At 42.5% G+C, this 72089-nt stretch overlaps 3 protein-coding genes across 3 annotated transcripts; 1 reads left to right on the top strand and 2 right to left on the bottom strand.

Moving 5' to 3' along the window:
- Positions 1 to 22086: 22086 nt before the first annotated feature.
- On the bottom strand, positions 22087 to 63546 carry SPTSSA (serine palmitoyltransferase small subunit A). The gene is made up of 2 exons (XM_050798133.1): positions 63348 to 63546; positions 22087 to 27668 (listed from the first exon to the last, which is right to left on the bottom strand). The coding sequence occupies exons 1-2, from the start codon at positions 63457 to 63459 to the stop codon at positions 27565 to 27567; spliced, it is 216 nt and encodes a 71-aa protein (XP_050654090.1). The 5' UTR covers positions 63460 to 63546; the 3' UTR covers positions 22087 to 27564.
- On the bottom strand, positions 41802 to 45243 carry LOC126959168 (etoposide-induced protein 2.4 homolog). Its single transcript, XM_050798116.1, is given in 2 exon segments — positions 41802 to 44169; positions 44172 to 45243. Coding segments are annotated over 2 exon segments (1023 nt in total). The 5' UTR covers positions 45106 to 45243; the 3' UTR covers positions 41802 to 44080.
- A 4789-nt stretch (positions 63547 to 68335) lies between the features above and the next one.
- LOC126959173 (heterogeneous nuclear ribonucleoproteins C1/C2-like) lies at positions 68336 to 69689 on the top strand. Its single transcript, XM_050798121.1, has one exon. It carries the CDS (start codon positions 68523 to 68525, stop codon positions 69327 to 69329), a length of 807 nt encoding a protein of 268 aa, XP_050654078.1. The 5' UTR covers positions 68336 to 68522; the 3' UTR covers positions 69330 to 69689.
- Positions 69690 to 72089: the final 2400 nt, after the last annotated feature.

Raw genomic sequence — 72089 nt, 5'->3', positions numbered from 1 at the left:
TTGTGGGAGCTATTATGTTAGCGCAAAAGTTATCGCAGTTTTCACCATTACTTTTAATGGCAAAAAAGTAATGAGTACTTCTGCACCAAGCTAATAAAAATTAAAACAATTGAACTCATGAGAGATAGAATAGAACAATGGTTACCAGAGGCTGGGAAGGGTAGTCAGGGGTAAGTGGGTATGGTTATTGGGTACAAAAATATAGTTAGATAGAATGAGTACGATTATAGTATTTGAGAGCACAATAGGGTGACTACAGTCAACAATAATTTATTGTACCTTTTTTTTGTTTTTGAGACGGAGTCTCGCTGTGTTGCCCAGGCTAGAGTGCAGTGGCATGATCTCGGCTCACTGCAACCTCTGCCTCCTGGGTTCAAACCATTCTGTCTCAGCCTCCTGAGTAGCTGGGACTACAGGCGCATGCCATCATATCTGGCTAATTTTTGTATTTTTAGTAGAGACAGGGTTTCACCACCAAAAAAGGTACCATGCCCAGCCTACTGTACATTTTTAAATAATTAAGAGAGTATAATTGGATTGTTTGTAACACAAAGAAAAGGATAAATGCTTGAGGTGATGGATACCCCATTTACCCTGATGTGATGATTACATGTTGTTTACTTATAGCAAATATTTTATGTACCCCATAAATATATACACCTAGCATGTACCCACAAAAATTAACAATTAATTTTATTTAAAAAATAATAATATTTGGTTATTAGAGGCTAGGGGTGATGCCAAGGAAAGTATTTAGATTTAGTGATTAAGATAGTGGGCTTTGGCCGGGCACAGTGGCTCATGCCTATAATCCCAGCACTTTGGGAGACCAAGGCGGGTGGACCACCTGAGGTTGGGAGTTCGAGACCAGCCTGACCAACATGGAGAAACCCCATCTCTACTAAAAATATAAAATTAGCTGGGTGTTGTGGTGCATGCCTGTTAGTCCCAGCTACTGGGGAGGCTGAGGCAGGAGAATTGTTTGAAACCAGAAGGTGGAGGTTGCAATGAGCCGAGATCATACCACTGCACTCCAGCCTGAGCAAAAGAGCAAAACTCTGTCTCAAAAAAAAAAAAAGATAATGGGCTTTAAGGTAAGACTTGCAGTGTTTGCTGAGTAACACTGAGCAAATTATTCAACCTCTTGAAGCCTTAGTGTCCTCCTCTATAAAATAGAAATAATTACTGCATCTACTTTGTACAGATAACATAATTTTGTGAAAGAGCTTATAGAATAAGTCTTAATGAATAACTGTAGGGCTTATCAAATTGCTAAGTACATAAGCAATAATTGTTGACTAACTATGATAGTTAATACTCTTCACATCTAGGTCCTACGGAGAACAGGTACCATAAAAAGGAAAGAGCTCTCTTGATATGCTTGCACACACAGGGCTTTGTGAACTCTCTAGCTGAGTCCAACACCGAGCTCCAAGGTGCAAGGACATTCTTCCTCACCTCACAGATGCCACACAGTTCTGGCTCTGTGGCAACTCTGGGGTTTCAGAGGCAATGTCGGGATGCAAGACACAGACACGTAGCACTGGCACCAAATGAGACAGCAGGACCCAAAGAGGACTCTACGGAGGTGGCAGAACAGTAGCAATGGCAGGCTGGAGAGTGTTCTTTGATTAGCACATGGTAGATGCCTCCTGGGACTCCCAGAAATATTTGACATGGTGAATTCCTGCTGGAGTGGGTGAGATAAGAGCCAGTGTCATTCGAGTCATTATGATTGCTGCGATTCCATTTCTACTAATAGTAAGGTATCTTAGATCATATGTAAGGCGTTGTCTAAGAATCAATTATCATGTTGCAATCAACATCATCTTTGACAACAAGAGGCCACACATTTAGTAAGATAACCAAAACATGCTACCTTGTTTAAATATAAGGAGTCTTCATTTTCCTGTACCCAAGAAATGTTTAATATAGCTTTATTTAGGTGATAAATCTATGCAAATGCAAATACAAATATGGGTTCAGATTGTAATATTTGAAGTACTCCCAAGCAAAGGCCAGTGGGAAAAATATATAAATATGTATAATTGTGGCAGGGCTGAACATCAGGAAATAAGATCTTCTCTTCTTGCAGCAGCTGCTTTCACATGTTAATATTAAATCCAGTATTATTCATGATCCAACACTTTATATGCTAGTGGGCTCTCGCTTCAGACAAGCCAGAAGCAAAAAGAGCTTGACTCTGAGGTTTCCATAAGTTCATAAGTGATGATTTATTCAAATGAGGGGGATCCAAACTATCCCATCCTCATTTCTACTACTGACTAAGGTATCCATCCACCCCGGGACATATAGAAAAATTAGTTTTGGTTTCTCCTAACATGACTTGCCTAGAGGTTTGCTCAACTATGCTTGCAAGAATGAGACAGTTTGAAGTATTCCAGAGGTCACCAATAACACACATTTATGTTTCTCTCAAATTCATTAAAAGGGAGACCAAATGTCTTGGCTAAAGAAAGAGCTGACTACTAAATTTTTAGAAGAAAACTCCTTTTAGCCATTCCAGAGCTCTTTGAATCAAAAGGGAAGTACATGACCACTGCTTTTGTAGATAACAAATTTGTTCAGTAAAAGAAAGACTGCAGATCTGACAAGGAAAAAACATCATGTTCAAGAGAAGATGAACTTTTACCATATTTCATTATAGAAGACCACAATAAAAGAAAAATGACCTCATCAATCCCCCTCCAGGAGCCCTGGTGGGGTTAAGGATAAAGGAGAAAGCCACTGGAACTGGCTCCTGTCGTACAAGTTGCATCCATCAATCCAAGGCAGCTTCAGAGAGATGCATGCAGTCACAGCTGACAGAGGATAAGTCACAATTATCAAGAACTTATTAGCTATTGTTCTAGAATTTAAAAGGGTCATTTGCCTCTATAGGGTAGCAATCAATTGCTTTGTATGGGCTACAACTTATAAGGCCAAGGTCAAAATATGGTGATGGAAAATTAGGTTACATATCATAAATCCCCCAGCACCAATTCTTCTTATCTGAATGAAAGGGCTGTAAACTATTAATCCTGAAGACAGGTTTGTGGAAAATATAACAGAATCCAAAATCATAGTGAACTTTCTGATGGATAATATAGTATACCAGAACAACCTCAAAAAGATTGAAGTTTTTTCACTTGATAAGAAGAAAATTAAATTCACCCTGCCTTGATGCACATGGTTAATTCTTCAGACCAGCAAGTACTCATCAAAAAGGAGGAAAAGATACTTTATAGAAGAAAGATTCTCTCATTTTTCCTCCTCTTCCCTTGCTATGATCCATAAGAACCTGTGACCTAAATGATTGGGAAAGGGTCACAAATAGCAGATATCATGAGTTTGGCACTGACTAATTCTATCATAGTGTCTTTTTGTCTCTGTAACTAATGTCTAAACAAAAACAAAACTGAAAAAGAAAAGAGAAACAAATTATAATTCTGAACTTCCCAAATAAAAGATGCGTTGTAACTTTTTAGAATCATAAGAAAACATTAACAATTAGTAAATCTAGGTAACAACTACATATGTATTACTTGTACCATGTTTCAACTTTTCAGAATGACTGAAAATATTCCAATTTAAAGTTATTTTTTCAAATCTTCTCATGGCTAGTACTATAGTAAAAGTAGCTGTGATTCAATCCATGAATAATTTTGGGTACTCTGTGTATTTCTGGTTTTCTTACAGAATAGTTATGTGAATTTTTATTAGCATAATAAGTGGTTTCTATTTTTATGTATACTGAAGTTTTTATACCTCGCATTGTACCAACAAGAATTTTTTCTTTTTCTTTTTTTTTTTGAGACTGAGTCTCACTGTGTCACCTAGGCCAGAGTGCAGTGGCATGATCTCAGTTCATGCAACCTCTGCCTCCCAGGGTGAAGTGATTCTGCTGCCTCAACCTCCCACAGCGCCACCATGTTGGCTAATTTTTTTGTATTTTTAGTAGAGACAGGGTTTCACCATGTTGGCCAGACTGGTCTTGAACTCCTGACCTCAAGTGATCCACCGCCTCAGGCTCCCAAAATGCTGGGGTTACAGGCAAAAACCTAGAAGCACATGGGCATGAAAACTTTCAAAGTTTCACATTTTACCACTTGGCAATCTCCCACTGCTTTTCCCCACTATTGTTGGACACTATTGTCTACTAAAGTGATCCATTGGAAATGCTAGGTTTATCATCTTTCATTACATCTCAAAGTCTTACTAGCCTACATATATTTCTAATTACTGAGTGACACTTTGCTGTAGAATTCTTTCAGTTGTAAGTATAATTTTTTGCCAGAATATTGTGATGTATCACACCAACATGTCAAATTATAATATGGTGGATACCAATGGCTTAGGGATTAGGAGTGAGTGATGAAATGGTCAATGGATACAAAATTTCAATTCAATAGGAGAGATAAGTTCAAGAGATCTACTGTGCAACATGATGACTATAGTTAATAGCAATTTATTGTATTTTGAAAAACATGAGAATAGTAAGTGCTCTTATCATAAAAAATGATAAGTATGTGAGGTAATGCATATGTTAATTAGCTTGATTGAGCCATTCCACAATGTATACACTTTCAAAATGCCATGTTGTACACAACAAATATATGCAATTTTGTCAATTAAAAATAAAATAAAAAACTCTGGTTGCACTACTATTTGTCATAAGTTTTTAAAAATCACAATACTTTTATATATCTTAGGCTTAATTACTTTTTTATATTTATGCTGACAAAATAGTACTAAAAATAGAGAAGAATCTTAAGGGGGAAAATGTTCTGAAAATATGGTTTCTTCTGCTAGATAAACTTTATAGTAAATAATGTAAGTGGGCTTTTACTTTCCAGGCTCCTAACTAAAAGGTTATTTCAGGAAAACCTTTTTAAAAATTAGGATGAGGCCAGGCATGGTGGCTCACACCTGTAATCCCAGGGAGGCCGAGGCGGGCGGATCATTTGAGGCCAGGCATTTAGGCGTTCAAGACCAGCCTGGCCAATATAATGAAACCCCATCTTTCTCTCTCTCGCTGTCTCTCGAGATATACACACACACACACACACACACACACACACACACACCAGGCATGGTGGCACACACCTGTAATCTCAGTTATTTGGGAGGCTGAGGCAGGAAAATGCCTTGAACTCAGGAGATGGAGGTTGCAATGAGCCAAGATCGCGCCACTGCACTCCAGCCTGGGTGACAGGGTGAGACTCCATCTCAAAACAAACAAATAAAAATAAAAATCAGGATGAAATGGCAGGAATTAAGAGCAAAGGAGAGTCCTCAGCAACCCAAAAGGTGGGCAGCTGGTCTGTAGAACAAGGAGAGATATTCAATAGCTCCACAAGTTGATGGTGAGCTATGAAGCAAAAGAAGATTTATGGTAGCTCACCAGTACTAAGATACAGGTCCTGCTAAAGAAAAAATCCAGATCCCAACCACAAAACATTTAAGGTCTGTAGTAAACTAAAACTTCAAAATCTTGCATACCCAGCTCAACAACAGATCAAATTGACTCTCTTCCCACTCTAGGAGGGTGATATGAAAGGGTATGCTGCTTTCTGACGGTAAATATTATTTACTTCAATCTCTACTATCTTTTATATTAAATGCCCAGAATGCAATTAAAAACCACAAGACATATATAAAAACAAGAAAAGATGATGTATAGTCATAAAAATAATCAATAAAAACAAATAGAGATGTGGCAGATGTTGAAATTATCAGACTGAGATTTTAAGATAATTATAGTTAAAACATCTATTGGGGGCCGGGCGCGGTGGCTCAAGCCTGTAATCCCAGCACTTTGGGAGGCCGAGACGGGCGGATCACGAGGTCGGGAGATCGAGACCATCCTGGCTAACACGGTGAAACCCCGTCTCTACTAAAAAAACACAAAAAACTAGCCGGGCGAGGTGGTGGGCGCCTGTAGTCCCAGCTACTCGGGAGGCTGAGGCAGGAGAATGGCGTGAACCCGGGAGGCGGAGCTTGCAGTGAGCTGAGATCCGGCCACTGCACTCCAGCCTGGGCGACAGAGCGAGACTCCGTCTCAAAAAAAAAAAAAAAAAAAAAAAAAAAAAAAAAAAATCTATTGGGAAAGATAAGACAAAATGTCTGAAGAAATGGAGAATTTCAAGAGAGATATAGAAACTATAAAAAGAAAACCCAAATGGAAATGCTAGAAAGGAAAATTATGGCATCATAAGTGAGGAGTTCATTAGATGTGTGTTAAGAGCAGATTAAACAAAGCAGGATTGCATTGGGAGTTATACCTGATGTAAATGACGAGTTGATGGGTGCAGCACACCAACATGGCACAAGTATACATATGTAACAAACCTGCACGTTATGCACTTGTACCCTACAACTTAAAGTATAATAATAATAAATAAATTTTTTAAAAAAAAGCAGAGGATGGGATCATGGAGCCAGAAAACAGGTCAATATAAGCACCCAACTGAAACACAAAGAGGAAAGAAAAGTGAGGAAAAAAAAAAAGAACAGATTTTTGGGACAGTATCAAATGGTTCAACATACATGTAATTGGAGTTCCAGTGGCAGAGGCAGGAGAACATGAGCCATAAGAAATATTTAAAGAGATATTAGCAAAGAACGTTTCTAACTTGATAAAAGACAGCAATTCAAAAGTTCAAATTTTTTCATACATTCCAAGCAGAATAAATGTAAAGAACTCATGCAGGCATATCAAAATGAAACTTCTGAAAACAAAAGTATAAAGCAGATCTTTAAAAGTGCAGCCTGCTGGGCACAGCAGCTCATACCTGTAATCCCAGCACTTTGGGAGGTTGAGGCATGAGGAGCTACTGAGCACAGGATTTCGAGACTTGCTGTGGGCAACACAGCATGACTCCATCTCTACAAAAAAAAAAAAAAAAAATTAGCTGGGCATGGTGGCAGGCACCTATAGTTCTAGCTAGTTTGGAGGTTGAAGTGAAAGGGTGGCTTGAGTCCAGGGATTCGAGGCAGTAGTGAGCTATGAATGTACCACTGCACTCCAGCCTGGCTGACAGAGTGAGAACCTGTCTTAAAATAAATAAATAAATAAATAAATAAGTGTAGCCAGAAAAGGGGGCTGGTAAATACATCATATACAGGTGGGAAAAGATACAAGCAAAGGCTGACTTTCCCTCAGATATAATGAAAGTCAGATGACATGGAGAAATATATTGAAAGTACTAAAAGAAAAAGAACTGTCAATCTAGAACTCTCTATTCAGTGAAAATACATTACAAAAATGAAGAAAAACTAAAGACATCCTTAGAAAGATGAAAGCTGAGAGAATTTGTCTCCATAGCTCTTCGTTATAAGAAACATGGAAAGCAGTTCTTCAGGCTGAATCTTCAGGCTGAAGGGAAATAAAATCTGGTAGAAATCCAGTACTGCAGAAAGAAATAAAGACCAAGAGGATAAATTATCTGAGTAAATTTTTTTTTAAAAAAATAGTACTTTATCTTATATATTTTCTCCTTAAATTTCTTTAAAATGTCATCAATTTTTTCATGTGGTAAAACACATAACATAAAATTTACTATCTTGACTTCTACAAGTGATATCAGCAAAACAATGGAATAGAAGTTTCCAGTGCTTTGAATGTGGCTTTAAAGATTAGAAAAAATGAAAAGACATTTCCAGTGCTCATTCTTTCATAGAAACATCAATTTAGACAACCATCAACACACAAAAATAATTTCACAAGAGCTACAGAATCCAGGTGAGAGTTTACAGCACCTAAGTGAGATACATAAATAAGAAAAGACTCATTGAAGAGAGTCAGAAGGACAATTTACATTACTCACTTCACTCCTACCCTAAGCCCACATAGTGCAGCATAGAGAGAGATGGCCTCTGTGTGGAGAAGGAAAGTAAACTGAGCACCTAATTTTAATTTTACTGCAGACCCCAACACCAGGGTTACCCTAGTGAACATAAGGACTAGGCTGGCCCTCATGGACCCAGGCTCCAGACTGGCCTCTGCAGCCCCAGGTACCAGGCCAGTACCTGTGAAGCAAAACTCTAGGCTGGCACCTGTGGACCTAGGTTCTAGGGCCACCCCATGACCTCAAGCTCCAAGCCAGTCCCCTACAGACCCAGGATTCGGGCTTGCTCCTGCAAACTCAAGCTCCAAGCCCATTCCAGCACCAGGCCACCCTTGCAGACCCAGGTTCTAGACATACCCCAGTAGACTCAGATACCTGGCCTACCCCAAGGCCCAACCCAGGCCAGCTCTTGTAGATGTGGGTACCAGGCCCATCTGCGCATTGACATAGGCATTTGGCCAGCCCACCCAAGGACTCAATCAGCAAACCTGTTCACAGACTCTGCCAGCCCAGAACCTCTGGACAGTTTAACTGGTGAAGGGCTTTCCCTGACAAAGCCAGTCTGGAGGAGGTACCTACTTCAGACACAGAGACACCAACATAAGAACATGAAGATCATAAATAATCAAGGAAACATGACACCACCAAGGGAACAGAATAGAGCACCAGAAACAAACCCTAAAGAAATGGAGATCTACAGTCTGCCTGACAAAGAATTCAAAATAATCATCTTTAATGAGTTCAGACCAGGCTCAGTGGCTCATGCCTGTAATCCCAGCACTTTGGGAGGCCAAGGTGGGTGGATCACTTGAGGCCAGGAGTTTGAGACCAGCCTGGCTAATACGCCAAAACAGCTCTACTAAAAATACAAAAATTAGCTGGGTATGGTGGCATGCATCTGTAATCCTAGCTACTTGGGAAGCTGAGGCACAAGGACCACTTGAACCCTGGAGGCGGAGGTTGCAGTGAGCTGAGATCATGCCACTGGACTCCAGCCTGAGCAACAGAGCAAGACTCTGCCTTAATTAATTAGTTAATTAATTAATAAAGAATTTCAGTGAGCTACAAGAGAACACAGATAGGCAACTAAACAAAATTAGAAGGTCAGTTGTGGTGGCTCATGCCTAATATGTTGGGAGGCCAAGATAGGCAGATCGCTTGAGTCCAGGAGTTTGAGACCAGCATGGATTACATGGCAAAATCCTGTCTCTGCAAAAAATACAAAAACTTAGCCAGGCATGATGGCACATGCCTGTAGTCCCAGCTACTCAGGAGGCTGAGGCGGAAGAATCACCTGAGCCCAGGACCTCAAGACTGCAGTAAGCTGTGACCCTGCCACTGCACTCCAGCCTGGGTGACAGAGTGAGACTCTGTTAAAAAAAAAAACAAACAAACAGGAAAACAATACATGAACAAAATTGGAAGTTCAACAAAGATATAGAAACCATAAAAAAGAGCTAATCAGATGGTCTGGAGCTAAAGAATATAATGATTAATTGAAAAATTCCATTGAGAGCTTCAATAGCAGATTCAATAAAGGAGAACAAAGAATAAGTGAGCATATAAACAGGTCATTTAAAATTACTCAGAGGAACAAAAAGAAAAAAATGATTTAAATAGAGTGAAGAAAGTCTACAGGACTTATGGAATACCATCAAGTAAATAAATGTACAATTGTGGCAGGCCAAGAGGAGCAGAGAAAGGGGCAGAAAGCTTATTTAAAGAAACAGTGGGAGAAACCTTCCCAAATCTGGAGAGGAAAATGAATATCCAGATCCATGTAATAGTAATATGAGGCTAGGCTTGGCGGCTCACACCTGTAATCCCAGCACTTTGGGAGGCCAAGGCCAGGGGATCACCTGAGATCAGAAGTTTGAGACCAGCCTGGCCAACATGGAGAAACCCCGTCTCTACTAAAAATAGAAAAATTAGCTGGGCATGGTGGCAGGCTCCTGTAATCCCAGCAACTTGGGAGGCTAAGGCAGGAGAATCACTTGAACCCAGGGGGTGGAGGCTGCAGTGAGCCAAGATCACATCATTGCACTCCAGCCTGAACGATAAGAGCAAAATTCTGCCTCAAAAAAAAAAAACAAACAAAAAGGAATACCAAGAACACCCAAGTAGATTAAATATAAAAAGTTATTCACCTACACAAATTTATAATCAAATTCTCAAAAGTCAAACACAAAAAGAATTTTGAAAGCAATGAGAGAAAAGCAACTCATCACATACAAAAGAACCTGTATAAAACTATCAGGAGGTTTATCAGCAGAAAACTTATAGGCCAGGAAAGAGTGAGATAATATATTCAAAGTGCTAAAAGAAAAAAAATGCCAACCAAGAATACTACACCTGGCAAAGCTGTCCTTCAGACATGAAGGAAAGATAAAGACTCCCAGACAAAGAAAAGCTAAAGGAGCTCACCACCCTATATCTGTCTTACAAAAAAAAAATGCTAAAAGGATTCCTTCAAGTTGAAACAAAAGGATACCAACAAACAACATGAAAACTATAAGAGTATAAAACTCACTGTTAAGGTAAGAGTATAATCAAATTCACAATACTCTAATACTGTAATGGGAGTATATAAATAACTTTTAACTCAGATATAAGTTAAAAGACAAAACTATTAAAAATAACTATATCTATAATAATTTGTCAATGGATACACAATTTTAAAGTGTAAATTGTGATGCCAATAACACAAAATACAGGGGAAGGAGGCTGGGCCTGGTGGCTCATGCCTGTAATCCCAGCACTTTGGGAGGCCAAGGCGGGCAGATCACTTGAGGTCAGGAGTTCAAGACCAGCCTGGCCAACATGGTGAAACCCCATCTTTGCTAAAAATACAAAAATTTGCCAGGGGTGGTGGCACACACCTGTAATCCCAGCTGCTTGGAAGGCTGAGGCAGAAGAATTGCTTAAACCCAGGAAGCAAAGGTTGCAGTGATCCAAGATCACGCCACTGCACTCCAACATGGGCAACAGAGTGAGATTCCATCTCAAAAAAAAGAAAAAAAAAATGCAGGAAAAGCAGATGTTGAAGTGTAGAATTGTATGCAGTTAAAGTTAAGTTCTTTTCAGCTTAAAAGAAACTGTTATAACTTTAAGATGTTTAATGTAAGTCACATAATAACCACAAAATAAAAAACATGTAATATATACACAAAAGATAAAGGAATCAAAGCATACCACTATATATATTTTGTAGTAGTATGCTTTGATTCCTTTATCTTTATATATATATATATATAAAGATATATACATATACATAATCACAAAGGAAGGGAACAAGCAAGAAAGAAAGGAACAAAAGAAATACAGTCAGAAAACAACAAAATCACAATGATAAGCCCTTACCTAGCAATAATTAAGTATAAATGGATTAAATTCACTAATCAAAAGACACAGAGGGGCTGAATGGATAAAAAATAAAAACAAGATTCAACTATAAGCTGCCTACAAGAGACTCACTTTAGTTTTAAGGATCTACATGGGCTGAAAGTGAAGGAATAGAAAAAGGTATTGTATTAAAATGGTAGACTGGGTAAAATGGCTCACATCTATAATCGCAGCACTTTGGAAGGCTGAGGCAGAAGGATCACTTGAGCACAGGAATTTGAGACCAGCCCTGGCAACATAGTGAGATTCCATCTCTAGAAAGTATTAAAAAATTAGCTGGGCATGGTGACAGGCACCTGTAGTCCCAGCTACTCTGGAGGTTGAGGTGAGAGGATTGCTTCAGCCTAGGAGGTCAAGGCTCCAGTAAGCCGTGGTCATGCCATTCTCACACATACAAAAAAGAAAATGGTAACCAAAAAAGAGTAGGAGTAGCAATTCTTATATCAGACAAAATAGAATTTAAGTGAAAAACTGTAAAAAGAGACAAAGAAGGTTGTTATATAACAATAAAAGGGTCAATGCATCAAGAGGATATAACAACTCTAAATATATATGTACCCAGCATCAGAGCACTTAACTATATAAAGCCAATATTAACAGAATTGAAGGGAGAAATAGCAATACAATAATAGTAGACTTCAATATCCTACTTTTAACAATGTACAGATCATCTAGAAAGAAAATTAATAAACAGCAAACTTGAACAGCACCATAGACCTAATACACATATGCAAAACATCCCATCCAACAGCAGCAAAATACACACTTTTTTTCCTCTATGAGAGTTTATAAAATTATTTTAGAAATTTAAACATCATTGTCTTGATAGAAGAAGTGTTAAGTACATCCACAGAACAATGTATACAGAGTCAACTCATGTAGACACAATTCTTTAGAACACGATCATGTGTATTTTAAGCAGTAAGAAAATGATGGACTATTCAATAAATGATGTTGGGCCAATTTGTTATCTATTTGTAAAGGTAATTAAATAGCTTTCTCACAACATTAGAATAATATCCAAATAAAAAAGATACAACATATGTGAATATTTTGGGGTATCAACCCTCCAAAGTAAAATATAGAACCTAGAAGCTATGAAATGTGATTACATAAAAATAACATGTTATTACATAAGAATTAAAATCTTGAATATGACAAACAGGTCATAAGCAGTTTGTAAAAATTGAAAAGGTTTCTATTTTAAGACAGCACATTGCTCACACATTAAAACTTCCCCTTCTGTTTAAGAACTTAGGAATTACTACAAATAAAATAAATTATTCATAACGATATGCCAAAACAATATGGGGAATCTTCATTTGATCAGAAACTAAGGAATCTCTAGAAATTGAAAACTCTGCAGGTGGTAGATGACATATAAAAGTCACTATATTAATCTTCCTTAATCACTGAGATTTTTCACTGTGATTCAATGATAGTCAAAGATTAAAGTGTAAAATTTAATGTATTTCCTTCCAAAAGTGACTTCTTAGGATTCTGTGTGCTGAGCTTAGAATTCTATACTTCACTTGTATCACAGATGAACTTCATTTAAGTCCCATATTCCATATCAGTGGAAAATCTTTCATCTGACTTCAGAAAATCTTGTCAAACCTTTCATTCTGCTCAAAAGTCATGTAAATTTTTCAGTCTCCAATGGTGTTTTTGTGAAGGAAATGCCTTCTTTACTTTTTCTCCTAATTCTAATGTTTAGTAGGTTTGCATAATTTGCTGGTGGGTCCTCCTTCATGTTCTCAAATGTGGCCTATCTCACCATAGCATCCATGGCCTCCTCACTCAGTTCTTTCCCCCAGAAACTTGCAGAGTTTTAATACAGAACCTCTGAGATCCTTCTTCATCTCCTCATACATTAAGAACTGAATGTTGAAGTGGCTTTTGTGCTCATACCAACATTTGATATGGTCAAATCAAAGGCTTCCTACCTCCTTTCTTTCAAAAAATTGTTTCACAAAATTATCAGTGGTAGCTGTAGGCTTACACATTGTCACCATCTTTGAAAAATGAAAATATGAGCACATAACATCCTTTGGGTTTCTGTATAGATATTTCCTTTTGACTTTTTTGTTCTTTATCCCTCTTGGAACCAAATAGGATGGGAGGTGGGTTGCAAAGAGATGAGGAGATGGTCTTTCACAAAAATTCATGTTTTTGCTGCTGTACTCAAGAAAAGGAGCTTGATACAGTGTTTCCAGATGTTCATTTCTCTTCCAGTGTTCTTCAAAATAAATCAAGCTTAATATCTGCTGACACCAGACAGTTCCAGATTCAGGGTATGTGACTACGAAGACATCATCATCTCTAATTTCAAACTCATCTAAATTTTCTAAAAAGTCAACATCAATGCTATCATATTGAAGACAATATCCTTTAAATTTTACTAAAGATGTCTCTCAGTCTTCCAAAATTCAGTGGCAGTTCTGCAGGCTGTACAGGAGGCATGGCTGGGGAGGCCTAAGGAAACTTAAAATCATGGTGGAAGGTGAAGAGCAGGCAGGCACAATCTTCAATATGGCGGAGCAGGAGAGAGAGAATACACATTCTTCTTAAGTACCTAGAACATTCTCCAGTATGGATCATATATTAGTCCACAAAACAAGTCTTAACAAATTCAAGAGGATTGAAATCTGGCTGGACACAGTGACTCACGCCTGTAATCCCAGCACTTAGGGAGGCCGAGGCGGGTGGATCACCTGAGGTCAAGACTTCGAGAGCAGCCTGGCCAACACGGTGAAACCCCATTTCTACTAAAAATAAAAAATTAGCTGGAAGTGGTGGTGTGTGTCTGTAGTCCCAGGTACTGGGAAGGCTGAGGCAAGAGAATCGCTTGAACCCAGGAGGTTGCAGTGAGCCGAGATCACCCCTTTGCACTCCAGCCTGAAGAACAAGAGTGAGACTCTGTCTCAAAAACAAAAAAATAAGATTGAAATCACATCAAGTAACTTTTCCCACCACAATGGTATAAAAGCAAAAGTCAATCACAGGAGGAAAATTGAAAAATTCACAAACATGTGGAACTTAAACAACACACTACTGAAAAGATCTCAAATAAGCAAACTATTAATAACTTTACACCTCAAGGAACTAAGAAAAAGAACAAACTAAACCCATGGTCAGCAGCAGGAAGGAAATAATAAAGATCAGAGCAGAAATAAATAAAATAGAGACTAGAAAAACAATAGAAAAGAAAAACTAAGTTGGTGTTTGAAAAGAAAAGTAAAATGGACAAGCCTTTAGCTAGACTAAGAAAAAAGAGAGATGACTCAAATAAATAAAACCAGAAATAAAAGGAAACATTATAACTGATGCCACAGAAGTACAAGTGATCATAAGAAACTGCCATGAAGAATTATATGCCAACAAATTTTTAGAATTTTTCAATATATTATAAACATCTTTTCAAATTATTTCAGATAGAGTAATTTTATTTATTTATTTATTTATTTTTGAGAAAGAGTTTCACTCTTGTTGCCCAGGCTGGAGTGCAATGGTGCAATCTTGGCCCACCACAATCTCCACCTCCCAGATTCAAGCGATTCTCCTGCCTCAGCCTCCCAAGTAGCTGGGATTATAGGCATGCGCCACCACACCCAGCTAATTTTGTATTTTTTTAGTAGAGAAGGGGCTTCTCCATGTGAGTTAAGCTGGTCTTGAACTCCCAACCTCAGGTGATCTGCCCGCCTCGGCCTCCCAAAGTGCTGGGATTACAGGCGTGAGTCACCATGCCCGGCCATCTAATTCTTTTAATAAATAATTTTATGGCATTTCATTGTATAGATATACTATAATTTACCTATCAATCCCTATGATGGACATTTGAAATATTTCCAATTTTTCATGATTAAAAGCAAGGCTGTAGACACATACGTTGCTGATAGGATTATAAATTAGCATAATGGAATGGATAAACAAATTGCTGTGCATAGTCATAAAATGGAATAGGATATACAACAAGGAAAATGAATGAATTACACCTACATATAACAGCAGGATAAGTTATACGAACATAAGCAAAAGAAGCAAGATGCAAAAGAATACGTGAAGCACTTTCCATTTATATAAATTTCAAAAATAGGCAAAACCAAAATATATTATTTTATGGACACACACACAGGTGATAGAAATCTAAAGAAAAGGAAGAAAATCGTTTTCACAAAATCCAGATCGTGGTTACCTATGGAGCAGAGCTACCCAATGTGAAAATAATGTGAACTACAGAAGTAAGCTGTAAGTTTAATTTTAAGTTTTCTAGTAGCCACATTAAATGAAGTAAAAAGAAATAGTTGAAATTAAATACATTTTATTTTACCTAAGATATTCGAAATATCATCACTTAAACATATAATTAATATTTAAAAGTGGCCAGGTGTGAAGGCTCACAGCATTTTAATCCCAGCATTTTAGGAGGCAGAGACGAACGGATCACTTGAGCTCAGGAGTTCAAGACTAGCCTTGGCAACATGGTGAAACCTCATTTCTAAAAAATACAAAAATTAACCAGACATGGTAGCATGTACCTGTAGTCCCAGCTACTCCGGAGGCCGAGGTGGAAGACTGAGATGGAAGGATAGCTTGAACTTGGGAGGCAGAGGTTGCAGTGAGCCAAGATTGCACAACCGCACTCCAGCCTGGGTGACAGAGCCAGACTCTGTCTCAAAAAAATAAATAAATAAATAAAATAAAATAAAATAAAAGTATTTTTTTACGTTCTTTTTTTTTTCCCCCACACTAAGTCTTGAAAATCCAGGGTAAATTTTACACTTACAAAACATCTCAATTCAGACTAACCAAAATTCAAGTGCTAAGTAGTCACATGTGGCTAATGCCTACCATATTAGACAGCCCATAGTTCTAGCAGATATGAGACTCAGGAAAGAGGTTACTTCTAAAGGGAGAATCATAATTGGGAAGTCTGGGGCAATTATTTCATTCATAACAACCCTAGCTAGTGAGCTGAGGCTGACCTGCTTTTCCTTTCAGCGTCCAGGCATGTCATTGAAAACTTCAGCAAAATTTTTACCACTTCACTTTTCTAGTCGGATGACTACTGTTACAGGGATAACTGCCAGCAAAGGATACATAAATAACGAATCTGTTTGATCTTTTTTTTTTTTTTTTTTTTTTTTTTTTTTTTTTGAGACCAAGTCTCGCTCCGTCACCCAGGCTAAAGTGCAGTGGAACGATCTCGGCACAATGAAACCTCCGCCTCCCAGGTTGAAGCGATTCTCCTGTCTCAGCCTGCCGAGTAGTTGGGATTACGGGCACATGCCACCAAGCCAGCTGGTTTTTGCATTTTCAGTAGAGACGGGGTTTCACCATGTTGGCCAGTCTGGTCTTGAACTTCTGACCTCAAGTGATCTGCCCACCTCGGCCTCCCAAAGTGCTGAGATTACAGGCATGAGACACCACGCCCAGCCTATGAATCTGTTATCTTACTGCAGAGATCTCTCCATTACCTAAGAAAAGCCTCATTTTGAAGAGATCTCTGTAGTCACCTGAGGGCTACATGATCTGTCAGTGGTGCTTCCTTAAACACTTAAAGGGATCTTATGATTACCCCTAAGGGTGCTTTTAGGAGAGACAAAATAACTCCTGGATTCCACACAGGAAATAAAGACCTGAGGGCACACAGGGTGCCCCTGGAAAGAAAGTGTTGTTGGCCTCTCTAAGTGGGACATACATCATTCAGAGGGCATAGTTTGACAGTTCCTCCAGCTTGGCCTCCTGGCAAGCTGGTAAGCCTTATGGTTCCCGGTTCAGTTTGAATAATTGAAGCTAGTCTCTGTTTTTTCTGAAATTGCCTGAGGGCTGTCAGTCAAACTGTCCTATTTATCTATGCCATCAGACAGGTGTTGCTCATTCACCCCACAGAATGACTAAGCAATAGCTACGGGAAGGGAGGTGAGGAAGATATCCAGTGGTGTTAATCAATGTCTTGCATGGGAGATGTAGAAAATGGGGAAATCCTCTGCTTTATCTGATAGATTCTCGTTAAGGTGAAGGGGAATGACAATCAAAATTATGGTGAGCACCATCGTGGGGGGTGGCAGATTCAGCAGTTTCACCATTTAAAGTTTTTGCTACAGTTTGGGAGAGTTGTATCTGGGCATTTTTCTTCCTGAGGAAAGACCCAGGGGTGGCTCTGAAGGACGTTATTAGAGATCCTTCTCCCCACTCCTGGCATCTAAGGTATTCTCCCCTCATGTATTGGAGTTGCTCTCTCTCCATCACTATAAAATCAATTTGTCCTATTCCAATAATTATCATTCACCTTTTTCCAGTCATCTCTACTCATACCCAGACCTTTCATCCAAAAGAGTCAGGTGAAAAAGGGATAAGGCAATTTTATAAAACGTACAGGGAGACTCATGCCACCTACTTTGGCCTACATGAGCCACTGGGTGACTCATGAAGCAAATGTACTCAACCAAGTCATGATTAGCCTCATGATACAGAGTCACAGCAACTCAACTACATAATCTAGGGGACTGAGCCAGAATTAAGTTGAAATCCCTAGGCCCCTTCTGGCTGGGCTAGCAACGCACTGGCCTGGGACTGCCAATAGTGAACAGAAAAGCAGCATGGTCAGGGAGTGTTGGATACAATGAGTTCTAAATTTCTCTTTAAAGAATCATTATGTCAGTATGTTCAGTTCTTTGTCCTCCCTTTTAAAGTTTAACTTCCTAGTAGTTTCAGTAAAAAACCTTTTACACCAGTTTTAATCAGTAGTTCATATCTGTTCCCCTGATCACCTGCTCCGTCCTGACTCATCCCAGTCACCTGCTTTGACCTGAATCACCCCTGGTCACCTGCTCTGACCTAAGTCACATTTAGTTACCCGTCCCTAACTGTCCTTCCTGCCAAACTACTCACCCCGCCACTCTGGCTCATACCTCTGCTCTTTTTAAAATAGCCAATCAGAATTAGCTTAGACTGTGCAGTGCAACCCTAGCCAATAGGGGAATGACAGAGCAGTAGCAGCTACTTGCATCAAGAATAAGAACCCCTTCCCCTGTCTTGTTCAGATGTCCTCTCACCATTAGTCCATTCACAAGTCGCACCCTTCTATAGAAGTAAACATTGCCTTGCTGGGAAAATTAAACTTATGTTCAAGTGCTATTTCTTTGCAGCACCAAGGAACAAGCATTTTGTTTCTAACAGGGAGGAATCCAAATTTTAAAATAGCAATAGGTCATCCTGATCATTAAACAGAAAGTGGCTGAGAGATTATCTCTTTCTGAGCATAGCCACATTCAATGACCAAACTGCCTAATTAAGCTACATGCCCAGAAGGAGAAGAGAGAGCTAGAGTAAAATTCTATTTGAATTGATTTTTGAAGAGGCCATTCCAGTATTCAATATCAGATGCCTGTGAATGGTAGGGAGTATGGAATGTCCATCAAATACCTTGACTATCAGCACTTTGTTGAGTAGCTTTTGTGATTAAAAAACAACAACAATAACAACAACAACAAAAAAAAAAACCTGCTCCATTGTCAAGCTGCAAAGGCCCAGAAGGCCAAACACATGACACAGATTTGTTTCAAGGGCTGCAATATTATAGCTGGAATCTGATGATCAGGTTAAAACAGCAATATTGTGTTGAAAGGAAGGTGAAGCACGTTTCACATGGTGGCAGACAAGAGAAGAGAGCTTGTGCAGTGAAACTCTGCCTTGTATAATCATCACTGAAAAATATCAACAGCGTTGCAGCACAATGGGTAGCCCTGAGAAGAGATCAGAAGTCTAATGTAGTCAATCCGCCAAGAACAAGGTGTGAGGAGATGGAGGTGATGGCTCACGCTATGTGACCCCCCTCACTGCAACATTTTCACAAGTCTGCCTTTCAGGTAGCTTATGCGTCAGAAACAGGGTCTTTTTCTTTATTTTATGCCAAACCTACAGTGGTAGATAGGTCACCATGTCAAGTACAATGATGGATCTAGTCAGAAATGGGAGCAATCTGGACAGTGCAGTCTTGATCAGCAGCTTGATACCAGAGAACTGGCCCTTACTCTAGACATCTACATGAGTAACCCAACAGCTTAACTGTGATTTATTACCACATTTTGCAGCCCCAGAGAGGGTGTCTTTAATCTACCAATCCGTAGTTTTCCAAGTGACAGACTAAACTCCTAGGCCTTTGGCTATAGCCCAGAGGTCAGTAAAAATGTAACAAGCTTTATCAAAAGGAACACTGGCCAGAGATATGAGATAGCCTTAAGTTCTGCAAAGGGAATGGAGCAACCCCACCCATGTTTGGTTCGGCAGAGCTGGCACTGATGCTGAACAGTGGCAGCAACTCAGTGAGTACCGTCAGTTTGAAGCTTAACCAAGTCTAGGGATTTGGTGCCCTGCATCCCAGCCACTCTAGCCACGGCTAAAAGGGACAAACACAGAGCTCAGGCCATGGCTTCAGAGGGTTCAAGCCCAAATCTCAGCAGCTTCCACATGGTGTTGAGCCTGCGAGTGCACAGAAGCCAAGATTGGGTTTAGGAACCTCCGCCTAGATTTCAGAGGATGTATGGAAACTCCTGGATGCCCAGGCAGGTTTGCTTCTGGGTCAGGGCCCTCATGGAGAACCTCTGCTAGGGCAATGCAGAAGGGAAATGTGGGGTCAGAGCCCCCATACAGAGTCCCTACTAGGGCCCTACCTAGTGGAGCTGTGAGAAAAGGGCCACCATTCTTCAGACCCCAAAATGGTAGATCCACCAACAGCTTGCACCATGTGCCTGGAAAAGTTGCAGACACTCAATGATAGCCCATGAAAGCAACCAGGAGGGAGGCTGTACCCTGCAAAGTCACAGGGATGAAGCTGCCCAAGATCACGGGAGTACCCATCTCTAGCATCAGCGTGACCTGGATGTGAGAGGTGGAGTCAAAGGAAACCATTTTGGAGCTTTAAGATCTGACTGCCCTGCTGGATTTCAGACTTGCATGGGGCCTGTAGCCCCTTTGTTTTGGCCAATTTCTCCCATTTGAAATGACTGCATTTACTCAATGTCTGTACCTCCATTGTATCTAGGAAGTAACTAACTTGCTTTTGATTTTACAGGCTCATAGGCAGAAGGGACTTGCCTTGTCTCAGATGAGACTTTGGACTGTGGACTTTTGAGTTAATGCTGAAATGAGTTAAATCTTTGGGGGTCTGTTGGGAAGGCATGACTGGTTTTGAAATGTGAGGACATGAGATTTGAGAGAGGCCAGCGGCAGAATGATATGGTTTGGCTCTGTCCGCACCAAAATCTCATCTTGAATTCCCACATGTAGCGGGAGGGACCCAGTGGGACGTAACTGAATCACGGGGGCAGGTCTTTCCTGTGCTGTTCTCATGATAGTGAATAAGTCTCATGAGATCTGATGATTATATAAGGGGGAGTTTCTCTGCACAAGCTTTCTTCTCTTGTCTGCCACCATGTGAAACGTGCCTTTCACCTTCTGCCATGATTGTGAGGCCTCTCCAGCCACGTGTAAGTCCAATTAAATCTCTTTTTTTTGTAAATTTCCCAGCCTCAGGTATGTCTTTATCCGCAGCATGAAAACAGACTAATACAACATCTCTTCCCAATCAGTAGAATCACCTCGGGCACTTATAAGCATTCAAATTACAATCATGTAAAACATTAATACCAATTATACATTCATCAGTGGAAGCTACAACAGAACACTAAACAGACCCAAAGGGCCACATGCAACAGGGTCACTTAATTTCTCTTCACTGCAAAAATTGCCCAAATCCCATCAGTTGAATTAAGGTGCCCCTTCTTCCCAAGCGGCTGCAAAGACTACTAGTGCCTTGAGTAGTTATATGCAACAGCACACAAAGTTTGAAATATTTCCTCCACAGTTCCCCAGCACATTCAAGCAGTGCATAAGTGCATACTGGATCTTTTTTCTTTTTTTGTTTTCTTTTTTTTTTTTTTTTTTTTTTTTTTTTTTGAGACAGGGTCTTGCTTTGTCACCCAGGCTGGAGTGCAGCAGTGCAAAGACTGCTCACTGCAACCTCAACCTCCTGGGCTCAAGCAATCCTCCCACCTTAGCCTCTCAATAACTGGGACTACATGTGTGCACCACCATGCTTGGCTAATTTTTGTATTTTTTGTAGAGACGGGATTTTATCACATTGTTCAGACTGGTTTCTCACTCTGAACTCAAGTGATCCGCCCACCTCCGCCTCCCTAAGTGTGGGGATTATAGCATGAGCTATTGCGCATGGCCAGGTCTCACTCTTAAGTTAGGGTAGGAGGCAAAGGAAAGATCAAGCGTACAGAAGAAGAGCAGCTTTTTTTTTGAGAAAATTGAGGCGTTGCATTCAATTTCAAGTGGCCCTCACTCATGGCTCATCTAAATGAGCTTCTGAGGTTTTGGACCACCCAAGCTTAGCTTAGTAGCCATAGCTACCATTGCACCTAGTCCAAGACCATGGCACCTGTTGTCCCATTGTCATAAGATCCCTTTTTCTATCTGCCCAGAGGAGAGTAACAACTGAGGCACCATTTAGACAGCTGTTTGCGTTCTACTTCTCACTGTACAGCCCCTAACTATTAATTAACAAGTAGGATATTGGGGAATCGTTATTCTCTTAACTCACCCAATACTTGGGCAAATGTATTTACCTCTTGATCCAAGTTGTCTCATCTTCAAACCTAGTTTGTGGGTCCATTATCCCTCCTCTTCCAGAAGACCACATCTGCCAACATCCCATCCTCATCACCTAAACTGTCAAAAACTATGAAGAGTCTGAAATTCTACTCTACTTGCAAGCTAGTCTGACAGTTTTGTAGATGTTAGCAGAAGACATGAGATTCAGGGTTAGAGACAAAGAACTTTATTACTCACAGAAATAGTCAAAATATCAACATTTTCTTGTTCTGGTTCCCAAACCCCAGTTTCCACAGGGCAATGCAAAGACCAGGTGATATCTGTACGTGCAGATGGTTGCATTACAGGAAAGGAACCCTGAGCATAGGGAACCTAAAGCTTTTATAATGCCCTTTGGTCCAGAAAGAAACACCCTTTATCTTCCAAGGCTCTAAATATACCTGCCCTTCATTTTGGAGGGAGATACTGTCTCTATCTTCTCTATCATATAAACATCCTTGAAAAATAATGCAGTCAGTACATCTGCTTATAAGATATACAGAAACACTAGTGGTCCATGGAGAATTATCTAATTAGCCATACCTCGTTTTATTGCACATCACTTTGTTGTGCTTCACAGACATGGCATTTTTTACAAGATGGTTTGTAGCAACTCTTCCAATCGACCCTGCAAGTCTATGGCACCATTTTTCCAGCCTCGAGTGCTCACTTCATATCTCTGTGCCACATTTTGGTAATTCCTGCAACATTTCAAACTTTTTCACTATTATTATATCCTTTATGGTGATCTGTGATGCTACTATTTTGGGGTGCAACAAGCCATCCCTATATAACAGGTGAACTTAATTGATAAATGTTGTGTATGTTCTGCCTGCTCCACTGACCAGCAGTTCTTCTGTCTCTCTCCCTCTCCTCAGGCCTCCTCATTCCGAGACGTAACGCTATTGAAATTAGACTAGTTAATAACCCTACAATGGCCTCTAAATGCTCATGTGAAAAATAAGAGTCACGCATCTATTTATCATTTTTTGAGATGGGGTCTCACTGTCGCCAGGCAGGAGTGCAGTGGTGCGATCATAGCTGACTGCAGCCTCGACTTCCCAGGCTCAGGCGACCTTCCCACCTCAGCCTCCCAACTTGCTGTCACTACAGGTGACACCACCATGCCTGGTTAATTTTTTTAAAAAGTTTTTGTAGAGACGGGGTCATGGCATGTTGCCCAGGCTGGTCTCTAACTCCTAGGCTCAAGCAATCCTCCCGCCTCAGCCTCCCAAAGTGCTGTGATTACAGACACGAGCCACTGTGCCTTGCCACATTTCTCACTTTAAATCAAAAGCTAGAAATGTTCCAGGCTGCTGAAAGATAGGGAAAAATAATAATAAATTGTTTTAAAGCTAGAAATGCTAATCCTGGGAACACACCAATGGTAAGAAAGTATTACAGACTTATTGCTGAAAATAAATAAAGTTTTAATGGTCTCGATAAAACATCAAACAAGCCACAATATTCCCTTAAGCTAAAGCCTAATCCAGAGCAAGGTCCTAATTCTCTTCAATTCTATAAAGGCTGAGAGAGGTGAGGTAGCTGCAGAAGAAAAGTTTGAAGCTAGTATAAGTTGGTTCGCGAGATTTAAGGAAAGAAGCCATCTTCGTAAGATAAAAGTGCAAGGTGAAGCAGCAAATACCGATTTAGAAGATGTGGCAAATAATGCAGCTATGGCTAATATCATTGATGAAGATGGCTATACTAAATAAGATTTTCACTGTAGATAAAACAGCCTTATATTGGAAGACACCCTCTAGAATTTACATAGCTAGGAAGAAGTCAATGCCTGGCTTCAAAACTTCAAAGGCTGACTCTTGTTAGGGGTTAGTGCAGCTGGTAACTTTAAGTTGAAACTAATGTTTATTTACCATTCCAAAAATCCTAGGGCCCTTAAGAATTATGCTAAATCAGGCCAGGCATGGTGGCTCATGCCTGTAATCCCAGCATTTTGGGAGGCTGAGGTAGGCGGACCATGAGGTCAAGAGATTGAGACCATCCTGGTCAACATGGTGAAACCCCATCTCTACTAAAAATACAAAAATGAGCTGGGTGCAGTGGTGCGTGCCTGTAGTCCCAGTTAGTCAAGAGGCTGAGGCAGAAGAATCGCTTGAACCTGGGAGGCAGAGGTTGCAGTGAAACGAGATCGCACCACTGCACTCCAGCCTGGCGACAGACTCTGGCTTGGAAAAAAAAAAAAAAAAAAAGAATTATGCTAAATCTACTCTGCCTGTGCTCTATTAATGGAACAATAAAGACTGGTGACAGCACATCTGTGTTGTAAAAAACCATTTACAACATGGTTTACTAAATATTTTAAGCCCACTGTTGAGACCTACTACTATTTTGAAGATTCTCTTCAAAATATTACTGCTCATTAATACTGCATCTAGTCACCCAAGAGCTCTGAAGGAGATGTACAAAGAGATTAATATCATTTCCATGCCTGCCAACATAACGTCCATTCTGTGGCCCATGGATCAAGGATTTACTTTGACTTCGAGGTCTTTATTATTTAAGAAAGACATTTTGTAAGGCTATAGCTGCCGTAGGTAGTGATTACTCTGATGGACCTAGGCAGTCAACTGAAAACCTTCCAGAAATGATTCACCATTCTAGATGCCATTAAGATGATTTATGATTCATGGGAGGAGGTCAAAATATCAACAGTAACATGAGTTGGAAAGTTGATTCCAACTTTCATGGATGTCTTGGAGGGGTTCAAAACTTCAGTGAGGGAGTTAACTGTAGTTGCTAAAAATAGCAAGAGAACTATAAATGGAGCCTGACAATGTGACTGAATTACTGCAATCTCACAATAAAACTTGAACAGACAAGATTTTGCCTTTTATGGATGAGCAAGGAAAGTGGTTTCTTGAGATGGCCTATACTCCTGCTGAAGATGCTATGAACATTGTTGAAATTACAACGAAGGATTTAGAATATTTTATAAACTTAGTTGATAAAGCAACAGCAGGGTTTGAAAGGATTGATTCCAATTTTGGGGGAAGTTCCATTGTGGGTGAAAGGCTATCAAATAGCATTACATGCTACAGATAAATCTTTCATGAATGAAGAGTCGATCAATGCAGCAAACTTTATTGTTGTCTTATTTTTTAAAATTGCCATAGCCACCCCAATCTTCCGCAACTATGACCCAGATCAGTCAGCAGCCATCAACATCAAGGCAAGACCCTCCACCAACAAAAAATTATGACTTGCTGAAGGCTCAAATAATCATTGGCTTTTTTTAGCAATAGATAATTTTTTAATTAAGATAGGTACATATGGGTTTTGTTTTTGTTTTTGTTTTGCCATAACGCTATTGCACACTTAATAGACTACAGGATGGTGTAAATGTAACTTTTATATGCAGGGGAAAACCAAAAAACTTCATGTGACTCACTTTATTGAGATATTCACTTTATTGCAGTGGTCTGAATCTGAACCCACAATAACTACAAGGTATGCTTGTAAATACCTTATTTTAAACAAAAAGTGAAAATTATTTCCCTGTTTGTTATTTACTAACAAATAGACTAGACATTTGCATCAGACAGTGAGCATAAACTTCCCTGATCACCTCTCAAGAGACATGCTCCCATTTCTCTTTTGACTCTCCTAAAGATTTCCTGTAAGACTAAATTTTATCTTCCGTATGTCTCACATGTCAGTGTTCATAATAACCATCAGTTATACAACAGCAATTTAATGAATTTCAGCAGAGTGAGGACAAATTGCAGGTTTCTGAGTAGAGGGCCAGGATAGGTCATCTGGATACCCATTGAAACTAATGATTCTCGACTTTCCCTGCCTTCAACTCACCACAGGAATATTAGACATCCACTTGTTAGTGGTTCTCTATGGGGGATAGTAGAGGAAAGCCAAATTTGGGCATTAATAGAACAAATCTTAAGTTAAATCCTCATATTATTTTTCTTGAGATAGTATGACCATAGCTCAGATATAACCATATCCAAGTTTTAACTACTTCAAACCAAGTAATTACATATTATTCTCACTATTCCTAATTGTGATATCAATTGACTCTAAAAATATTAAACATGTATATATTACTTGAGACCTCTAGACTATAAAATACTTCAAAAGTCTAGTCCTTAAAATGTTGGGCAAAAAATACCTCAATTTTGGCCGGGCACGGTGGCTTACGCCTGTAATCCCAGCAGTTTGGGAGGCCAAGGCAGGTGGATCAGGAGGTCAGGAGTTCAAGACCATCCTGGCCAACATAGTGAAACCCCATCTCTACTAAAGATACAAAAAATTAGCCAGGCATGGTGGTGCGTGCCTGTAATCCCAGTTACTCAGGAGGCTGAGGCAGGAGAATCACTTGAACCCAGGAGGCAGAGGTTGCAGTGAGCCAAGATCATGCTATTGCACTCCAGCTTGGGCGACAGGGTGAGACTCCGTCTCAAAAAAAAAAAAAAACACACACACATAATGCCTACTTTTTTTAAATTAGCAACATTTTCATGTTGCAAGACATATAGGATAAAACATACTTACTGCTTATCTGGTCCTCCACAGAAAATAATTCAGAAATGTAAATACTAGATCAATATTTAACCATTAAGGAAAAGATATACTGCTACATCAGCTGATTTTTTTCTCTTTGAATTTAATGTATTTACATCAAAAAATTAGGTAGTCATTTTACATTTAAGGAATAAAAACCTTAAAAAAAACAATACAAAGAGTGAAAAGATTTTAACCAAGTTTACATTTCTTTTTGCTATAATTTTTAACAACAATTCGTCTCATCATAACTTAATGCAATGTGCAAATGCAGCACCCATTACAATCATTAAACTAAATTTAAGGAAGTCCACTGTTAATAGTGACCCTCAGAAGAAATGGATTTCTCTTCTATTAAAAACTCTATGGTATATAAGCATTACATAATAATGCTACTTAACCACCTTTTGTCTCAAGAATTATCACCAAAGTTTTGTGGAAATAAGTCCACATAAGAATAAAATATTTAAAAGGTGAAACGTTCTTTATTTTAACTTTAGCAAGATCTTTTCTTTTTCATTAAGAAACAATTTAATAATTTTAAAGCAAAAGCTGTTAGAGTCTAGATAGCTAAAACTGTACTCCTGAGTTCAAGCTTACAGATCTTTTGTAAGTAGTTCTCAATAAAATATCTTCCCTCCCCATACCCCTACCCGAAATCTTATATTGTTCTTACAAAACTTTGGTCAAGAGTAGAAATATATCCAGGCAGATGTATATGCCATACAATAGCAAGAACAGTAAAGCCCAACTAATGATTTTGAGTTTTAAAAATAGAAGGCAATTAAAATGTACTCAAAGTCACATTAAGAAAAGCTTTCACGGGGGTAATATTGAAACAGTCACAAAGGTTAAGAAAATACTGATATCAAAGTACAAATGACTACAATGTTAAAATAGACAAAAACTGCTATACAAGAGCCTCTTTGAAAATTAAAAATAAAGAACACAACACATGAGTCAGGATGATTTTCCTGTTCTACTCATGAATTTTAGTCTTTATAAGGTTGGTTATGTTGACATCTAGAAGAGTTTCTTATCACATCTGATGGTCTCATTCCAACTTCGTAGGGTGGGTCTTCCCCAAGGAACCTCTGATCCTGCCGCATCTTGGTCATTGTACAATTTCAAAGTAGTGCAATATCGCCATGATGTGCTGGGGCATGAAGACGTATCCTGTGTATAGTGCCATCCCCACAATGGAAACCAGCATTGAATCTGAGTTGTAGTTAAGGAAACTTATTATTATTAATTTATTCAAAACTAAATCCCCACATGTTTTCAACAACTCTTTTATGATGAAGTACCCATTCACTTAGTACTTTCTCATTTATATCAAGCACTGATAAAAAAAAAAAAACAAGAACGATAATGCTAGCTACTAACAACTATGCCTGGCACCATTCTAAGTTGGTTTTTGTTTTGTTTTGTTTTTAGCTCATTCATCTTTACTACCACCATATAAGGTAGGTACTGTTATTCTCCCTGTGTAGTCAAAAACATCAGACTGCTTAAAATGTTTTTTTTTCTTCTCTTTTTTTTTTCTTTTTTTTCTTTTTTTGTTTTTGGAGACGGAGTTTTGCTCTTGTTGCCCAGGCTGGAATGCAGTGGCATGATCTCGGCTCACTGCAACCTCTGCCTCCTGGGTTCAAGCGATTCTCCTGTCTTAGCCTCCTGAGTAGTTGGGATTACAGGCGCCCGCCACGACGCCCAGCCAAGTTTTGTATTTTTAGTAGAGACAGGGATTCACCATGTTGGCCAGGGTGGTCTCAAACTCCTGACCTCAGGTGATCCACCCGTCTCGGTCTCCCAAAGTGCTGGGATTACAGGCGTGAGCCACTGCACCCAGCAGGACTGCTTAAAATGAAGCACAGGATGTGACACTGTTCTACCTAAGAAATAAATATACAGGAATAAAATTCTATTTAATGACTGTAAAAGATCTACCAACTTAACTAATAAGAATGTATGATCAAAGAATTTTAGAATTAGTTAGACTAGAATGTGGCTAAAAGTATTTTTGGAGTCACACAGAGCTAAAATCAATCATACACTAGCTTAGGGATATATAAAATGACAGCAACTGCTACTATCAAACGTTTATTTATTATTATCACTATTAAACATCATTATCACTATTGCTACTATTTGCAACAACTTCAAATAAAAGTCATCTTGATAACCTAAACAATAACCTTTCTGTACTGTGCTCCTTTATTACAAAAGGAACTGAAACTGCATATATGGAAGTCAACAAGAGGTCTCTCCTCTGGGGCCACACAAAATACTGCTAGCAAAAATTATGTCAAATCTAAGGGCTTTTGGCTTTGCACAGTTACATAGGATGCTAAGAGGAATAACTGGTTTTGAACTGGGGTCATGCTTTATTAATTCATTCATATTCTCATTTATTCTCTCTCTCCTCTTCCACTTGCCTTTCCCCTTTCTCAACTCTACATACCTTTACATACTATTATTTCTAAAATAACTTACATTCTTTTATCAGAAGATAGGGTTTAAATAAGCAATGTGCTTACTACCAACTAATATTTGTATAACAGGTTAGTTGACAAATCTCTTCCACAATTACATTATCTTACTTAACCCTTATAGCTTTCCTATGAAATGTTTATTATGTTCATTATTAATCAGAAACTGAGAAAACTGAGTAGCTTGCTCAGGGCCATAAAGGAAGTTGTCTTTGGAGCCAGAGGTCAAATCAAGACTGCCTGACTGAAACCATAAACTCATTCTCTTCACCCAGCAAACAAGGGCAGAAAGTCTTTCACAATCTTTTTTTACAATTTACTTTTTAACCTCCCTTAATCCAGTTCTTCCTTAAACTGCCACCTTCTATTTACTAATTTCAAGAAAGAAAGAAAGAAAGGAAAGAAAGGAAAGGAAAGAAAGGAAAGAAAGGAAAGGAAAGGAAAGAAAAGGAAAGGAAAGGAAAGGAAAGGAAAGGAAAAGGAAGGAAGGAAGGAAGGAAGGAAGGAAGGAAGGAAGGAAGGGAAGGAAGGAAGGAAGGAGGAAGGAAGGAAGAAAAAGAAAGAAAGAAAGAAAGAAAGAAAGAAAGAAAGAAAGAAAAAGAAAGAAAGGAAAGAAAGAAAGGAAGAAAGGAAAGAAAGAAAGAAAAAAAGAAAGAAAGAAAGGAGGAGGAGGGGGGAGGGAGGGAGAGAGGGAGGGAGAGAGGGAGAGAGAGAGACAGAAAGAAGGAAGGGGCCGGGCGCGGTGGCTCAAGCCTGTAATCCCAGCACTTTGGGAGGCCGAGACTCAAGCCTGTAATCCCAGCACTTTGGGAGGCGGATCACGAGGTCAGGAGATCGAGACCATCCTGGCGAACACGGTGAAACCCCGTCTCTACTAAAAAAATACAAAAAACTAGCCGGGCGAGGTGGCGGGCGCCTGTAGTCCCAGCTACTCGGGAGGCAGGAGAATGGCGTAAACCCGGGGGGCGGAGCTTGCAGTGAGCTGAGATCCGGCCACTGCACTCCAGCCCGGGCGACAGAGCCAGACTCCGTCTCAAAAAAAAAAAAAAAAAGAAGGAAGGAAGGGAGGAAGGGAGGAAGGGAGGAAGGGAGGAAGGGAGGAAGGGAGGAAGGAAGGAAGGAAGGAAGGAAGGAAGGAAGGAAGGAAGGAAGGAAGGAAGGAAGGAAGGAAGGAAGGAAGGAAGGAAGGAAGGAAGGAAGGAAGGAAGGAAGGAAGGAAGGAAGGAAGATTTGCTGCTTCTATGTCATTGGCATATATTTGTTCATCACCAACACACCATCTGATTCTTACTCCTCCAGACTGTAGGCATTGTCCTAAGGTCACTGGTGGTCTCCACTAAATCCAAAGGCTGTTTGAATTGACACTGTTTTAGTCCTTCTTCTTCAAAACCCTTTGCATTTATGCCTGTAGTCCCAGCTACTCTGGAGGCTGAAGTGGGAGAATCACTTCAGCCCAGGAGTTCAAGGCTGCAGTCAGCCAGGGCACCACTGCACTCCAGCCTGAGCAACAGAGCCAGACCTTGTCTCAAAAAACAAACAGAAAACAAAACAAAACAACCCCTTCCACTCTTCAAAACTCTACTCTGGGCTGAGGTATTTTCTAAGGCGCTCTTTTAATCTCTCTTACCATTTTCCTGTTTTTCATTGGCTCTTTCCTTTATGATGGATGATAGATGATAAGAGTGAACTTTGTGCTTTCTTTGCAAACATCCACTCTACCTCTCCTCCTAGTATAGCAGCCATGCCCTTTTGGTTGGACTAACCCACCTTCATGGATAACCCCTGACTGGTCTTAACCAATTAGAGGGATCTCTTTCTCTTGGTAACAATGCCCTACCTCAAAACTGATTAATCAGCTCAAAGCTTAGGACTTCTGCCAGGAATTCAGGAACATAGATGCTCTCTCCTAGAATATGCAGCTTGCTGATGGAATCTTGCAATCACTAGAGTCACTTTACCTCCATGAGGAAAGCAAGATTCAGAACAAAGCTAACTCAAGAAGGTGGCAGAACAAAAATAATCACAGAAAAATGGAGTCAGAATCCTCACCAAAAAACCCTTAAGCCCGCCCTACCTCTGGATTTTTACATACTAACCTAATAAATCCCCTTTACTTTTTTTGAGACAAGGTCTCACTCTATTGTCCAGGCTGGAGTACAGTGACACAATCAGAGTTTACGCAGCCTCGACCTCCCAGGCTCAGGCAATCCTCCTACCTCAGCCTCCCAAGTAGCTGGGACAACAAGCACACACCACCATGCCCAGCTGATTTACTATTTTTGTAGAGATGGGGTCTCCCTATGTTGCTCAGGCTGGTCTTGAACTCCTGGGGACAAGCAATCCTCCCACCTCAGCCTCCTAAAGTGCTGAGATTACAGGTGTGAGCCACCAGGCCTGGCTGGTCAATCCCCTTTACTCTTAAAGCAGCTTGTTCAATTTTGTTACTTGCGGCTGAAAACGTTCCAGATCAAATGGAATTCCCATCGTTTTGTCTTGGGCCCCACACTCTCTCATAACTTAAACAACTACAAGATAAGTATCCCTTATCCTAAATGCTTAAGATGACAAACATTTCAAATTTCAGATTTAAAAAAAATTTTTAGAATATCTGCATTATACTTACCAGGTGAGCATACCTAATTCAATATCAAAAATGCTCCAGTGGTCATTTCATTTGACTATCATGTTGTTGCTCAAAAGTTTTGGATTTTGGAGCATTTCAGACTTTCAATTTTCAGATTAGGGATGTCCAATCTGCACCTTAATGTTGTCAACCTGACCTCACCTTCCATACTGCAGACAGATATTTCTGCCTACTTACTGTACATTTCCATCTACGGCATTCAACAAGGTAACTTAAATTCAAACTGAACTCATTAACCTTCTCCAAAACTACCTCTTCCTATGAGTCCTATTTTTCCAATTGACACAACTATTTGCCAAGTCATCCAGTCTAGAAGGCTTTTTATTCCTTCTCCCCACATTCAAATTATGACTTCTCAGTTCTTCCCCAACCCCTACAAATGACTCTTAAATCTCACCCCCCAACCTTAATCAATGATAAATGATTAAGGCATGACAGGTATCTGCTTACCTGTCAATCACTGGCTATAGGGTGGGATACAGAAAATCCACCTAAGCAAGAAAGCTGCTTGGCAGAGGACAATACTGTGGAGAAAGAGGGAGCTATAAGTCATTAGCAGCCAACACTCACGGAGGCTGGGGGGGTGGGGTACATCAGCTTTTAAAGGGGACTTAAGCTAGGTGCAGTGGCTCATACCTGTAATTCCAGTACTTTGGGAGGCCGAGGTGGGAGCATTACTTCAACTCAGGAGTTCAAGACTAGTCTAGGCAACATAGTAAGACAATGTCTCTACCAAGAATAAAAATAAAATTAAAAAAAAAAAAGAAAGGAGACCTAGGTGAGGACCAACCACAAGTACCATGCTACTTTTCCACTGTACTTCCCAACAGTTCAAACCACTCCCTAATACACATATATCCTACTTGCAGCCATATTACAAGAGTCTCAGAAAACAACATTATATATTTCCATACTGCTCTGGTTTTGCTTATTTTTTAATAATAATATAAGTAAGAATAACAGTGGCGGCAGCAGCTTTCAGTTTGCGAATGTCTAGTGTGTGTCTGGTACTAGTTAAGCACTTCATCAAGTTCCAGTAACCTCCCCAACAACAAAGTAAAGGGGCCAGTTCCAAACCAAATCAGTCCAACTCCGGCGTGTCTGTGTTCTTAACCACTACACTACACTTTCCTACATATGAAATGCCCTATTCTCCCTGGTAAAACCTAATAATTCTAGCTCAGTAGTTATCTCCTCTTCTATTAGGCCTTAGGCCTTCCCTGGCGTTCATAATTTTTCCCATTCTTACCCCAGCCCCTTGGCAGAACTAATTATTCCTTAATGCTCATATAGCTCCTTTAATACTTTGTATGAAAGTGAGTAACACAGCACTTACCACCTGACGTTACCTATTTGTAGATGTACTTATCTCACTAAACTTATCAACTCCTTAAACAGAGAAATAATATTATTTTTGTATCTCCAGCATCTAACAAAAAACATACTAAATAGACATTTGATGACTAGAGACGGTCATGTGACTAAATTCATTATGATGCTTTCTACATATTCCACACATTACTGTGGCTGACAAACTTGATGACGACTACAGAAAAGACAAAACCAGTTTCCAGGCAATATGGTAGTTAAGAACAAATTTTGCTTTTTTTACAGCTTTTATGGAAACCTTATAAATATATATACCAAACAAATGAAAATGGTATAGTAATAATCTTAAGGTCATTGGCTCAATTTCAACTCCAATAGGAGTGATTACTATAAATCAGCTATCTGAATATGTATGTTACATAGTCTTTAAGGTACTAATTCTTCAATTTAGTATGGAGAATATATCACTTAAGGAATATGCATAAATTAGCCTAACAGGGATTATTCCACTACAAATCAAGAATCTGAAACTTGGCCGGGCATGGTGGCTCAGGCCTGTAATCCCAGCACTTTGGGAGGCCAAGGTGGGTGGATCACCTGAGGTCGGGAGTTCGAGACCAGCCTGGCCAACATGGTGAAACCCTGTCTCTACTAAAAATACAAAATTATCCAGGTGTCGTGGCGCATGCCTGTAATCCCAGCTACTTGGGAGGCTGAGGCAGGAGAATTGCTTGAACCCGGGAGGTGGAGGTTGCGGTGAGCTGAGATGGCGCCATTGCACTCCAGCCTGGGCAACAAGAACAAAAACTCCATCTCAAAAAAAAAAAAAAAGAATCTGAAACTTAAGCTCAATTTTCTGAACATTAAATTTTCAAGCTTTTAAACTTTTTACATGCATATAAAAGCATGATTTTAAAATTCTAATTGAAATAGTAACTTATCAAAACTTGAACAGGTTTTTTGCCTGGTTAAAATATAAGATACTAGAGTTCAAGACTGTATACACACTCCAGCACGGGTAACAGAGTGAGACCCTGTCTCTCAAAAAAAAAAAAAAAAAAAAAAAAAAAAGTTGCCCAGCGAGGCAGTTCACACCTGTAATCCCAACACTTTGGGAACTTAAGACAGGTGGATCACTTGAGACCAGTGAGGCAGGAAAATAGGATCTGGAGGCAGGGAACATAAGGCCAATTCACACTTCAGCTATGACAGAAAATAGCTTCCCCATAGTGTGTAGGCCAAGCAGATGACTTTGTAACTTTACTTCACCCGCTCCATCTACATAGAGCGTACACCAGGTAACCAATGGAATCCTCTAGAGGGTATTTAAACTCTCAAAAATTCTGTAACGAGGCCTTTGAGCCCCTATGCTCAAGCCCGCTCCTACACTGTGGAGTGTACTTTCATTTTCAATGAAACCCTTCATTTCTTCCTTGCTTTGTTTGTGCATTTTCACCAGTTCTTTGTTCAAAACGCCAAGAACCTGGACACCCTCCACAGTTAACATATTTTGGCAAGCCAGCCAGGAGGAAGAGGTAAGCCTCAAGTTTGGGAATTTTTTTTTCCTTTCTCCTTTTCTTTTCTGCTCCATACAGGGGAATATCACGCTCTTCTCTCTTTTCCTTTCCCACCCAGGACCCATATGGGTAGCACCTAAACATGGAAGCAACTGCAGGTTTCTGACCATGGCTAGTGAAACTAAGGGGTTTCCATGTGGAGAAGCCTAACTACCACTGCCCAGTCCACTTAAGGAACCTGGGTCTTTTTTCTTTTTTTTTTTCCTTTCTTTCTTTTTCAGTCTTTTAGCGGCTTTTTTGAGACAGAGTCTTACTCTGTTGCCCAGGCTGGAGTGCAATGGCACAATCTCAGCTCACTGCAACCTCCACCTCCCAGGTTCAAGCGATTCTCCTGCCTCAGCCTCCTGAGTAGCTGGGATTACAGGCGCCCACCACCACACCCAGCTAATTTTTGTATTTTTAGTAGAGACGCGGCTTTACCATGTTGGCCAGGCTGGTCTCAAACTCCTGACCTCAGGCAATCCCCCCACCTTGGCCTCCCAAAATGCTGGGATTACAGGTGTGAGCCACCTTGTGAGGCCTCAGCACCTGTTTATAATTGCCCTGGACTCTTTTTTTTTTTAATCTTTTCCGCACATGGTCCCTGATTCCTACATGTGGTGCAGCTCAGAGCAAAGTCACCCATGTTTCAGGGGACTTAAACCTTCTTTTCTTAGACTAAATTTTTCCCTTATCATACTCAACTGGCTAAGGAAAAGGCCCACCCAGCATCCAGTTCTCATTACAGTTCATGGCTATTCTTCTAAAGCTCGTAGTAGGCTCTGGAAGGGAAAACCTGCATGTGGCACTGGTGCCCACCTACGATCAGAGACATTGGCACTCTAAGACTGGACCCCACAGGAGACGCTCCAGGGGTCCTGCAGACCTCAACCTGCCCAAAGGGGATGCTCTTGGCAGAGGTTCTGAGGTCTAATACTAGGCCCTCCTTAGAATTTACTCTCGCAGTTGCAATGAATGCTGTTTGACCCCAACATTGTTTGGAATCTGGAGTTTACTGTTGAATGGGAAAGTGGAATGGCATTACATGCATCCAGGCTTTTGTGCTGTGGTTCTAAGCAGAGGGCCTGGTTAACAGGTGACACGCTCCTTTGCTACCGTTTGGCCCCAGTGCTCCTTGGAGTCTGGGGAGGTTTGGCCTTTAAAAATCAAACTGCCATGGAGATTGCTTTACCCGAAATTTTGGTTCACAGTTTTCCTTGGATTATCTCCTGGGGTAAAGTAAAACCGCCAAGCTTGTATTGCTATCTCGTGGTCAAGGTTCCAAGCTATTGGATCTTCCTTTGTGTGTGTGTATACATGTCTAGATATGTTTTGTTTTGTTTTTTTTTGAGATGGAGTTTTGCTCTCGTTACCCAGCTGGAGTGCAATGGCACAGTCTTGGCTCACTGCAACCTCTGCCTCCCAGGTTCAAGTGATTCTCCTGCCTCAGCCCCCCAGGTAGCTGGGATTACAGGTGCCCACCACCACACCCGGGTAATTTTTGTATTTTTAGTAGAGATGGGGTTTCGCCATGTTGGTCAGGCTGGTCTCTAACTCCCGACCTCAGGTGATCCACCTGCCTGGGCCCCTCAAAGTGCTGGGATTACAGACGTGAGCCACCGCTCCTGGTGAAGGATACTTTCATAAATAGAATTTGAGTCATATTTTTCTCTCTCTCTGCCTAATTTCTCCAGAATTTGCAAACTATTTGTGAATATTCTTAATTCATGGTAATGTGTCTGTTTGCATACGGTCAAACAGGGTTGCTAGGGCCGCTCAGGGACAGAGAACCCAGCAACCTGGCATGCCAGCAAAAGGGTAAGAATTTCTTACCACTCAGTTTCTGGCCTGCTTTCTCTATAAGCAAAATGGTTAATCTCTGTAAAGTTTTAAATTAATTGGTTTAATAATAACAAGAGCTTAAATCAAATATTTTGTCAGAAAATAGAAAGTGTAATGCCTTTTAGTTCATGTGACTTTAGCAATCTTTGGGAAATAAAGATGGTTTTAAAGATTATTGGTGGCCGGGCGCGGTGGCTCAAGCCTGTAATCCCAGCACTTTGGGAGGCTGAGATGGGCGGATCACGAGGTCAGGAGATCGAGACCATCCTGGCTAACACAGTGAAACCCCGTCTCTACTAAAAATACAAAAACTTAGCCGGGCGAGGTGGCAGGCGCCTGTAGTCCCAGCTACTCGGGAGGCTGAGGCAGGAGAATGGTGTAAACCCGGGAGGCGGAGCTTGCAGTGAGCTGAGATCCGGCCACTGCACTCCAACCTGGGTGACAGAGCGAGACTCCGTCTCAAAAAAAAAAAAAAAAAAAAAGGTTATTGGTAAAAATGTATTCAAAATGTAAACATTTGGTCTAAATTATGTTCAAATACTAGGTTTGCTAAACGCTTTACGGTCATAAACTGCTTCCTTCGCTTTTGAAAATTGTTTAACTTGCCTGACTTCCAGCTAGGTAAGGCCAGGGGACATGTGGAGTTGGCCACACCCCTAGTTATGCTAGAAACAGTCAAATCTTACCAGAACATAACTTACCAGGTTTTACACTAAAGTTAAAATTGCTAAGAATCGGGTCAGGTACGGTGGCTCACATCTGTAATCCCAGCACTTTGGGAGGCCGAGGTGGGCGACTCCTGAGGTCAACAGTTTGAGACCAGCCTGGCCAAAGTGGTGAAACCCCATCTCTACTGAAATACAAAAATTAGCTGGGCGTAGTGGCGGGCTCCTGTAACCCCAGCTACTCGGGAGGCTGAGGCAGGGGAATTGTTTGAACCCCGGAGGCAGAGATTGTAGCGAGCCAAGATTGTGCCATTGTACTCCAGCCTGGGCCACAGGGCAAGGCTCTGTCTCAAAAAAAAAAAAAAAAAAAAATTGCTAAGAGTCATCATTGTAACATGCAATAAGACTACCAGAAACAGGTCAGGCACAATGGTTCATGCCTGTAATCCCCCAACACTTTGAGAGACCAAGGAGGGCGGATTACTTGAGGTCAGGAGTTCGAAATCAGCCTGGCCAACATAGTGAAACCCCATCTCAGCTAAAAATATAAGTTAGCCAGGGGTGGTGGTGGGCACCTGTAATCCCAGCTACTTGGGAGGCTGAGACACTAGAAACACTTGAACTGGGAGCAGAGGTTGCAGTGAGCCAAGATCACGCCATTACACTCCAGCCTGGGGCAACAGAATCAGGCTCCATCTAAAAGAAAAAAAAAAAAAACCCGTCTCTACTGAAAAATACGAAAAACTAGCCGGGCAAGGTGGCAGGTGCCTGTAGTCCCTGCTACTTGGGAGGCTGAGGCAAGAGAATGGCGTAAACCCGGGAGGCGGAGCTTGCAGCGAGCCGAGATCGCGCCTCTGCACTCCAGCCTGGGTGACAGAGCAAGACTCTGTCTCAAAAAAAAAAAAAAAAAAAAGACTACTAAAAATGTTTTACATGCAAGCTGTGTAAAAATAGTAGAAAAAAAATTTTTTTTCTTTTTGGTAAAAGGTTATAAAAGGTTTTTGCTTCTTTAAAATTTCTAGGCCAGGCGCAGGGGCTTACACCTATAATCCCAACATTTTGGGAGGCCAAGGCAGGCAGATCACCTGAGGTCAGGAGTTCGAGACCAGCCTGGTCAGTGTGGCCAAACCCTATCTACGAAAACATACAAAAAATAGCTGGGTGTGGTGGCATGCACCTGTAATCGCAGCTACTCAGGAGGCTGAGGCAGGAGAATTGTTTAAAACTGGGTGGCAGAGGTTGCAGTGAGCCGAGATCACACCACTGTACTGTAGCCTGGGTAACAGGGCAAGACTCTGTCTCAAAAAAAAATAAATAAAATAAAATTTCTGAGTCATCATTTTGGCAAAATATATAATGTATGGTAATCTGGAATTCCAAAATCAAACTTCAGTTTCAAAATTGTCTTTCCAAATGCCTGACTTTCTGGATGGATCAGAGGATCCCTGAAAACATCCAGAAAAGAGGTAAACAGGATTATTTGACATGTTTAGGTACATGGGATTGCCAAAACGATGTTCAATCTTCTTTAGGTTATATTTTTGTTAATAATACTATGTTCCAAAATTGTATGGGATTTCTAAAATTCTAATGTCTAAGTATATGCTATCAACTATAATTATTATGTTAAGTTATTGTAAATCACAGAAATAACCAAATCAAACCAGTTGATACTAAAATTGTTTAAAATAGTTTATAACTAATACTTGGTGCCATATTACTGGGAAGACAATTAAAGCTTCACGCACATTTGGTCACCTGGTGCACCATTTAAACATTTTATAAAGTGGTTTCATTCCACTGCTATCTGGTTGTATAAAGCTTTCCCATGCAAGAGGGCTGATGTTGTAACAGTAGATTTCTATGCTACAGTGTATTTTCACCAGGTAAAAAAAGCTTTTTATCATTTGAATCTTCTGAGAACATTAGAGAAAGACTGTCCTTCCCATCCACACTACAACAAAACTTTGGGACCTTGGGCTTTGGGTTCATGGTCTTGCAACTGAGAGGGGTCCCTCCACGCTTTTGGAACTGCATCAGTTGGCACCTTTGAGATAAAGCCAACCAGGGAAATTTCTCCCAAGAAGATGGCATCCTTGATGTGAACAGCTTTTCCAAGTTCACAGATTAAGACTTCTACTATCATGAAACTCTTATCTTTGAATATTTTTTTCTTGCCTACATCTCTACGAACAATAGAAGTGGAAAAGGGGTCCGTTATGTGCATTTATGGGGTATACTTTTATTTATGAAGGCGTCTGCAGCCAGCCTTCTACCTGGATAACCTTATACTTTGACAGATAACAAATGAAGGCCCAATGTAGGTAAGAAACCTTAATGGTACATACATTGCCACATAATCAGTCAAAAACAAAACACTGGTTCACTCCTCTTAACCCACATCATGGGTTAAAGAGAACATTGCCAGGAGGCCTTCACTCTTCTAGAAAGGCATCAGTTAGGGCCGGGCGCGGTGGCTCAAGCCTGTAATCCCAGCACTTTGGGAGGCCGAGACGGGCGGATCACGAGGTCAGGAGATCGAGACCATCCTGGCTAACACGGTGAAACCCCATCTCTACTAAAAAAAAAAAAATACAAAAAACTAGCTGGGCGAAGTGGCGGGCGCCTGTGGTCCCAGCTACTCGGGAGGCTGAGGCAGGAGAATGGCGTAAACCCGGGAGGCGGAGCTTGCAGTGAGCTGAGATCCGGCCACTGCACTCCAGCCTGGGCGACAGAGCCAGACTCAGTCTCAAAAAAAAAAAAAAAAAAAAAAAAAAAAAAAAAGAAAGGCATCAGTTATTTGGCTCTTTTTCCATGGTTTAAAGTGAAAGAAGCAATGATTAGAAATGTATCCCGAAGGCTCTATAGCACATTCTACTTTAAAAGCTATATCACACAACAGACTTTAAATTCTCTTGTGAAAGTTACACTAAATAATAGAATTGGCTAAACAGAGAAGTATCTGTGCAGCTGCTGGCACCTGAGGCTTATGGAGAAATACAGATTGCATATTATAAAAATTCAATTGCAGGGGATTAATGAAAAGACCACTTAATCAGCTGGGCGCAGTGGCTCACGCCTGCAATCACAACACTTTGAGAGGCTGAGGCAGGTTGATCACCTGAGGTCAGGAGTTCGAGACCAGCCTGGCCAACATAGTGAAACCTCATCTCTACTGAAAAGACAAAAATTAGCTGGCCGTGATGGTGGGCACCTGTAATCCCAGCTACTCATGAGGCTGAGGCAGGAGAATCGCTTGAATCTGGGAGGTGGAGATTGCAGTGAGCCGAGATTGTGCCGTGGCACTCCAGCCTGGGTGACAGAGCGAGACTCCATCTCTTTAAAAACAAAAAAAAACCATTTGGTCAAGCAAGTAGACTCTTCACCCAGGTCATTCTTTAATCTATGTAATTTTAGGTGGTTTGGTATGGGGACCCGGGTAAGGATCATACTCTGAACTCTTGGTATTATCCTCCCAACAGTCATAATAATCGTCTCCCTGATGTGCTGTATTGTCTGAAAGGTTTTAAATGCTTGCATGCAGCCATCTCTAGAATGTCATATTATCTCTCTTCAACTGGAATGACAAGAGCTGAAGGAAATGTGCAACCATGAGGACTTAACCTATAAATGATGTGCTGAGACTGGAAACGAAAATGACGGTAACTGAGAGTGGTCCTACAGCCCTAAGTTTTGGTCATACTCTCACCTAAGTGAGAATCTGAACAAAAAGGGGGAATTTTTTCAACAAAATCCTGGGAGGCCATTGTTTTGGACTAAGCTCATCCACTGGGCCCCAACAGACCAAACCAAACCAAAACGGGGTTGTTTGTGCTAAGACTTTAAGGAAACACATGGGTTCTAGAACAGACAAGGTTTTGTTTTTTCTTCTGCAAATCTCTGTAACAAACATTTCTGATAGTATAGGCATCTACCTCTGAAGTTCCCATTAAATCTTTTAACCAAATTCATTCCCTCTCACCTAGAGACCATCAAGCTTCAGATGACCATGCAACAAAGGTTCCAGCCAATTCTAAGTGAAGCCACCACCCCTGGCCATCAAGAAGCTACCCTGCTGGCAGGGCACAGGGGCTCACGCATGTAATCCCAGCACTCTAGGAGGCTGAGGTGAGTGGATCACTTGAGGTCAGGAGTTCAAGACCAGCCTGACCAACATGGTGAAACCCCATCACTACCAAAAACACAAAAATTAGCCAGGCATGGTGGTGGGTTACCTGTAATCCCAGCTACTTGTGAGGCTGAGGCAGGAGAATCGCTTGAACTTGGGAGGCGGAGGTTGCAGTGAGCCACGATCATGCTATTGCAGTCCAGCCTGGGCAACAAGAGCGAAAACTCCATCTCAAAAAAAAAAAAAAAAAAAAGCTACCCTACCTTCACTAGATAGAGCAGGGCGAGAGTTCTGTGGTCCCCAATAGGTAGGGACTAGGCCACAAGGCAGCATGAAGTAGTTATAGAAAAATAACATTGGTCCCTCTGCCTCCCATAAAGATTTATGGGGGGGCTGGCCGGGCACGGTGGCTCAAGCCTGTAATCCCAGCACTTTGGGAGGCCGAGGCGGGCGGATCACAAGGTCAGGAGATCGAGACCACAGTGAAACCCCGTCTCTACTAAAAATACAAAAAATTAGCCGGGCGCGGTGGCGGGCGCCTGTAGTCCCAGCTACTCAGGAGGCTGAGGCAGGAGAATGGCGGGAACCCGGGAGGCGGAGCTTGCAGTGAGCCGAGATCGCGCCACTGCACTCCAGCCTGGGCAACAGCGTGAGACTCCGTCTCAAAAAAAAAAAAAAAAAAAAAAAAAAAAAAGATTTATGGGAATCACATCTCTCAGTGGGGAGATGAGGCAGAAAAATAGTGTCTGGAGGCAGAGAGAACATAAGGCCGATTCACACTTCAGCCATGACAGGAAATATCCTCTCCATAGGGTGTATGCCAAGTAAATGACTTTGTAACTTTACTTCATCCTCTCCATTTACATAGCGCATACCCCAAGCAACCAATGGAATCCTCTAGAGGGTATTTAAACTCGCCAGAATTCTGTTACCCGGGCCTTTGAGCCCCTGTGTTCAGGCCCGCTCCCACACTATGGAGTGTACTTTCATTCTCAATAAAACCCTTCATTCCTTCCTTGCTTTGTTTGTGCGTTTTGACCAATTCTTTGTTCAAGACACCAAGAACCGGGATACCCTCCACCATTAACACCAAGAATATGAGACCAGCCTGGGCAACATGGTAAAACCCCATCTCTTTTACAAAAAAATACAAAAATTAGCTGGGCGTGGTGGCACACACCTGTAGTCCCAGCTACTCTGGAGACGGAGGTGGGAGGATCACTTGAGCCTGGGAGGTTGAGGCTACTGTGAGCTGAAATCACACGGCTATATTCCAGCCTGGACGACAGAGTGAGACTCTATCTAAAAAGTTTTTAAAAAAATAATAAATTAGCTATACAGGGACACAGTAAGTGAACAAGCAGATAACAGGACAGTGAGGAACTTCTAATAATCAAAAAATGTGGGCCGGGTGTGGTGGTTCACACCTGTAATCCCAGCATTTTGGGAAGCCAAGGTGGGAGGATCACTTGAGGTCAAGAGTTCAAGACCAGCCTGGGCAACAACAGTGAAGCCGTCTTTACAAAAAAAAAAAAGAAAACAATTAGCCAGGCATGGTGATGTATGCCTGTAGTCCCAGATACTCAGGAGGATGAGGCAGGAGTATTGCTTGAGCCTAGAAAGCCCAGGTTGCTGTGAGTCAAGATCACACCAGTGCACTCTAGCCTGGATGACTGAGTGAGACCCTGTCTCAAAGAAAAAAAAATTTTTTTTTAATTTCTCGATCACCTGACCTTGTGATCCACCCACCTCGGCCTCCCAAAGTGCTGGGATTACAGGCGTGAGCCACTGCACCTGGCCCCTCTTTTTTTTTTCTTCTTTTTTTTTTGTTTTTTTTTTGAGACAGTGTCTTGCTCTGTCAACCAGGCTGGAGTGCAATGGCACGATCTTGGCTCACTGCAAACTCCACCTCCCAGGTTCAAGCAATTCCTCTGCTTCAGCCTCCCGAGCAGCTGGAATCACAGGCATGTGCCACCATGCCCAGCTAATTTTTTCTTTTTTTGTGTGGGAAACCAGCTCACGTTTAATTGTGACACTTTAAAATTGTACAAGTATTTTGATATCTGCCCCCCACATTTAGTCTTAAAATGACAGGAAAACAACCAATTACAGGTTTAATACATTTATCTCTTCAGTTCCTATTTGCAGCACCCAATATTCCTTTGAAATATGAAACAGACCTGGCAGTAGCCAACAGTAAATTTCTGCCCACCGCCTCCCACCCCCAACGGAGTTGAAAAGTTCAGGTTTAGTGTTGTTGCAGTGGCACTTGTCCATAATTGGTACCTCCCCATAGTTGGGGGACGTTAAATGTACCAGTGAAAATAGCTTTTTCCCCTTCAAGGGGAAGAAAGAAAATCACTCCTCAAAACCCAGCAGAACTGGCTGTGAGGTCTTTCCTCCTATCTCATTTCTTCAGGGTTTTTTTTTTCCAGTGGAGCAAGAGACCAAAACCTAACCTGAGTTACAAGAAACAAGACAGTAATGGCTATAAAGGGAGTGACCAGGAGCAATCGGAACACTCCTTTACCTCCCATATCCAACGTATGTGCTTCACAGAAAAAATAATAATAACAACAAATCCACAAAATACAACAGCTAGAATTACAAAATCCATTCATCCAAGGGTGGTGGAAGGCAGGATGGAAAGGTGGAAGGGTAAATGGCACAGGGAGAAAAACAAAGTATTCAAATCAGTCCAGGCACGAGGACTGGCAAATGCTAGAAAATAGCTGCAGAAAAACTTGTGGTCCTTTCAGACTCACGGTGATGTTAAAAATCCACACACTGGTGTCAGGGAACATTCTGCCTTACGTGTACCAGAGACAAACATTTCAGTTCCTCAGAGAGAAGGGAGTATGCAGAGGGCCCTTGGCAGAGTGGGTCCTGCCTTCCCTGGCAGGGGGAGGTGAACAGGGAAAAGAGCTGCCACAGCTTTCTTCCAATCCCACCCATTCCATTTGGATGGCAGGCAACTCAGTGGCCTACAGCAGCCTTCAGTTTGGCAGGTGACAGATGCGGTGAAGGGAACTTCTCTGCAGAAGTGGAGCTGCTCGGGGCCGATGCAGACAGACTGTCTTGTGGAAGAGTCTGTTGCTTAAGAAGACCACCAAGGAGAAGAGGCGCAACTGGAAGAGATATGCTTTGCCAGGGGTCTTTGCTTCATTGGCGCTGATAATGAATAAAGGAAAGAGGATAGAGAAAAGGCAGCCACTGATAATATATGAGGACTGCACTGCTGTGAGAAAAGCCAAGGGCAAACCAAACCCAAAGTAGTAAAGCCAATTCCTTTCTATGTTAGGCAACCGCTGGTGCATTTCAGTTCCTTTATTGAACCAACGATATTCCAAGCAGTACAGTGAGTAGAGAAGGGACATATGCAGGAGACTACTAACCAGCTGACTGACAAGATGGATGGGAAAGAGACTCACAAACATTCCCTGAATGAGGAAAAGAGCCTGCAGCAAAAGGCTGAAGAGCACGTCAGCAATTATTTTGCTGACACTAGGGAATGGGTGAGGCTTCCTCCCTGATACCTCAAATGCCAGATCAGCTATATCCTGAAACCAAATGGCATTCGCCACTTTGCTAAGCACAAACAAGGGGAGCACCGAAAGAGCACTGAAAATTGACGTGAGGAAGAATTCCAGCCACGACCAAACATCTCCATGTAGTGATGGGTCATCGATAATTCGGGCTGTTACTGACTGAAGCACAGGAATAAATACTCGATAAAACAAGAGGAGACTGAACCAGAACACTCCACCATTCCAAGCACAACACTGGAAAATTCTACTAACAATACGTGGCTCACTCTGTTGCTTCTGTTCTATACTCTGGGCTCTTCTCTGTGCCAAGACACTACTTGCCCTTCTTCGAGGCTGCTCCTCTCTCTTTTGCTGGATTCGAGCATCTAGCTTTGAGATGGTACAAATACCCCAGATGGCGTCTTTGATTCCTCTGGCAAGGTCCTGGAGAAAGGTTTTGACACTGTCAGCCATCTCTTCACCACCAAACTATCAACTACACAGAGGAGAGAGAAGTGTCCCCAAATCTCTCATCATGAAGGATCCGCGGCTCCGGCCCGGCCCCTCACCCGCCGCGGCTGGCTCTGTCGGGGGCGCTTCCAGGGCCGGGGCCACTGTGCCCGCACTGGGCATGCCCGGGCTGCATGGGGCTAATTTTTATATTTTTAGTAGAAACGGGGTTTCACCATGTTGGCCAGGCTGGTCTTGAACTCCTGGCCTCAGGTGATCCACCCACCTCAGTCTCCCAAAGGGCTGGGATTATAGGCGTGAGCCACCACACCCGGCCTAGGCATTGGTTTTATTATGACATTCAGAAGTGCTCTCACAAAGCTAAACATATATATAACAAAGTATACTGGCTATAATTTGCTATCTGGTATAGATTTCTCAATCCATCTCATTCTGTAACAAGCCTCTCAAAATTTAAAGTATCCTTGACACACTGAATTTTAAGAAATGGGTAGTAGAAACAGTACAGCACTAGAGGAGACCCAGGTTTGAGTCATAACTCTGCCATCTGTTTGTGTCAAAAGCTCTCTGAACATTAGTCTCCTTATCAATAAAATGTGGACATACATCACCTATCTTTCAGGATTGTGAGAATTCAGAATCAAACCTATTCTGCAAGAGAAGGCAATGTAATCCTTATTAAAACTGTTATTTGAGGGTTTGAGCATTTAACATCATGACTTAGACCTATGTTTGCCCAAGTTCATCCTGCTACTAATTTGTTATTAATTTATAGTGTAATCCTGGGATGTCACAACTTCTCTGGACCTGAGTTTCTTCATAAAATGAGGTCCTTTCTTTCATTAACATGGGATCCCACTTGTCTGAAGAGGACATTTAGGTACCACCTGTCAATCATCCATAAGGCAATCTTCTGTTTCACATGTACACAAAGAAAAAATGTAAAAATTCATCAGTTTTATGCAATACACATATATTGGAAGATAATATACAAAGTACTAGAGTAATCTTTCTATTTACCGAACTCTTCTTGCTGTTTGTATAAGTGCCAGTAGCTATATACAAATTACTCAGGTCTATATTCTAGAGGGGGTTCCATGACTCAAGCAATAGAGAACAAAGTGCAATGTAGAATACAACCTCAAAAACTAAAAAATGGGCTGTTCTGTTTTGTGTTTATGACTTGTCTGTAAACACTGACTTAGTGTTTGACAGAGCACCTCTACTGAGCCTTTGCTTCCAGCTATAGTGCATCACTTGATAAAGCAGGTGCTTCATGAACCATCCCAGAACTGAGCAAATAATGTGCCAGGATACTGTGCAGGTGCTGAAGACAAATGTTTGTTCAAGGGCTAAATGAACAATCAGAGGTTCTTTATAACCTGGGCATAACATAAATATTTTATGGGTTCCATGGACATAAAAGCAAGTAGATGTGAAGCCATATATAGAATCTATATGTTGTTTTCTCTTCTTTAAGAGGAATCTCCTAAACATAAGCTAAGTTTCCAGCAAGCTAGGAAAGAAATAAAGATTTTTTTTTTTTTTTGGCCCATAAAAAGGCCATTATCAGCAACTTAAAAAAAAAAAAAAAAAGTCCTGTAATAAAGAGAGGAAATGCTTTACATATAAATACAGTACATTAGAAACAAAACCATAGCAACTAACATTTCCTGTTCCAATCAGTAACTCTAAACTATCATCACCCACCTTAGTAATCTAATCACAAGACTTTGGAAAAATTAAAGGTAGTTTCTCATTGGGAAAAGGTCATAGACATTTGTTCCAGTGGGTATGACTTATACATCTTCACTACTCTAAATAATTTTAATGATTTAAGTCTGATTACACTAGTCACATTAAAAAGCAAAGCTAAAACATTTAAAGCAATCCAATCCTATATTAATCAAATTTCGTTTGTAAAATCAATTCTAGGCCGGGCACGGTGGCTCACGCCTGTAATCCCAGCGCTTTGGGAAGTCAAGGCGGGCGGATCATGAGGTCAGGAGATGTAGACCATCCTGGCTAACATGGTGAAACCCCATCTCTACTAAAAATACAAAAAATTAGCCGGCCATGGTGGCAGGCGCCTGTAGTCCCAGCTACTCGGGAGGCTGAGGCAGGAGAATGGCGTGAACCCGGGAGGCGGAGCTTGCAGTGAGATCGCGCCACTGCACTCCAGCCTGGGTGACAGAATGAGACTCCATTAAAAAAAAAAAAAAAAATCAATTCTAGAATGTTATTTAACCTTAGAAATACTCAAAAGTTGTGATAAATCTAAGAAATCATCTTAATGAAAAGAGAAAACAAAGCATTTGTCGAAGTATTATCACATGCTGTTTACTGAAAAGCAATCAAAGCCCTAAGTGAAAGCAGCTGCAGGCTACTGAATGAGGCCCCAAACAGGAAATCTTCCTTATTACTGTAGTTTTCTTTTCCCTTGACCTTAAAAAACTGCAGATCATCACCAACAGAAATGTAAAGAAAGTGGTGGCTCACACCTGTAATTCCATCCCAGCACTTTGGGAGGCCAGGGCGGGCATTATCACCTGAGATCAGGAGTTCGAGACTAGCCTGTCCAACATGGTGAAACCCCATCTCTACTAAAACTACAAAAATTAGCCTGACACGGTGGTGCACACCTGTAATCCCAGCTACTCGGGAGGCTGAGGCATGAGAATCACTTGAACCCAGGAGGTGGAGTTTGCAGTGAGCCGAGATCATGCAACTGCACTGGAGACTAGGCAACAGAGTGAGACTCCATCCCCCACAAAAAAAAAGAAAGTTAATTTTTCCTAGATATATTGACTATCCCTTGGTACTTTTCTAGTTTCCTTACATTGAAGCAAGTGGAAAATATTATACTGTCACAATTATTATACTGTCACATTCCTCTGTATGTTAACCAATTTGATATTCATGGGTCATGTTAAAGGATAGCACATCACCATCAGAAGTTAGTGTTTAGCAAGCAAAATCCATTCTCTAAGCTTTCTATAGTGTGCTGATTATACAAACCTAAGTATGAAAACCGTTTTTAGAAACTACAACTTGATGACAAGCTCTTTTAAAACTAAACAAACAACAAAGCATGCTGCTGAAATCAGTAATGATTACAAACTGAATATTTTTCACTATGGACTAAAATCCTGGAAATGGTTTGTAGCTCTAATCCCAGAAGACACTGAGGCTATGGTGTCTCTGGCACACATTTATTGATTTGAGCTTCTATTACCCTTAGGAAGATTTGAAGTCCCATTGTTATGGGAAAAAAAATTCTCAGTCTGCTCTGAAATATAATCTGTTCTGCTACAGCACATGTTTCTGTAACATCAGATAATTCACATATGACTAGTAGAGTATACGAGCTGTATTCCTTCATATGGGATATTTCATCAGTTAGGGGAGCAGGTTAGTGGGAAAATAATTAGGTGACGCTTGAAAACAAGGGTTTGAGCTGTGCAGGTCTACTTATACTTATACATGGATTTTCTTCTGCCTCTGCCACCCCTGAAACAGCAAGACCCCCTCCTCCTCCTCATGATTTTCTTTCCTCTAGCTTACGTTACTGTAAGAATACAATATATAATACATATAACATACAAAATATGTGTTAATCGACTGTTAATGTTATCAGTAAGGCTCTGGTCAAAAGTAGATTATTAGCAAAGTTTCTGGGGAGTCAAAAGTTATACACAGATTTTCAACTGCCTGTGGGGTGAGGATGAGGGCCTGGGGGCAGCACTCCTAACCCCCAAGTGGATCAAGGGTCAACTGTATCACCTCAAGCAGGAAACATCTCTCAACTCAGCTATACAGACAGAAGTCCTTTTAACTATTTTAAGAAAATCAGAAATTCACGTTTGCACCCAGTCTCCCTCTTCAGAGAAAGGCACCTCCAGGGTAGCACAGCTCTCAGCTAGCGTGGCAGGTGGCACTGCCCCTACACTGCCTCAATGGCAGCCCACACTATCTGCATTACATCAGCACCTACTGCTGACATTTCCATTCAACTTTGTCCATGCTTTGGTCATGTCCCCTCAGGCAGCTTCCAGTGAAGCTGAGCTGCCTGCCTGTCTGGGATATCCAAGTTATTCCCTCAAGATGCCAAGTATTGTGTTTGTTAGTGCTTGCATACTAACTAAATTGCATACATTTTGAGTGGTCTGCCTCAATACTATTTTCCCATAAACCCAATTATTTTGCAATTTTTCAGAAGCATATATAATACATGCTGACCAAAATCCTTGTATTAGTAAAACTTCTATTTCTCATAACTATTGATCATAAATACTATCTTTCTACCATTCCATAACTACTATTTTTTCAACATGCCAATTTATAAAAAGTGTATATCCTCTATCAAGTACATCTTCTGGAACACATAGCTTAAATTATTTATTTATTTTTTTGTTTGTTTGAGACGGAGTCTCGCTTTGAGGCCCAGGCTGGAGTGCAGTGGCGAGATCTCGGCTCACTGCAAACTCCGCCTCCCAGGTTCACGCCATTCTCCTGCCTCAGCCTCCCGAGTAGCTGGAAATACAGGCGCCCGCCAATACGCCTGGCTAATTGTTTGTATTTTTTAGTAGAGACGGGGTTTCACCGTGTTAGCCAGGATGGTCTCGATCTCCTGACCTCATGATCCACCCGTCTCGGCCTCCCAAAGTGCTGGGATTACAGGCTTGAGCCACCGCGCCCGGCCAGCTTAAATTATTAAATTTGAGCATTTGGGCTTTGTTCTTTAAAAAAAAAAAAAAAAAGAGGCCAGTTCCAATGGTTCACACCTATAATCCCGGCACTTTGGAAAGCTGAGGCAGGAGGACTGCTTGAGGCCAGGAGTTCAAGACTAACCTAGGCAACATAGTGAGACCCTGTCTCTACTAAAAATTTAAAAATTAGGAATGGTGGTGTGTGCCTGTAGTCCCCACTACTTGGGAAGCTGAGGCGGGAAGATCGCTTGAGCCCAGGAGTTCAAGGGTACAGTGAACTAAAGATTATGCCAGCCACTGAACTCCAGCCTGGGCAACAGAGCAAGACCCTGTTTTAGGGGGAAAAAAAAAACACCTATCTTAGCTCCTATGTACCATAAATGTTACAACACTCATAGTCTGGAGGAATCATAAAGTCTTTTAAGAAAATGGAGACAGGGCCTATAGTGATCACTACTCACAAATCACTAGAATCACATGCTGAAACACTGCTGCGGAATATCAATGTGTGGCTTCCACTGCCATTAACCCAACCATGATGTTCTCTGCCTGTCCTGGTATAGACCATTTAGTTCTTGTTAAGCACAGGTTTCATTATTTTCTACCTTTACCAACCAAAAACTACTAAAGAAAAAGTCAATATTCTAAGGAGTACAGTTAAGAGATATCCTAACATTCTCACTGAATCAGCCAAATATAAAGGCTAACATGTAAAACAGGCTAGAGCAGTTTTCTTCAAACTAAAGCAGTGGGGCCCTGGAGGTAACAAGACAACTTTTCAGGAGGTTAGGATAGTTTAAGGAGAAACCAATTAAAGGTGGTCTGCTTCCACTGTACTCCCAGAGCTTGATCTGTCTGAGAATTCTTGTGGTTTGCTGGTTGTCCTTCCCATTCTCCCTTATAAATGTATTTACTTCTCCCACATTACTTCCTAATCTTACAATTGTGCATTTCCCAGCCAGGTACAGGGGCTCATGCCTGTAATCCCAGAACTTTGGGGGACCAAGATGGGTGGGTCACTTGAGGTCAGGAGTTCAAGACCAGGCTGGCCAACATAGTGAAACTCCATCTCTACTAAAAATACAAAAATTAGCCAGGTATGGTGGTGGGCACCTGTAATCCCAGCTACTCGGGAGGCTGAGGCAGAATTGCTTGAACCCAGGGGGCCAAGGCTACAGTGAGCCAAGATTGTACCACTGTACTCCAGTCTAGGTGACAGATCAAGACTCCATCTTGAGAAAAAAAAAAAAAATGGGAGCCAGCACGGTGGCTCACGCCTGTAATCCCAGCACTTTGGGAGGCCAAGGCGGGCAGATCATGAGGTCGGGAGTTCGAGACCAGCCTGGCTAATATGGTGAAACTCCGTCTCTCCTAAATATACAAAAAATCAGCAGGGTATGGTGGCAGGCACCTGTAATCCCAGCTACTGGGGAGGCTGATGCAGGAGAATCACTTGAAACCAGAAGGCAGAGGTTGCAATGAGATGAGATCGCTCCACTGCACTCCAGCCTGAGCAAAAGAGCGAAACTCTGTCTCAAAAAAAAAGAGTATATTTTTTATACATTCACAGAATATCTCAGGAGAGATGCACAGGAAACTGCTGACACTGGTTGTCACAGGGTGGCTCGGGCAGGGGTGGAAGGAAGACTGTCACCAACTACCTTTTTGTGTCTTTTGTGTTTCAACCATAAGAATGTATAATCTATTTTATCTACGACTTAAAAATTCATATTTTCCAAACTCCCAAATACTTTAATTAGTATATTGAGATGCAAAAAAAGTCCTTTTTGGCCAGGAGTGGTGGCTCACGTCTGTAATCCCAGTACTTTGGGAAGCCGAAGCGGGGAGGATCCTGTGAGAATTAAAAAATGCTAAGTTGTAAGCATCTGAGGATATAGCAAAAATCTAAGAAAATAATTTAGTTGCTACTGAAAATAACATATAACTTAAAATTTGTAATGCTCTTTTTTCATTACCATTCAAAGACTACCCTCAAACCAAAACACTGACGTTTGCCTCTACCACTGCCTCCTCTCACAGACCTTCACCTATTCCAAACCCCATAACCAGAGTTAACCTTTAAAAACTTAAATAAAAGGGGCCAGGTGCCATGGCTCACGCCTGTAATCCCAGTACTTTGGGAGGCCGAGGTGGGCGGATCACCTGAGGTCGGGAGTTCAAGACCAGCCTGACCAACATGGCGAAACCCTGTCTCTACTAAAAATACAAAATTAGCCGGCTGTAGTGGTACATGCCTGTAATCCTAGCTACTTGGGAGGCTGAGGCAGGTGACTCACTTGAACCTGGGAAGTGGAAGTTCTGGTGAACCGAGTTCGCACCATTGCACTCCAGTCTGGGCAACAAGAGTGAAACTCCGTCTCAAAAAAAAAAAAAAAAAAACTTAAATAAAGGTAAATTGGATCACTCCTCACTCAAGGTCTGTTCTTACTCTGGCCCTTACAGGCCCTCCATTGACTCTCTGGCCTCACTACCCACCACTTTGGTCCAGGCTCACTCTGCTCCAGCCACACCTGCCTCAGTGACCCTCCTCACATATGCCAGGCAGGCTCCTGACTCAGGGACTTTGCACTGACTGTTCCAGCTCTGCTCTTCCCCCACATTAACTCCTTTACCACCTTTATATTTTGCTCAAATACCCCTCCCTCCTCCATGAAGCCTCTCCTGATATTCTCTTTAAAAACCAGCAACTCTACTGGGCGCAGAGGCTCATGCATATAATCCCAGCACTTTGGGAGGCCAAAGCAGGCAGATCACCTGAGGTCAGAAGTTCAAGACCAGTCTGGTCAACATGGCGAAACCCCATCTCTACTAAAAACACAAAAATTAGCCGGGCATGGTGGTAGATGCCTGTAATCCCAGCTACTTGGGAGGCTGAGGCAGGAGAATCACTTGAACCTGGGAGGCAGAGGTTGCAGTGAGCCAAGATCGTGCCACTGCACTCCAGCCTGGGTGACAGAGTGAGACCGCCTCAAAAAACAAAAAAACAAAAACAAAAACCAACAACTCCATCACACCCCCACATTTCTGACACCCCGGGCCATGATCTACTTTTCTATTACTTCGTTACTATGAAAGTTCCATGAGGGCAGGAATCTTTGTCTCTTCTGCTCACTGATGTATCACAAGCACCAAAGCCAGCATCTGGTACAAGGAATGCACACAGTATTTGTTGAATTAATGGATGGCCCCAGCCTACTTTTTCAACTTTATTTCCCACCTATTCTTCCCAAAAGAATGCCTGCTGCAGCCAGTCTGACTGGAGTACTCACCATCCCAGTACGCCTCTGTACCCTGGTCTGTACCTTCTTACCCATGTTGTGGGAAGAGAAACAAACCCACTCAAATGCCTCCCTGAAAGTTCTCTGAGCACTCCCAATCCATCATGCTCTTCCTGCCCTACATCCCAAAGCACCTGCTGCCCGGCTCCCTCAGCTGAAATAACACCAGAAGGCTCTATCTGATAACATGTGTAAATTCTTATTTTTCCTGAAACTACTCCCTAGTTTCCCTAAAGGAAGAAATGAAATCCATCTTCTTGGAAACTCAGACAGAACTCAGGACAATACATTAAAAGTGAAAAAAAAAAAATGCTTTTAGGTTCTATTTTTTTCCATCCAAAATGAAAATAGCTTGGAATCCCAGGGAGGAAAAAAAGTGTATATACATATATATGTATATATACACACACACACACACATATATATATATATTTTTTTTTGAGACGGAGTCTCCCTCTGTTGCCCAGGCTGGAGTGCAGTGGCGCGATCTCAGCTCACCGCAAGCTTCGCCTCCCGGGTTCATGCCATTCTCCTGCCTCAGCCTCCCAAGTAGCTGGAACTACAGGCACCCACCACCACACCCAGCTAATTTTTTTGTATTTTTAGTAGAGACGGGGTTTCACCGTGTTAGCCAGGATAGTCTCAATCTCTTGACCTCGTGATCCACCCGCCTCGGCCTCCCAAAGTGCTGGGATTACAGGCGTGAGCCACCGCACCTGGCCCCAAAAATGTATATTTTTTTATCTTTTTTTTTTTTTTTTTTAGAGACAGGTCTTGCTATGTTTAGTCTGGTCTCAAACTCCTAGGCTCAAGTGATCCTCCCACCTCAGCCAACAAAGTAGCTGGTATTACGGGTGCAAGCCACTGTACTCAGCACTTATTATTTTTTTAATTCACACATAATAAGTAATTGTACCTATTGGCTGGACATGGTGGCTCATGCCTGTAATTCCAGAACTTTGGAAGGCCAAGGCAGGAGGATCATTTAAGGCCAGGAGTTCAAGATCAGCCTGGCCAACATGGCGAAACCCCATCTCTACTAAAAATACAAAAATTAGCCAGGTATGGTGGCAGGCGCCTGTAATCCCAGCTACTTGGGAGGATGTGGCAGAATTGCTTGAACCTGGGAGAGCATGCCACTGTACTCCAGCCTGGGTGACAAGAGTGAAACTCCATCTAAAAAAAAAAATTATTATTATTATTATACCTATTTACGGAGTATAGTGTGATATTTTGATACATGTATACAGTGCATAATGTTCAAATCAAGGTAATTAGCATATCTATCACCTCAAATATTTATCTTTATTTGTGTTGGGAACATTCAACATCTGCACTCCTAGCTATTTGAAAATATACAATAAATTATTAATTAGAGTCACCCTACAGTACTAGAACTTACTCCTCTTATCTAGCTGTAATTTCGTATTTGTTAACCAACCTCTGGCTACCCCCTTCCCAACAAAATGGGAAGCGGACTTCCCTTACCCTTCCCAACAAAAATGTATATTCTTATGGTTCACTTGCCTACTTTATTAAATTTTAAAATGTCAGTGAAAAAAAGTATTACTGGATTTTAACCAGTGAAAGTATTCAAAAGGTATGAGCACCTGCCTTCATCTTCTCAAATCTTAGCTTGAAAGGCCCTTCATCATCTGACCTTTCCTGCTATTCACACCCCACTTCACTTGGCTCCGGCCAAACTGGCCTCTCTGCTAGTCCTGAAACATGCCTCAGGCCATTTGCACCTCCTGTGCCTTTTGCCTGGAATGCTCATTCCTCTAGAATTATCTCCCTCCTTAAATATTTCCAAATGTCCTCTCCTGGCCACTCTGGCTAAAACTGGGGAGCAGGGAATAAAAAAAAAAAAAACTCAGCTGGGCATGGTGGGTGGCTCACACTTGTCCTGGCACTCTGGGAGCCCAAGGCTGGCAGATCACTTGAGCCCAGTAGTTGGAGACCAGCCTGGACAACATAGCAAAACCTTGTTTCTACAAAAAAAAAAAAAAAAATTAGCCAGGTGTGGTGGCGCATGCCTGTATTCCCAGCTACTCAGGAGGCTGAGGTGGCAGAGAAGCTTGAGCCGAGATCATGCCACTGCACCCTAGACTGGGTGACAGAGCAAGACTCTGTCAAAAAAAGAAAGCAGGAAAGTAGAGGAAAGAAAGAAGGAAGAGAGGGAGGGAAGAGGAGAAAAAGAAAAATGTCCTTCTGCCTTACTTTCCATCCTGTTCTGCTTTATTTTTATCCATAACAGTTGTAACAATCTAATAATCTATATATTTCATTTCTTTATCTAGTGGCATTAGAAGAAAAAATTTATGTTTTATTACAGTTATAGCCCCAATTTCTAGAATAGTATCTGGCAAATAGAAGGTACATAATACTTGTGGAGTACAGAATTCAACAAACATACACATTTTACAAATGAGTAAACAGAGCAATGTAAATTTTGTTAACAGCTCCAAGGTAAGTCAAAGAAGTTCTCCCATGCTTTGGGAGGCCGAGGTGGGAGGATCACTTGAGGCCAAGAGTTTGAGACCGCCTGGGCAACATAGCAAGACCCTGTCTCTACTAAAAATTTAAAAAAAAAAAAAAATTAGCCCAGATATTCAGGAGGCTGAGGAAGAGGCTGAGGCGAGACGATCACTTGAGCCCAAGAGTTCAAGTTTACAGTGAGCTATGATTGCACCACAACACTCCAGCCTGGGTGACAGAGCAAGACCCTGTCTCTTAAAAAAATAAAATAATAAAGAAAAAAAGTTCACCTAATCCCTTTAAATTTAAGTTCTCTCTGAGAACTGCATTCTGTTCATCAGAAGCAGCCAAGCTCCAAAACCACTCTAAAAGTGGTTTAAAACCAGGTTTCTTGGCCGGGCGCGGTGGTTCGTGCCTGTAATCCCAGCACTTTGGGAAGTCAAGGCAGGTGGATCACCTGAGATCAGGAGTTCAAGACCAGGCTGGCCAACATGGTGAAACCTCGTCTCTACTAAAAATACAAAAATTAGCTGGGCATGGTGGCAGATGCCTGTAATCCTGGCTACTTGGGAGGCTGAGGCAGGAGTATCGATTGAGCCCGGGAGGCGGAGGCTGCAGTGAGCCGATACCGCGTTACTACACTCCAGCCTAGGCAACAGTGAGATTCCATCTCAAAACAAACAAACAAAAAAAAAATCAGGTCTCTTTTCCCACTCTCAAATACTTCCGCAATTGCTTTAAAATAACGAATCAGGCCGGGCACAGTGGCTCAAGCCTGTAATCCCAGCACTTTGGGAGGCCGAGACGGGTGGATCACGAGGTCAGGAGATCGAGACCATCCTGGCTAACATGGTGAAACCCCGTCTCTACTAAAAAATACAAAAAAAACTAGCCAGGCGAGGTGGCGGACGCCTGTATTTCCAGCTACTTGGGAGGCTGAGGCAGGAGAATGGCATAAATCCGGGAGGCGGAGCTTGCAGTGAGCTGAGATCCGGCCACTGCACTCCAGCCTGGGTAACAGAGCGAGACTCTGTCTCAAAAAAAAAAAATAAAGAAATAAATGAATAAATAAATAAATAATAAAAAATAAAATAAAATAAAATAACAAATCAGCTCGGTGCAATGGCTCACATCTGTAATCCCAGCACTTTAGGAGGCCGAGGTGGGTGAATCACCTGAGGTCAGGAGTTTGAGGCCAGCCTGGCCAACATGACAAACCCCATCTCTACTAAAAATACAAAGAATTAGCCAGGCGTGGTGGCGCATGCCTGTTATCCCAGCTACTTGGGAGGCTGAAGCAGGAGTAGCACTTGAACCCGGGAGGCGGAGGTTGCAGTGAGCCGAGATCGCACCATTGCACTCCAGCCTGGGCAACAAGTGCAAAACCCTGTCTCAAAAAATAAATAAATAAATAAAATAACAAATCAATATATAAACAAATGTTTTTTAAGCATTATTTGTGTGCCCAGCACTGTGGTTTAAAAGTGGAAAAAAAATGTTTTCAAGACACATGAACTGTCTTTCAGGGGGAATCTAATTCCTAACATAAACCAAAAGACTGCCCACATTTTGCTTAAAATAAAATGCCATGGAAACATCAGCAGCAGCAGAGAGATGGGCAAATATAGCCATGATTATAGACTAATATGCCTCTATTTTTTAATCAATAAAACAAGATTATAGGCCGGGCACGGTAGCTCATGCCTGCAATCCCAGCACTTTGGGAGGCCGAGGCAGGCAGATCACCTGAGGACAGGAGTTCAAGACCAGCCTGGCTAACATGGTGAAATCTTGTCTCTACTAAAAAATACAAAAATCAGCCAGGCGTGGTGGCACACACCTGTACTCTTGGCCGGGTACAGTGGCTCATGCCTGTAATCCCAGCACTTTGGGAGGCCGAGGCAGGTGGATCACTCGGGAGGGTGAGACGGAACAATCGCTTGAACCCAGGAGGTAGAGGTTGCAGTAAGCCAAGATGGCGCCACTGCACTCCAGCCTGGGCAACAGAGCAAGACTCCATCTCAAAAAAAAAAAAGAAAAACGATTAAAATAGCATACTTCTGATTCGAATTATTATTATTATTATTATTTTGAGACAGAGTATTTGCTCTGTTGCCCAGGCTGGTGTACAATGGCGCAATCTTGGCTCACTGCAACCTCCGCCTCCCGGGTTCAAGCAATTCTCCTGCCTCAGCCTCCTATGTAGCTGGGACTACAGGTGCCAGCCACCATAGCCCACTAATTTTTGTATTTTTAGTAGTGACAAGAATTCACCATGTTGGCCAAGCTGGCCTTGAACTCTTGACCTCAGGTGATCCATCCACCTCAGCCTCCCAAAGTTGATTCAAATTATTTTAACAAACTATTCTTAGTTTTTTCACCTCTCAACAGGCATGGTTACAATGTTATCCAGTGAGATACTTCAGGGCCAATCTCACTGTTACAAAAGCCTCTCTTGGTTACAAAACCTGGTCTTTTTTTTTTTTTTTTTTTTGGCGGAGTCTCCCTCTGTCACCCAGGCTGGAGTGCAGTGGCTCAATCTCGCCTCACTGCAAGCTCCGCCTCCCGGTTCACGCCATTCTCCTGCCTCAGCCTCCCGAGTAGCTGGGACTACAGGCGCCTGCCACCATGTCCGGCTAGTTTTTTGTATTTTTAGTACAGACAGGGTTTCACTGTGTTAGCCAGGATGGTCTCGATCTCCTGACCTTGTGACCTGCACGCCTCGGCCTCCCAAAGTGCTGGGATTATAGGCGTGAGCCACCACGCCTGGCCAAAACCTGGTCTTTTCTTTCCCACCTTTGGATGCCGGTAGGGAAAGGAAACTTTTGAAACGTCTGTTAAAAATGTCTCCTCCTGAGATGAGGTAAGTGGTTCTCAGTCTATGGTAGGTCTCCTTTTGTAGTACATACTGTAATACTAATTAGCATTTATCAGATTCTTTTTTATTGTTATCTTTTGTCTTAATGCAGGTGTCATGTCCCATTTCTCTGTAAGATAGAAACATGTCTGCACGTGGAAAAAGTTCAAATATTCCTTGACAAACCAAACGCTAATGTATCACTTCAAATGTCTTATTAGAAGACAGATGGTAGCCCGGGCATCTCGGCTCATGCTTATAATCAACCCCAGCACTTCGGGAAGCTGAAGTGGGTGGATCACTTGAGGTCAGGAGTTCAAGACCAGCCTGGCTAACATGGTGAAACCCCACCTCAATTAATAATACAAAAATTTAGCTGGGCATGGTGGCACGGCCTGTAGTCCGAGCTATTCAGGAGGCTGAGGCAGGAGAATCGCCTAAGTCCCAGAGGCAGAGGTTGCAGTGAACCGAGATCACACCACTGCACTCCAGCCTGGGTGACAGAGCAAGACTGTCTCAAAAAAAAAATACAAAGAAAGAAAAGACAAGACAGATGGTAAAAGAAAACTTAGCATATAGGCCCTAGTGAGGAAGAATTTACAAAACTTATTCATAAATCTCACTGTTTCAAGAACTATTTACAATGTGTCTGACTTGACCCAATAGAGGCTTTTCCTTAAAAACACATCTTAAAATCTTTTTTATAAATTGCAATTTTTTTTTTTTTTTTTGAGACGGAGTCTCGCTCTGTCGCCCAGGCTGGAGTGCAGTGGTGTCATCTCAGCTCACTGCAACCTCCGTCTCCCAGGTTCAAGAGATTCTGGTGCCTCAGCCACCGAAGTAGCTGGCGTGCACTACCACACCCGGCTAATACTTGCATTTTTAGTAGATACAGAGTTTTGCCATGTTTCCTAGGCTGGTCTCATATTCCTGGACTTCAGCTATTTGCCCACCTCGGCCTCCCAGAGTGCTGGGATTACAGGTGTGAGCCACCGCACCAGACCTGAGATTGACATTTTTTTTTTTTTGAGATGGAGTCTTGCTCTGTGGCCCAGGCTGGAGTGCAGTGGCGCGATCTCAGCTCACTGCAACCTTTGCCTCCTGGGTTCAAGCGATTCTCCTGCTTCAGCCTCCCAAGTAGCTGGGACTACAGGCGTGCGCCACCACACCCGGCTTTTTTTCTTTTTTTTGTAGAGATGGGGTTTCACCATGTTAGCCAGGCTGGTGAACCGCCACCGTGCCCGGCCGAGATTGACTTTCAATTTACAACAGCTTTTAACTAACTTCTAGCTATTTGATTTAGGAAGTCAAGAAGCAAAGAATTTCTAAACATCCATTCAGATGCTCAAGGATGCCCCTGGAAAGTACAGTGATAGTACGTTATCAATTTCCCCTGAAATTACAACTTTTTCTTTTTTTTTGAGATGGAATCTTGCTCTGTCACCAAGGCTGGAGTGCAGTGGCGTGATCTCGGCTCACTGCAACCTCCGCCTCCCAGGTTCAAGCGATTCTCCTGCCTCAGCCTCCCAAGTAGTTGGGATTTCAGGCACCCACCACCGCACTAGGCCCACAACTTCAAATTTTTAAAAAGGCATTATATAGCAAGGAAATGTAAACTAATGCATCTATCCTCTTTAAGAAATTAATCTGGGCCAGGCACGTTGGCTCACGCCTGTAATCCCAACACTCTGGAAGGCCAAGGTGGGCAGATCACTTGAGGTCAGAGTTTGAGACCAGACTGGCCAACATGGTAAAACCACTCCCCCACCCCACCCCCAACCCTGGCTCTACTAAAAATACAAACATTAGATGGGCGTGTTGGTGGGCACCTGTAATCCCAGCTACCTTGGGAGGCTGAAGCAGGAGCATTGCTTGAATCCAGGATGCAAAGGTTGCAGTGAGCCAAGATTGCACCACCACACTCCAGCCTGGGCGACAGAGACTCCATCTCAAAAAAAAAGAAAAAGAAAAAAAAAGAAAATTAATCTGGCCAGGCATGGTGGCTCATGCCTGTAATCCCAGCATTTTGGCAGGCTGTGGCGGGCAGATCACCTGAGGTTAGGAGTTCAAGACCAGCCTGGCCAATGTGGTGAAACCCCATCTCTACTAAAAATACAAAAATTAGCCGGGCGTGGCGGCAGGCACCTGTAATCCTGGCTATTCTGAAGGCTGAGGCAGGAGAATCACTTGAACCTGGGAGGCGGAGGTTGCAGTGCGCTGAGATCGTGCCATTGCACTCCAGCCTGGGCAACAAGAGCAAAACTCCATCACACACACACACACACACACACAGAGACAGACAGAGAGACAGAGAGAGAGAGAGAGAGAGAGAAAAGAAATCAATCTAAAGTCTTACTCTGTTCAGGACTTCTAACTCAGACAGACACCAATTTTCAGACCGGCAGAGGCAAATTTCTCTAAATTTTAGGTTTCTAGGATTGATGATTAAGTTGAATGTAATGTTTAAGCTGTAGAAAGTATGCCTCTTTCCTTTAACATCATGTAGCTGGCCACAAATAGTTCTGGGTGAAGCTTACTAATCGTTAATGGATTTATGAAATTCAAAGTACTTGACAGTAAGCCTCCTGACAAGTTGGGGGAAAAAAAATCCAGCTTTCTTTTTTTTTTTTTGAGACGGAGTCTCGCTTTGTGGTCCAGGCTGGAGTGCAGTGGCCGGATCTCAGCTCACTGCAAGCTCCGCCTCCCGGGTTTACGCCATTCTCCTGCCTCAGCCTCCCGAGTAGCTGGGACTACAGGCACCCGCCACCTCGCCCGGCTAGTTTTTTGTATTTTTTAGTAGAGATGGGGTTTCACCGTGTTAGCCAGGATGGTCTCGATCTCCTGACCTCGTGATCCGCCCGTCTCGGCCTCCCAAAGTGCTGGGATTACAGGCTTGAGCCACCGCGCCCGGCCAAATCCAGCTTTCTTATTCAGTTCTTCCGTCAAGCTAAAACGAGGATTCAATCTCAAATTGATGTTCCAAACTACCAGATAGTTTTAAATGATTCTAGAAGTTGAAGTGGAAAAATATAAATATAACAGCTGATAGTAATTCAAGACTGGCTTATGTCAAATAATTGCATTTCTAACCCCAATAACATGAAATTTGAAATAAGACTTTTTTTAATCTCAAGTTTAAAATCATAAGGTTCTATAATACTGGATGTCAGTTGGTTGCAGGTGTCACCTATTTGAAAAAAAAATTTGCTAAACCAATGGTAACTCAAAACCATTAAAGGCAAATATCTACTAAGGCACTGAATTTCATTTCATAATTTATTTCTCCATACCCCAAAAAAGCCATCACCTAGTTCTTTATAGGATACTATCACTATTGCAACATAACAGAAAAATCTTAACATCATTGATAACTGTAGCATTTTAGTGTGTAAAATCTATATTAGATTTTAGGTGTAAAAGCTTTTAGGTGTAAAATCTATACTATATTCTAATAGTGCACTCTACATTCAATCTCTGATTTAAAGAGCTTCAATGTAACCCAGCATTGTTTAATTTTAGGATGTGTTATGTGAGTCAAGATACGCTTGCTTCTACAGAGAGATTCCTATTAAATAAACATTTAAGTATGTATTTTACAAGGCATGGCCCTGTGAGCCCTAAAGAGTGAGACTAAAGTGCAGCTACAAATAAATGGTGCAGGAAATCAAAGCAAACTATCTTTAGTGTCTAAATCCAAAATATGCATTCTGGTTCTTAAATTCCTAATAAATAAACTGCTTTGAAAGCATCTCAAATTCTTCAAAAGTGCTGAAACAAAAGACTCAGCTTTGAGTACAACCTTAAGCTATTTCAAAACAAACACACTTGATAAGGCTTGGAATGAAATTACCTCAGTCACTCACTGGAATGCAACAATGCATTCGCAAAGTTGTTCTGAAGTAAGCTACTCCAACTAAACCACACTGAAAAGGAGAGAACGTGGATAAACTAAACATGTTTTGTGAAATATCTGTTTCGTATTGGCCTGAGTTTGTAAAAAGTTACATCTCATTCATTATCAGTATTCAATCTGCAAGAATATCGTCAAAGGATGTCAATATGGACAAGTAGAGACAAGAAACATCAGACTTTCAGGGAGCCTATCTTCACAATCCTGAGTTATTAATTGAAGTTCTCAAAGTTAGATGAGTTAAGATACAGAAAATGTGCTTTGCACAAACGCTTTGCTTATAGTAACCACTCAACAGTCATTAATAATTTACTAACTATCCACCACAACAGTTTCAAACCCTACCGACAACTAACCGCAAATTGCACCACTTTTCAGGCCGACTTCTACGGACGGTGCAAAGAAGCAATACACTTTTAAAACTCCCCACCTTGAAGACCAAAAAGATACAATAACTTAAACTGCTGTCAAAAACTACTGGAGTGTCATGCCTACAAATTCAGAATCTGGCTTAAAAGCTGGTTAACTGGTTAGAATTCTTGGTAGACCCAAAGCCAACTACATCAGGAACACTTAAAGGTCAACGGCGTCCAAGCCGGGAGCGATGTACTCCACTGTTACATGATCCCCGCCTCCTACAGGAACAGGGGACTGAACCAAAGGCAGGCGCGGCCGAAGTGCAGGCGACACACTGGGTTACACATCACCCTCGGAGATTTTCTCCAGGAATCAAGACGCTTCCTCCTTGGGTCCAGCGACTCACGGGTGACTCCGGATCTCAAGAGTTCTCGCCTCCCCCACCTCCCACTTAACCCCGCAAGCCCGGCCCTAGGCCCCCAGACCTCCCCCTGCCCCCCGACTCCTCGGCTTCCGCGCACAGGACCCGCGGGGCCGCCGCTCCAACCTCCACCCCAGGCCCCGGGCCTGGGAGCTGCGGCCCCGCGGCCCGCGCCCCCAACCCGGCCCCCGCGCCCGCGACCCGGACAGGATACTGAACACCGTCCGCTCCCAGGGCTCCAGCATGTAGAGCGCCGTGACCAGCAGGTACTGGTAGTAGAACCAGGACATCTGCTTCCAGGCCCGCGCCAGCGCCATCCCCGCCATGCGCCTCCCGCGATGCAGCTCACACGTAAGTCTGTCCGGCCGGCCGCCCGCTCACGTCCTAAAGCCCCCGGCAGCCAGGCCCGCCCGCCCGCCACCCAGCGCCCATTGGCCCGCCCGGCCCCGCCGTCACCCGCGGCACGCCCAGCCCCGCGCGCGCCCAGGCCGCCGTCCCCGAGCCCCGCCCGACCCGCGCTCATTGGCCAGGCCGCTACCTCGCGTCCCGTCGTCCCCTCCCGCTTCCCTGCCCGGGCATCGCCCACGCGAGCCGGAGAACGGTCCCCGCGAGAGCGCCCGGCCGCGCCCCGCCCTGCCTGGGCCGGCCGGTGGTGGGCGGGGCGTCAGTGCCGGCCGGGGTCCCCAGCCCAGCGGGCGCCGGGTCCATCCAGACTGGCCCAGAGCGGTTGCGGAATAAATATTTCTGGAACACTTGTTATGCCTCAGGCATCCTTCTGAGGAGGGGGATTGCCAGGGAGAACCGAAATGCCTTCGGTTCCTTACCTCGTGCAGCTGGCGGCCTAGCTGGGAGACAGGCATTAATTAAGTCGTGATCGGTGTAAGAGGAGAATAAGGGACTGAGAGAGGGTGAGGAGGTGAACGCCATCTAATAAGGAGGTCTGGAAAGGCGTCCCTGTAGAAGGGATGCACATTCGGCCTCCTTCCTCCCTTCCCCCGCCCATGCACACACACAAAAACACACCCATCTAGACAGGCATAACCCATGCACTCCCTAACCCAAAGACCACTTACCAAAAGTATCTATCTGCCCACCTCTTAGTGGCTGTAGTTAACCACCAAGTGGGTCAAGGCCAGAAGCGCGCTGATCTAGTGGGTTCTGCAGATGACAGGCAGTTTGAGATTGGTGTGAGGGCTGGAGATACCTCCTAGAAATGCACTCCTGGATGCCCGGATTTTCCCACTGCCAAATGGGTCAGCAACATTGCACTGGCCACCAGGAGCTCCATACACTGGTGTAGCATGTGAAATGCCACAATTAAATGGTCTGCTGTTTAAATGTTAAAAGTCTTCCAGGTTAAACAGCCTATTGCTTAAACTTTAAAAGTTTCACGGTTAATAACTATTTATTTAAAAGTATCAAGTGCCGGCCAAGCGCAGTGGCTCATGACTGTAATCCAAGCACTTTGGGAGGCTGAGGCTGGCGGATCTCTTGAGTACAGGAGGTCGAGACCAGCCTGAGCAACATGGTGAAACTCCATCTCTACAAAAAAAAAAAAAGTTAGCCAGGGGTAGTGGCCTGCACCTGTAGTCCCAGCTACTCAGGAGGTTGAGGCGGGAGGATTGTTCGAGCACAGGAGGTCGAGGTTGCAGTGAGCCAGGATGGCACCACTGCACTCCATCTTAGGTGACAGAGCAAAAGAAAGGAAGGAAAGAAAGGAAAGAGAGAGAGAGAGAAAGAAAGAGAAGGAAGGAAGGAAGGAAGGAAGGAAGGAAGGAAGGAAGGAAGGAAGGAAGGAAGGCAGGCAGGCAGGCAGGCAGGCAGGAAGGAAGGAGAAAAAAAGAAAGAAAGAAAAGAGTAAGTAATATCAAGTGCCAGACATTGGGGATAGCAAACAAGATAGACTGAGACCTGCCTTCATGAAGTACCCAGTCTACTGGGGAAGAGAGGCAACTTAATGGATTACAGTGAGGTGTGGTAAATGATATTTTTGTGGATCCTATCCTTTAGGATACCAAGATAGCCCAGACAAAATCAGATCGGGCTTGTGAAAGGCTTCTGGGAGATGGTGCTTGAACTGAGTGTTGAAGGACAAGCAGAAATGGAAGAATGAATGAGCCTGGGGAAGAGTGGGTGAGACAGACATTCTAAGGATGAAGTTGTAATGTTTTTAGAAGACTGGAAGAACTTCCATGTGGCTGGAGCAAAAATAATGTGTATGCAGTAGCAAGAGATGGGCGTAGATAGCAAACAGGGACTATATTCTGAGGGACCTTGTTTGAGAAACTAAGAAATTTTTAACTTGATGTCCAAAAGTTACTAGAGCCAACAGCTTAAATAAGATTTTCTTTCAGGGCTGGGTGCAGTGGCTCACACCTGTAATCCCAGCACTTTGGGAGTCCAAGGCGGGTGGATCACCTGAGGTCAAGAGTTCCAGACCAGCCTGGCCAACATGGTAAAACCCTGTCTCTACTAAAAATACAAAAAAGTAGCCAGGTGTGTAGTGGGTGCCTGTAATCCCAACTATTTGGGAGGCTGAGGCAGGAGAATTGCTTGAACCCAGGAGGCGCAGGTTGTAGTAAGCCGAGATCGCGCCATTGAACTTCAGCCTGGGCAACAAGAGCTAGACTCCGTTTAAAAAAAAAAAAAGGCCGGGCGCGGTGGCTCAACCCTGTAATCCCAGCACTTTGGGAGGCCGAGATGGGCGGATCACGAGGTCAGGAGATCGAGACCATCCTGGCTAACACGGTGAAACCCCGTCTCTACTAAAAAATACAAAAAACTAGCCGGGCGCAGTGGCGGGCGCCTGTAGTCCCAACTACTCGGGAGGCTGAGGCAGGAGAATGGCGTGAACCCAGGAGGCAGAGCTTGCAGTGAGCTGAGATCCCGCCACTGCACTCCAGCCTGGGTGGCAGAGCGAGACTCCGTCTCAAAAAAAAAAAAAAAAAAAATTGCTTTTCGGAACAAGACTTGGGTGGGGGTAGTAGCCTGGAGGCTACTGAGGAAAAAAACAGATTGAGAAGACATCACAAAAGTAGTCTTCCTTACCCCTCACTTGGAACCTCCTTACCCCTCAGAGGTCCAGGTACACATGCCCTCCTACTTTCAAACTTAACTGTTTTGGACTTCTTTCTGTCCCTATTCCTGTTCCAGCACAGGCAAGCTCTGTTCCTTTTTCCTCGAGAACTCCAAGTACCCTCAGCATCTGGTGATGCTATGTAAAATTTACCCAAGATTGGAAGCATCACCCATAGCCACCCTTCCTTTACTGGGCCCTCTCCCTAGCAGCATTTCTGCCAGATGGTTGTCCTCACTGTTAGTAGCTCCCAATCCACTGCGTGTCTCTTGGAAACCAGCCCTACCACCTCATCTCACTAAAGTTGGTGACTGACTAGAAATGAGGAAAAGAGGCTGAGATCCTGGATGATGACAATACAGAGAATCCGAGGGAAGACGTTTGGCTGAAAAGGTATTGATTTTGTTAGGATGAAACTATGTCTGAGGTACCTGAGGGATATTTAAGTGGAGGTATCCACGGGACAACTGAGCACATGGTTTGGAACTCAGAAGTGAAGCCTGAACAGAACTAGAGGCATATGAATTTTCAATATGTCTCTGGTCATTGAAGCCAGAAGAGCAGATGAGGTCACCCAAGGAAAGCACATAGAACGGGAAGAGCAGGGTACAGAATAAACCCAGAGATTCTGGCGTTTGGCCAATGAGAGTCCAAAGGAAGCCAATACAGGAAAGGAGCTACTTAAGATTTGACAGCAATGAGGAGAGACATACAGGAGAAGCTAACGGAGGAAGGGACAGCCAGCAGAGCAAATGGCTCAGGGAGGATAAGCAAAATGAAGAAGGGAAGCGCCAATTTGTTTTGTCCACATGGAGCTAGATTAATGACTCGGCATTTCATTGTGGAATGATGATAGGGCAGAAGCCAGATTATAGAAGGCTGAGGAGAGAACGGGAAGTAAAACAATGAAGACAGTTCATTCAGGCTTAGTTTTGCAGGAGGCTTGCCTGTGAAGGGAAGGAGATAGAATGGTGGCAAGGGTTTCAGTTTGGTTTCATTTTCAGATGGGAAAGGGGTAAGCACATTTATAGGCTTAGAGTAAAGAGATGGATAAAGATGGTGGGCTGGGGGACCAGATCCAAACCCTTAATAAACAGGAACTGGTAGCTCTTTCCCCAAGAGGAGGATGGAAAGATGGGAGCCAGATGGACACAAACACAAATGAGTAAGTTAAGGAACTCCCTACCTTACAACCTCAGTTTTCTTAGTGAAAAAATAAAGGCCTGTTGTTGAGAGTGAGCAAGATGTTGAAGTGCGGAGGGTATGAAAAAGAAAAAGGGAGATGGGGGAAGCTTCCTAAAGCTGCCTAAGGATTGTCAGGCAGAAAAACCATACAGTTTTTACCAACAATACACAAGTACCGAGTATATATAGAACTAGAGAAGTTGGGTTAGGAGACTTCCTCCAAGGCAGGGTTTGCTGGATGGATACAAGGGAGAAATAAGCAAGAAGGTTGCTGGAGAGAGAATAATTGAAATAATGACTACAAGAATTAGGTCACAGAGGGAAGTAAATGATAAAAAGGTAAAATGGAGTAGTCCAGAGCTGTGTGAGGTTGGAAACTGTAGGAGTAGGTGCATGGGAGAGAGTCTGTGTTGGAGGAGGAAGGCCACAGCTGTGCTTCTGAAGCTTAGGAGCACAGAAATAGGCCAGTCTTAGACAAAGATCAGGCACAGGTTGTGACCATGGGATAGGCAGCTAAAGTGGAGTGGAGGGGATAGTAAAGACCACAGGAAAGATAAAGTTGTCCAGGATGATGGCAGGACTAAGTGTCGAAAGGGAAAGTCTATAAAGCAAATGTCAAAGTCTGCAGTGAGTGTAGAGAAAAGCTCAGGAGACAGGCGGATGAAGGGGGCAAAGCCCAGTGGCACATGGTTTTGGTTAGGAGGCAGTACTGGAGAGCAAGCAGAAAGCCAATCCCACCCCACCCCCAGTCCCACCCCCAGCTCTGTGGTAGGAGGACTTAGGTCATATCCTCAGGGAAAAAGAGATAGAGTGTTCCCAAAGAGGGTGACAGCAGAGGAGTCTTTGTTTATACAGGAAAGTGAAGTCGGGGGCAAGAGAGAGAGGGTTGGCAAGAAGGGTTCAGTTGCAGTGATGTTCCTGGAAGATGAAAATACCAGGGCAGGTGAAGAGACGAAGACTGAGCGGTTGTGGCCGCGCTGCCGACCTCGACCAGCAGTCGGTTTCTCCACGCAGAATCCGGGAGTAGGAGACTCAGAATTGAATCTCTTCTCCCTCCCCTCTCCTGTGAGATTTTTTTGATCTTCAGCTACATTTTCAGCTTTGTGAGAAACCTTATCATCAAACACAATGGCCAGCAACATTACCAACAAGACAGATCCTCGCTCCATGAACTCCCGTGTGTTCATTGGGAATCTCAACACTCTTGTGGTCAAGAAATCTGATGTGGAGGCAATCTTTTCGAAGTATGGCAAAATTGTGGGCTGCTCTGTTCATAAGGGCTTTGCCTTCGTTCAATATGATAATGAGAGAAATGCCCGGGCTGCTGTAGCAGGAGAGGATGGGAGAATGATTGCTGGCCAGGTTTTAGATATTAACCTGGCTGCAGAGCCAAAAGTGAACCGAGGAAAAGCAGGTGTGAAACGATCTGCAGCGGAGATGTACGGCTCCTCTTTTGACTTGGACTATGACTTTCAACGGGACTATTATGATAGGATGTACAGTTACCCAGCACGTGTACCTCCTCCTCCTCCTATTGCTCGGGCTGTAGTGCCCTCGAAACGTCAGCGTGTATCAGGAAACACCTCACGAAGGGGCAAAAGTGGCTTCAATTCTAAGAGTGGACAGCGGGGATCTTCCAAGTCTGGAAAGTTGAAAGGAGATGACCTTCAGGCCATTAAGAAGGAGTTGACCCAGATTAAACAAAAAGTGGATTCTCTCCTGGAAAACCTGGAAAAAATTGAAAAGGAACAGAGCAAACAAGCAGTAGAAATGAAGAACGATAAGTCAGAAGAGGAGCAGAGCAGCAGCTCCGTGAAGAAAGATGAGACTAATGTGAAGATGGAGTCTGAGGGGGGTGCAGATGACTCTGCTGAGGAGGGGGACCTACTGGATGATGATGATAATGAAGATGGGGGGATGACCAGCTGGAGTTGATCAAGGATGATGAAAAAGAGGCTGAGGAAGGAGAGGATGACAGAGACAGCGCCAATGTCGAGGATGACTCTTAAGCACATAGTGGGGTTTAGAAATCTTATCCCATTATTTCTTTACCTAGGCGCTTGTCTAAGATCAAATTTTTCACCAGATCCTCTCCCCTAGTATCTTCAGCACATGCTCACTGTTCTCCCCATCCTTGTCCTTCGTATGTTCATTAATTCATATTGCCCCGCGCCTAGTCCCATTTTCACTTCCTTTGACGCTCCTAGTAGTTTTGTTAAGTCTTACCCTGTAATTTTTGCTTTTAATTTTGATACCTCTTTATGACTTAACAATAAAAAGGATGTATGGTTTTTATCAACTGTCTCCAAAATAATCTCTTGTTATGCAGGGAGTACAGTTCTTTTCATTCATACATAAGTTCAGTAGTTGCTTCCCTAACTGCAAAGGCAATCTCATTTAGTTGAGTAGCTCCTGAAAGCAGCTTTGAGTTAGAAGTATGTGTGTTACACCCCCACATTAGTGTGCTGTGTGGGGCAGTTCAACACGAATGTAACAATGTATTTTTGTGAATGAGAGTTGGCATGTCAAATGCATCCTCTAGAAAAATAATTAGTGTTATAGTCTTAAGATTTGTTTTCTAAAGTTGATACTGTGGGTTATTTTTGTGAACAGCCTGATGTTTGGGACCTTTTTTCCTCAAAATAAACAAGCCCTTATTAAACCAGGAATTTGGAGGAAAAAAAAAAAAAGAAAAAAAGAAAATACCAGGGCAGAATGGGAAGGCAGAACATTGGTACCTTAGCAACGTAATGCTGATGGCAAAGTGGGCCAGGCTGACCTCAACATCTGACTCAAAGCAGCATCAGGACAGACACCAGCAGAACCCAAGTGGTTTCCAGGGCTATGGAGCAACCTCTGATTGCTGTCCAATCAGCAAACCAGGACCTTGACTCAGTTTTAGTCTTTCAAATACATGTTACTAAGAAGTCATTTTGTGCGTTAGCAAAGCTCAGCCCTGAGGTAGCAGGTGAGGCAGGTGATGGAAGCAACCAATAGCCCATGAAGACTGCCCAACCTCAGGCCCTCTGCCCAGAGGAGAAGGGGCATAGGAAAGCATGTCAGCCCAGGGCTGCCAGCCTCTTCAAAGCAGAGCCCTGGGTCAAAGCTACTGGCACAATTAGGTCTGAGTTGGGTATGCAAAAAATTTCAAATAAAAATAGAATGCCAACTGCAGCAACTTAAAAGAAACACACACATACACACACAACCACATAGTTGTATTCATAAATGAGGTCAGTGCCTAGCTGAAATCTAATAAATAGACCTTAATTCAACCAACATTTATTAAGGATCTAGTTACTATATATTTTCAGAGTTGTGTGAAAATTAACAGTTTTTAGATGGGTATAAACAATGAATATTTGAGACGGGCATGGTGGCTCACACCTATAATCCCAGCACTTTGGGAGACCAAGGCAGGCAGATCACTTGAGGTCAGGAGTTTGAGACCAGCCTGGCCAACATAGCGAAACCTCATCTCTATTAATAATACAAAAACTAGCTGGGAATGGTGGCACGCACCTGTAGTCCCAGCTACTCTGGAGGCTGAGGCACAAGAATCGCTTAAACCTGGGAGGCAGAGGTTGCAGTAAGCCAAGATTGGGCCACTGCACTGCGGCCTGGGCAACAAAGTGAAACTGTGTCTCAAAAAAAAAAAATAATAATAATATTTATATTTTCCAATTTTTGTATGCTCTTTATACTACAAGAAACATTTGCTAAATATCTAGCATTTTTTCCAGTACGGTTTCACAGCTTCTCTTCTTAAACTGCCCAATTCTATCCATTTCTCTCTTACTCTGCACTCAGTGGGCAGCCTCCCTCCTGCTCTGCCTGTCTTGTGCGCTCCCAATGCTCTGAGATCCTCCAAACATCCTTTACAAGCCCTCCCCTTCCTCACAACCATCACCACCCTACACTTACCACCCCACATTTTCTCCCAGCCTCATGAGAGTTGTCTCTAATCTGTAAAGCTATGCCCTCCTCTTGGACTTTGTCACTTTCTGTCACAGATCAAGAGTCTCGTCACTTTCCTCTCCCACTTTCCTGCACCTTTCAAACATTCTCAGCTAATCTTTCTGCCCTTTTTGAACTACTTCTCCCCACTTTGCGGGTCCAAATCCTTTTTTTGGAATGAGAGTTACAAAATTACATTAAGCTATCATTTTTTGGCTGCGAAGTACCTGCAGTTGTGGTGATACCTAAAGCCACCATTCCTCTCGTTGGGTACCTTAAGACCTAGCCCAGCCACCCCTCCAAAACATACAAAATCTGGGTTCTCTTTCTACCCTCTAGTGAAACCATTTCCTCAAGTTCACCAAAACTTCCTTCAAGCCAAATTCAATAAAGTTTAATCATCTTCTTACTGAACCTCACTGCAGCACTTCACACTACTGAACTTTTTTTTTTTTTTTTTTTTTTTTGAGACGGAGTCTCACTCTGTCACCCGGACTGGAATGTAATGGCACAATCTCGACTCACTGCAACCTCTGCCTCCTAGGTTCAGGCGATTCTCCTGCCTCAGCCTCCCTAGCAGCTGGGACTACAGGCGCGCACCACCACGCCTGGCTAATTCTATATTTTTAGTAGAAACAGGGTTTCACCATGTTAGCCAGGCTGGTCTCAAACTCCCGACCTCAGGTGATCTACCCACCTCAGCCTCCCAAAGTGCTGGGATTACAGGCATGAGCCACC

Source organism: Macaca thibetana, chromosome 7 (genome assembly GCF_024542745.1).
Source record: "Macaca thibetana thibetana isolate TM-01 chromosome 7, ASM2454274v1, whole genome shotgun sequence".
Classification (NCBI taxonomy): Eukaryota; Metazoa; Chordata; class Mammalia; order Primates; family Cercopithecidae; genus Macaca; species Macaca thibetana.
The sequence above is the reverse complement of the archived record's forward strand: the minus strand, read 5'-3'. Positions and strand labels throughout refer to the sequence as shown.

Coding starts and splice junctions, on each gene's coding strand:
- SPTSSA (XM_050798133.1), bottom strand. CDS start 63,459: ATGGCGGGGATGGCGCTGGCGCGGGCCTGGAAGCAGATGTCCTGGTTC. Junction 27,669..63,347: donor CTGGGAGCGGACGGTGTTCA/GTATCCTGTCCG, acceptor ACTACAACTCAG/ATTCAATGCTGGTTTCCATT.
- LOC126959173 (XM_050798121.1), top strand. CDS start 68,523: ATGGCCAGCAACATTACCAACAAGACAGATCCTCGCTCCATGAACTCC.